General features: G+C 45.3%; 1 pseudogene; it reads left to right on the forward strand.

Moving 5' to 3' along the window:
- Positions 1 to 2,037: 2,037 nt before the first annotated feature.
- On the forward strand, positions 2,038 to 58,637 carry LOC138774676 (unconventional myosin-VIIa-like; annotated as a pseudogene).
- The last annotated feature ends 1,795 nt before the right edge of the window (positions 58,638 to 60,432 follow it).

Consider the following 60,432-nt stretch of genomic DNA (forward strand, 5'->3'; position numbering starts at 1 on the left):
TTCTCTCCATTCTATTGGTAGCATATTTGAATATCTGACATCTATACCATGTTTAAGGTGATATTATAGGTTACTGTTTTTCTACCTATGTTTTTGGTAAGACTATGGCTAAAATTTGCCAGCCAGCCCCTGGCTGCAGACATACACAAACACACACATATACACCACCGTCACAGACAATACTGACATACACACACACACACACACACACAGATACATACATACAGTACAGTAGATACATTAACATATATATATATATATATATATATATATATATATATATATATATATACACACACACACATACACATACATACACATACATACACATACACACACACACACACACACACACACACACGCAGCACTTACAGCTCTCAGGCCTCCCCCCCCCCCCTCCTCTCTGTAGTCCAGCTGATCTTCACAAGGTAACATTGAGGACCTGCAGGTCATGTGATCAGGTCCTTTCTCACTCTCCTCTGTGTACAGGACACTGGCAGGCCCTGCTCCTCTGTTCTGATCCTTACCCTGCACAACAGTGAGGAGGCTGGACACTGATGGGCCCCTCTGCCTCTCCGGGCCCCTGAGCAGCCGAACTGGCTGCACATGCTGTATGCCCACCACTACTACCTTAGACCACCAGGGAGACAGACATAAATTCCTTAAAGGATATACATAAAGGATATGCACAGCCTCTGCCTCCCCGCACTCCAGCGATGCAGTACCTTCAGGCTGCCACCCGCCTCCTCCAGAATGATTGACAGCCAGGGAAGGCGGCCAGGGAATACTGCAGGGCGGGCTCTGACACACCTCTGTGATACGGTCAGCCGGGGGGATAAGAAACGTTTTTTAAGAAAATGGCGGATCACAGAGCAGCATGGGCGGTATGTACCCACCACTCAGTGATCAGCAATAGGAAAATGGCGGCACACATATATGCAGATCCGTGCTGTGAGTGTTCCTTTAAATATCCTAGATCACAAGGGAAACAAACATGAGACCTTCAACTATCTTGGACCACCAGGGAGGCAGACCATAAATCCCTGCATTACCCTAGACCACCAGGGAAGTAGATATAAATCTCTCTATCACTCTTCATACATGATCTCCCACCCCCTACTCTAGACCACCAGGGAAGTAGATATAAATCTCTCTATCACTCTTCATACATGATCTCCCGCCCCCTACTCTAGACCACCAGGGAAGTAGATATAAATCTCTCTATCACTCTTCATACATGATCTCCCGCCCCCTACTCTAGACCACCAGGGAAGTAGATATAAATCTCTCTATTACTCTTCATACATGATCTCCTGCCCCCTACTCTAGACCACCAGGGAAGTAGATATAAATCTCTCTATCACTCTTCATACATGATCTCCCGCCCCCTACTCTAGACCACCAGGGAAGTAGATATAAATCTCTCTATCACTCTTCATACATGATCTCCCACCCCCTACTCTAGACCACCAGGGAAGTAGATATAAATCTCTCTATCACTCTTCATACATGATCTCCCACCCCCTACTCTAGACCACCAGGGAAGTAGATATAAATCTCTCTATCACTCTTCATACATGATCTCCCGCCCCCTACTCTAGACCACCAGGGAAGTAGATATAAATCTCTCTATCACTCTTCATACATGATCTCCCGCCCCCTACTCTAGACCACCAGGGAAGCAGAGATGATTGATTTGTCTTTTCCTTCCATTTTACCTGTCAGCAGCCACATTAGATGTCATCCAGCTTTATTAGTCATGGTGACTTGTTCTTTAAAGGGGCACTCCGGCCAAAATCTTTTTCTTTCCAAATGAACTGTCCAGAACAGGAGAGGTTTTCTATGGGGATTTGCTGCTGCTCTGGACAGTTCCTGACATGGACAGAGGTGGCAGCAGAGAGCACTGTGTCAGGCTGGAAAGAATACACCACTTCCTGCAGGACATACAGCAGCTGATGAGTACTGGAGGACTGGAGATTTTTAAATAGAAGTAAAATACAATTCTGTATAACTTTCTGACACCAGTTGATTTGAAAGAAAATATTTTCGCCGGCGTGCGTAGGAGGAAAGACTCCATCACTGATGATTGATCTATTTTCCTTACAGGAACACTGGATATCTCCTCAGAATGCGACCAACATCAAACCCATGCACCCGACCTCTATCCATGGGGTGGAGGACATGATCCGCCTGGGGGATCTCAATGAGGCCGGGATCCTGCGGAACCTCCTCATCAGATACAGGGAGCACCTCATCTACGTGAGTCTGCAGATGCGGATACCCCCCATAGTCCTTACTCATCACTGCCATCAGCTATGGGGAACCCGCAGCTTAGCCTGTCCAGGGCATGATGGGAGTTGTAGCTTTGCTGCAGGTTCCCCATCCCAGACCTACATCCTAGGGAGGGAGCAGGGCAAGGGTTACTGCACTGATTATTCTTATCAGGCTGAATCAGTAGTGCTGCTGTATGTCCTGCAGGAAGTGGTGTATTCTCTCCAGCCTGACACAGTGCTCTCTGCTGCCACCTCTGTCCATGTCAGGAACTTCCAGAGCAGCAGCAAATCCCCATAGAAAACCTCTCCTGCTCTCCAGACTGGAAAGAATACACCACTTCCTGCAGGACATTCAGTAGCTGTTAAGTACTGGAAGATTTTTTTTTTATAGAAGTGAATTAGAAGTCTCTGGCACTTTCTGGCACCAGTTAATGTAAAAGAAAAAAGCAGTGAACAACCACTTTAAGTGGAGCTTCAGCATGTATACTCCAGTCACATCTAAAGCTGCATTCAGAATTTTGCTGACTATCTCCGTTGCATAGAACCTGCCCCCTGCTGTTTTTTAGTTACAGTATTATGTTAGGGAGTGTGTCAGACTACTGGGGCAGTATTCATGAATTGTTCCCTACTCTAGACCACCAGGGAAGCAGATGTGAATCCCTCCGTATCTTAGATCACCAGAGATGCATACGTGATTCCATCCTCTACCATTAGTTATGCAAATGTGAATCTTCGCGCTATTTTAGACCACCAGAGGTGGGGAAATGATTCTTGACTGTAGCTTGGACCACCAGGGAAGGAGGTATGAACCTCACCACCAGTTTAAACATAAGAGAAGCAGATATGAATACTACCCCAGAACACCAGGGATGCAGAAACTATTCATTTCTCTACCCTAGACCACCAGGGAAAGAGATATGAATCCCTCTACTGCCTCAGACCACCAGGGAAGCAGATGTAATTCCCTCTACTGCAATATACCACCAGAGAAGCAGACATGAATCCCTTCACTACCCTAGACCGCCAGGGATGCATAAGTGATTCCATCCTCTGCTATAGACACCAGAAAAGCAAACATGAATCCTTACACTATTTTAGACCACCAGAGGGGTGGAAGTGATTCTTGCTTCTACCTTAAGAGGCATAAATCCCTCCACTACCCTAGACCACCAGGAGAGAAGACATGAATTCATTACCTTAGACCACAAGGGAAGGAGACGTGAATCACCCCACACCAGGAGATATGAATACTACCCAAGGCCACTGGAGAAGCAGAACGATTCCTTTCTTTTCCCTAGACCAGCAGGGGACCTGACATAGATCCCCCTAGTACCCTAGACCAGCAGGGGACCTGACATAGATCCCCCTAGTACCCTAGACAACCAGGGGACCTGACATAAGTCCCCCCAGTACCCTAGACCACCAGGAGACCTGACATAGATCCCTCCAGTACTCTAGATTACCAGGGGACCTGACATAGATCTCTCCAGTACCCTAGACCACCAGGGGACCTGACATAGATCCCCCCAGTACCCTAGACCACCAGGGGACCTGACATAGATCTCTCCAGTACCCTAGACCACCAGGATACCTGACATAGATCCCTCCAGTACTCTAGACCACCAGGGAAGCATCTTCCAGCATAGTTTTCAATGCAGTTCTGGATGTGACTGGAGTACAAGCCATGACGTGACAACAGTATCCACTAGGATTTAGCGCTCCCGTGCAGGAAGGTGTCACACCGATACACGGCGGAGATATGAGACAGATCATTATGGCCGATCCCGCTCCTCCTGTCTACATGATCTGCATTAACAATTAATGTGTGTTGCGGCTGCCATTGTTTGAGCAGAATTAACCCCATCACTGCCCTGAATAATTCATGATAAGAATAGGAGCCGTGTTCCCCAGGAGACTGCGGTGTGACCTGGTATAACTTATGCTGACACGCTGCAATACTGGGGTTACCCAGGCCACCGCCTCTCAATATATATATATATATATATATATATATATATATATATATATATATATAGAGAGAGAGAGAGAGAGAGAGAGAGAGAGTGGACCCCATCCATTGTCTCAGTCTCCATCTTCCAGCGTTACAGGGAAAAACAGTCAACAAGCTGCTGTTGACGGATCTATTATAATTGATGGGGTCCCTTATCCGGCCCCTGTGATTAGATCGTGCTGCTACTTACTTGCTACGGTCTCAATGAATGCGACTACCAGTGTCCATGGGACGAATCAATCAGAATAACAGATCCGTCAACAGCAGCTTGTGTACGGTTTCTAGTACCTAGAAGCACTGATCAAACTATGAGGGGGATTTATCACGGTTACCACGGCAGCCAATCACTTTTCACAGGAAGTTTTAACAATGAAAGCTGATTGGTTGCTATGGGCGACGGCACAAGGCCTGGTAGATCTCCCTCCATCGATGTGTCCTGGATTATATATTACATGGTCAGATCTGTATATAACCTGATTGATAACTGTATCATCTAATCTTCTTTCCTAAGACTAACTGTGGCGGGCGGGTGAGTATACGGTGGCGCTGTAGCCATCCCCATCAAGGCTCCATTCCACCATTATACCTCATCTGCCATCTGCTTGTTGTATATACCGTATAACCAGCCATCATGTCCATCTGCTATACTGGTCCTGGCACGCATAGAAGAGACTGGGGATGTACGTGTCCAACGTGGACAATCCCTTTTATGCTAAAAAGATCAGCAGATCATAGCGATCAGCTGTAGGAAGCCTAGTAGTAAGTGTTTTATTTCTCTGCAGCTCCACCACATGGGGAAATGAAGTATTACACAGTGTCTATTCCCATCAATGGGTGATCTGTGTAATATAGGACAGAACTGGTCCTCCAGAGAGAGAGACACTCTTTATGTATTTTGCCGATTTATGTCCCAATATGGTCAGTAACCTCCGGGTTTGTGGTGGGTCCCTTGGGCTCTTGTTACAGCAACCTGGAGTGGTAGTTGCCCCACCCGGGAAAAAGGGGAAAAATAACCCAAGGTGTGTTTATAGGTGCAGGTGCAGACAGAAGAAGCAGAGCCCCGTGCATTTTGTAATAAAATATAATAGTTTACTGTAGAACTTGGCAGATAAACAGTAAAATCTTGACCCAGACTCAAATGCTGACTGAGTGCTGTAGGAGTAGTTGCTTGAAAGAGTGAAGCTTCGGTAGAAGTAGTAGTAGTGCTTTGTAAAGGTAGAGAGAAGAGGAGAGGAGTTTGCCAGAGGAGCCCTTGCCCAGTGTAGGTCCTGTACTCTGCCAGAACTGTAGTGTAGATTATATATATATATATATATATATATATATATATATATATACTCACGTTTAGACATGTGTTTGACCGCCTTTTGCCCCCTAGTTTCGTAGAACCCGTTCTAGGTGGGTAGCATGGTTATCTGGGTGTAGCAAGGTGACCGAGTTTTCCCAGTCAACCTGCACTGTGCAGTAGGATACATAGACCTTCTCAATACTGGTATCTTTTTCCTACTGGGGTCAATTCCTCTGTTAACAGGATATCGCCCTGCACGTTTTCGAGGAGTTTGCAGCGTGAGCTAGGGTATTCCTATGTGGCTGCTCTCCTCTATGGTAGCTTAGCAATGCATGGCGAACGTAGCTGCTTTCATAAAAGAAATCTTTAACTGAGCTGGTCTCTCACACATCTGTCCTCACAGGCCTCCAATGACTAACTCATGTCTGGTCCCTGTCAGGGGTCCTGGCTGAAGCCAGGCCCTGGCTTAACTTCTGCAGGGACTGGTTGGTGTGTCCTCTCTCGCTAGAAACCAAAACTAAACTGAACCCACTTCCTCAACCAGTTAAACTCCTCCTACAGGGGTATTATCTAAACCTTCCTGTGAGTGGTGGGGCTGAGTGTGGGTAAGAGAGAGGAGCAGGAAGAAGATAGGACAGAAAAGAGAGAGAACCTCCTAGTGGTCAGAACAAAACATTTGACAAAAAACACTTAACCCATTACCTTCAGCTGTGCATGAGAAATAAGACATACACAGAACAGTGACACCTAGTAGAGAAACTACATACTTCATCCACCACTTAACCTGAGTGCAAACTTTAAGACAGGTACATAAGAGAAACACCAGTGGTGGGACACCACAACTACATGGATGCTCTGGCAAGCTAAGTGTTCATGTGTATGGAGGGACAGCATGAAACATACCGGGATAGGTAAGATAATGAGACTAGGTCTCTGGGGCAGGGTCAAACAGTTGAGTAGGTCTGGCAGGATCGGGCATATGATATTATAAAGCATATGGCCAGACAATGGCTCGGAAGAAGAGTAAGCGCTGGAGGGCAGATGGGTAAGAACATTACACTACCCCTAGTGCTACCCCGTATCCCTCTGTACCCCAGAGCTGCACAATCTTGGAGTACCTGCCTGAGTGCACACAGGAAAAGGGATCATTATCAGTAATAGTGGAGCTAGGATCTCACTATCCAAAAGAAAGTAGAGGCTCTCAGCTCCATAAAACGTAGTACTTTTATTTCAAATGCATCTTAAAATAACAAACAATAAAAGCATAGCAGCGCCGACGCGTTGCGAGGTATAACCTCTTAATAATGGCAAATTATGTTAGATACTGGTACATTTTTATACTGGTAAGATGCATGTCTCCACATACACACCACCCCTTGGGGCGTAACTAGTCTGACGTGGAAACCACATGACTTACTTACAAACCAAGGTACATAGGAAAACGAGTAATGGAGTACAAATTCATGTGAATACAAAATATAAATACACATTAATAAATATAGTATAAATCATTTTTCAGGTTCAGACTTTTAGGATAACGAGTGTCCAAAAACAAAATCCAAAAAGCCTCTCGTTTTCCTAATAGCTGGACCCAGTCTCCTCCCCGTGTGGGTTTATTAACCCTCTCCAGGGCACACACTGAGAGGCTGCTGGTGTCTCCTCCGTGGCAATCAATAAAGTGTCTGGAAAGACCAGAAACAGATTTTTTGTAAACCGCATTGTGTGAACGAATATCAGTCAGGTGTTCGCTGATGCGTAATTTCAACATTCGTTTTGTTGAGCCTACATATTGTAAGCTACAAGTGTTACAGTCCGCTACATAAATAATATGTGTACTTTTACAATTAATCAAGGATTTAATTAAAAAATTACGCCCTGTGTTACAAGATGTAATAGATGTTTGTTTAATAGCGTATTTGCATAGTATACATCTAGGGCTTCCACATTTGTAGAAGCCTGTGGTTTTAAGCCAGTTAGTATTACTTGTGCTTTTATAATCCCGTGTGTTGATGTTGTTAGGGGACAGAATATTGCCTAAGGTTTGACCCCTTCTAGCTACACACCGTATACCAGATGCCAATACTTTTTCACATTTAGAATCTTGTAGTAGTATGGGAACATATTTCTTAACAATGTTGGTAATTTCTCTAAACTGGGGACTATATACAGTGGAAAAAGTGAGTTGATTTTCCTTTTTACTGTAAGATTTTGTAACCTCTCTGTTGTCTATCTCATTACTAGGAAGCTGTCTGTCTAACAGGTGGTACATTCTATCATGAGCTTCTGCTTTTTTACGTGCTCTTTCTGTCACTGTGGGACCGTAGCCTCTAGCCCTTAGTCTCCCTGTGAGTTCTTCAGCCTCTTTTAGATAAGAGGCATCTTTAGAGCAATTTCTGCGAGTGCGAATGAACTCACCCACAGGGAGATTTCTGGTGACATGGTTAGGATGACTACTGCTAGCCTGTAATACACCATTACCGGTGGTAGGTTTTCTATACAGGCTAGTATTAATGTAGCCACCTTCCAGGGAAAGTTTTAAATCCAAAAATGGGATAGATTCTGTCTCAAATTGATATGTAAATTTTAAGTTTAACGTATTCCCATTAATGTATTTTACAAAATTTTCTGCATCAGACCTATTGCCCCTCCATACCAGGAGGAGGTCGTCTATATATCTCCCGTACCAGAGAATGAATTCTCTGTACGGGTTGTTGATGTTAAACAAGACGACCTCCTCCCAGTAAGCCATAAATATATTGGCTAATGAAGGTGAAAAGCAAGGGCCCATCGGGCATCCATTGGTCTGGAGAAAAAACTGGTCCCCAAAAGAAAAGAAATTGTTGGTAAGTAGAAATTCCACCACCACACAGAGATAATCACAAAGGACATTGATAGAAAGAGCACGTAAAAAAGCAGAAGCTCATGATAGAATGTACCACCTGTTAGACAGACAGCTTCCTAGTAATGAGATAGACAACAGAGAGGTTACAAAATCTTACAGTAAAAAGGAAAATCAACTCACTTTTTCCACTGTATATAGTCCCCAGTTTAGAGAAATTACCAACATTGTTAAGAAATATGTTCCCATAATACTACAAGATTCTAAATGTGAAAAAGTATTGGCATCTGGTATACGGTGTGTAGCTAGAAGGGGTCAAACCTTAGGCAATATTCTGTCCCCTAACAACATCAACCACACGGGATTATAAAAGCACAAGTAATACTAACTGGCTTAAAACCACAGGCTTCTACAAATGTGGAAGCCCTAGATGTATACTATGCAAATACGCTATTAAACAAACATCTATTACATCTTGTAACACAGGGCGTAATTTTTTAATTAAATCCTTGATTAATTGTAAAAGTACACATATTATTTATGTAGCGGACTGTAACACTTGTAGCTTACAATATGTAGGCTCAACAAAACGAATGTTGAAATTACGCATCAGCGAACACCTGACTGATATTCGTTCACACAATGCGGTTCACAAAAAATCTGTTTCTGGTCTTTCCAGACACTTTATTGATTGCCACGGAGGAGACACCAGCAGCCTCTCAGTGTGTGCCCTGGAGAGGGTTAATAAACCCACACGGGGAGGAGACTGGGTCCAGCTATTAGGAAAACGAGAGGCTTTTAGGATTTTGTTTTTGGACACTCGTTATCCTAAAAGTCTGAACCTGAAAAATGATTTATACTATATTTATTAATGTGTATTTATATTTTGTATTCACATGAATTTGTACTCCATTACTCGTTTTCCTATGTACCTTGGTTTGTAAGTAAGTCATGTGGTTTCCACGTCAGACTAGTTACGCCCCAAGGGGTGGTGTGTATGTGGAGACATGCATCTTACCAGTATAAAAATGTACCAGTATCTAACATAATTTGCCATGATTAAGAGGTTATACCTCGCAATGCGTCGGCGCTGCTATGCTTTTATTGTTTGTTATTTTAAGATGCATTTGAAATAAAAGTACTACGTTTTATGGAGCTGAGAGCCTCTACTTTCTTTTGGATTCTGAACGAATGACGGCCCGCCATATTACGTGCTCCTTACCTGGAGAAAGTTCAAAGCACATGCATCACGCTGAGAGGGTGAGCTGATTCCACATTGTCTCTAGGATCTCACTACCCTGCCATGTTCTCCGGTCACCACCATGTCAGCTGCTGCATCTTCCATCTCATGTGCATGCTATATAGCCCTATGTCATGTCTCGGTATGATCCATGTCTTGCATGTAAGATGTTCCTGACTCTGTGTAGAGCATGTAATGGCACTTCCCGCCCCATAGCAACACTCAAAATGAGGACCCCCAACCAGTAGGAATTTACAGCATAGTCTGTCAGTATGCAGGGGCCCTATATTTTAAACATTGAGTCTCCTATCATTCTGTGAATACAGCTCTTATACAGACCTATGTGTCTCCATGGTTACAGACTACAAAATAAACCCAGTGTAGTCTGATCCTCCCATACAGTCCAGATTTTTACTACATTGTCTGAGGAACTGGGTAAAATAATGGCCAGGGTGTATGTGGTTATTAGAGCATTTCTTGACTGTCCCAGCAAGACTTAAAGAGTCTGACAGATTTGGCATTCATGGTGGTAAGTATCCACTCCCCATACACCCCTTATTTCTACCCTGTAGTAAGTACAGGTCTATATATATGATAACACAGTACAGGTTGATATATTCCCGTATTCCACATTACATGTATATAAATAATGGTACCATATATTATAAGACTTGGACTATACTGCTCCATCACGCATGTATAGTCATAATACGTAACATATATGACCCTTGTTTACCCTTTACTTTCCTCTTTCAGACATACACTGGATCCATTTTAGTGGCGGTGAACCCCTACCAGCTGCTCCCCATCTACACTCCAGACCAGATTCGTCTGTATACCAACAAAAAGATCGGAGAGATGCCCCCCCACATCTTTGCCATAGCCGACAACTGTTACTTCAACATGCAGCGAAACAGTAAGGACCAGTGTTGTATCATTAGGTGAGAAAAACACTCCCCGTGACCCTAATCCCGACACTCGCGGTATGGGGTCTTTGGATTTTGGGTCACATGACAAGTAAACATCCCCCCCTAGAATATGGATAAAATATTTAATACTGAACTCTGCATACTCATGAAGTTACACAACGCCTCCAGGGGAAGCTTACTTCACTGTTTCCAATGAGTTCTATATAGAAGTATGCAGTAGGCTTATAAGCTCCCTCTAGTGGTGGCAGAAAAAAATTTAATAAGTAAGTGTTGTTGCTATCACATGCAGTGTTATATGCTGGTATTACCTTATTGTTGTTACTCTCTATAGCCCTGAGCTAATTGATGCGTCATCTGTTATAGCGGAGAATCTGGTGCCGGTAAAACCGAGAGCACCAAGCTGATCCTGCAGTTTCTGGCGGCGATTAGTGGTCAGCACTCGTGGATAGAGCAACAAGTCTTGGAGGCCAATCCCATTCTAGAGGGTCAGTAAAATATAAATAAGTAAAAATAATAGTAAAAAAAAAAGTATAAATAAAATAAATAAATAAATATATATATATATATATATATATATATATATATATATATATATATATAGTATAGTATATAGTATATTTAGTCATCTTGACCTTTGCTCTGTTACTGATGCCCTTACAGCGTTTGGCAATGCCAAGACAATTCGCAACGACAATTCCAGCCGGTTTGGAAAATACATTGATATTCATTTTAATAAAAAAGGAGCCATTGAGGGCGCAAAGATAGAGCAGTATCTGCTGGAGAAGTCTCGTGTCTGCAGACAGGTAAGAGACATCACTGATAATGTATGTATGTACACAGTGACCCCACCAGCAGAATAGTGACTGCAGCTCTGGAGTATAAAACAGGATATAACTCAGGATTAGTAATGTAATGTATGTACACAGTGACCCCCTCAGCAGAATAGTGAGTGCAGCTCTGGAGTATAAAACAGGATATAACTCAGGATTAGTAATGTAATGTATGTACACAGTGACCCCCTCAGCAGAATAGCAAGTGCAGCTCTGGAGTGGTGATTGCAGCTCCAATTAGTTTTGGGTGTGGTCCTGCTCTGAGAGGCTGTGCGAGTCTGCTGCTCCTGAGCTCCAAGCAAGCAAGATCTGCCCCTGGGCCTGCTCTCTCCTCCCCAGGGAGGGAGCAGGTTTCCAGGCATGAGCGAGGGAGGCGAGGTCCAGGCTTCTGTTTCCCGTGGTAGGCCGCTGGGGAGCAGGAGAAGCCAGCAAGCGGCCTGTACACCTGAAGATTCGGGGATGAGTCGTTCCACCAGAGTGGCAGTAATTCCATTCCTACTCTCCCCACTGAGGCTGTGGACAACTGAAGAAGCCGAAAGGTTTCCAAAAAGGAAGAATCCACCTCAGGACAGCAGAGTGCCACCAGCAGAAAGCCAGGTACTTCTGGAGGAAAGCTGAGTGCTCACGGGGGTGAAGCCGACCTCGGTGAGGAAGGCTGGGGAGTGCAGAGGGCCCGGGAGTCTCTCTCCACCTATGGCTCCCGGGTCATGAGCCACCTCTGTGAGTATGAAGAAGCCAGCAAGTCTCTGAGGAGGCTCCGGGAGGAACTGCGCTATGCCCGTGCCAGGGCCAATCAGGCTACAAAGAGGAAGAAGTCTGAGATCCAGGCGGAGGTAAAGAGACTTGAAGGTGAAATAAGAGATTTGGAGGAGAGGAAAGCGGAGATACTGGAGATGAGTGGTGGATTTAAGGAAAAACTTATAAATGATGACCGTTTCCGGGAGATGGCTGATAACAGAGAGAGAGGGTTGATGGGGCTGCAACCTGAGAGCCAGGTGGATGATGATGATGACACTGCCGATGAGATGGATGAAGACCAACAGCCAGACCCACCTGGCAGCCTGCAGCAACACCAGCAGGCTCCGTACAGTGGGCCCCCTGCACAGCAGCCAGTGGTGACACCTGCCGACTCAGGGGAGGACAGTGACAGCAGCGGCCAGGGAGGGGCGCTCATGGCCCAGATCAGGATGATCGAGTCCCCAGTGTGCCCTCAGAACTTTGTGTTTGGAGATGAACTCCCAGAGGAGGCACCTGGGGGCAAGAAGGGAAAGACCAAGGCAAAGCAGCAAGAAGTGGTGAGTTATATCTACACCCCCCTCCGTGAGACCCCTGAGGCGGCCGCAGGGTTGGTTCATTGTGCGAGCCCCGTTACCCAGCCCAGCCCGTGTTCTGTAGTGGACTCGGTGCAAAGGTGCGGGGAGAATACAGATACTAAAAGGGCGTTGAGCTCCAGCCTTGTTTGTAGTAGCAGGAATGGAGCAGAGAAGGCATCGGCCAAACGTCCGGACAGTGAGGGTGGCCCAGCGGTGGGCAAAAAGGCAGACTCCGGTGCTGTAGTTCGCTCTCCTGTGGGAGGGGGGGGTGCCCCAGTGCCGGAGGTAGTTGCGGTGGCTCCAGACGCTCCCAATAAGACTGGCCAAATAAAAACTGCAAAAAGGGAAATTTTGTTTTGTATTGGCGCCGCTGATCCCGCTGATCAGCGGCATGTGGACAATGCTAAAGACACTGCTGATGAGGCGGAGGGCACTAAAAAGAACAGAGTTGGGATGGCCTCTAGACCGGGCAAGCAAGCTGTCCGGTCCCTTAAAGGGCCAGCGGAGGTTGTCCCAACTCTAGTGCCCCGGGATGCTGAGGCAAAAATGATAGCAAGAACAAAAGACTCATCATTATCATCCTGTGCTGCATCTGCTGCTGGTCCAGCCAGTGTGAACGAGGGAGGGGATGGGGGTGCGGGGTGTATGAATGATGAAGTGATGGAGTGTGGGGTTACCAGGGGCAGTGTTATTGGGGGTGGTAGTGATGTTGTTATGGGGGGTGGTGATGTTGTTATTGGGGGTGGGAATGATGTGATCGGGGACAATGTTATTGCAGGTGGTGGTAATGTTACTGGGGACTATGTCATTGAAGGTGGTGATGCTGTTATTGGGGGTGGTGGTGATGTTATGGGGGGGATTGGGTAAGTTACTAGAGACAATGTTATTGGGGGAGGTGGTGATGGTGGTGTAGGGGCAGGGACTGGTCCGGTTGCACCCCCAGTAGTGACGGCCCCTAGGAAAAGTTATGCAGGGGCCGCTGCTGGGGGAGGTAGAATGCCCTCCTCATCTCCGGGCTCTGGGGACGGCATGTTGCGACGGCGTTTCCTGGAGGCTCTTAAGAAGGGGGGAAGATCGATCAATGTAGAGGGAAGAGAGGTTGATCTATCCTACTTGATAGACAGGCATGGCCTTGCTGCCTTCCGAGAACAAAGAGGAGGGGAAACCACTTCCCTTCCAACAGCCGGGCAGGGTGGTTTCCGTAGGAATGTGGTTCGTCTTCGTTGGAGAGGCAGTGATACATGTCCTTCAAGGACCAAGGTGGTTGAGCTTCTGCTGAAGATGAGCTTCAAGGCAACTGACATCTATGCTTTGATACATCCTCATGGTACACCCGAGTTTGATATCAGTTTCGTTCGGCCGGAGGGGCTTGAGCTTTTCTGGTCGAACTATGAATTGATAAAGAACGAGCCCGGCTGGCGGGACTTTGCCGTGCAGGCATTGTCTCGCCAAAATGAAGTCAAGAGAGTGACCGTCTTGACCCGTAATGAGTCACTCTCTTGTGTGGATATCATGACATGGTTAGGGCGGTACGGTGAGGTCATTGGTATTCCACAAAAAAATAGGGATGAGTTTGGCATCTGATCAGGGGCCTGGACGTTTGTGGTAAAACTCAGACGTTCAGGAAATACGGTTACCCATATTCCATCTTCTGCCTTTCTCGGGAGAGATCGTATCCAGATCTTCTACCAGGGTCAGCCGAAGCTCTGTCACAGGTGCGGCGACCCCACACACTTCAGGGCCAACTGTACGGTACAGAAATGTGCCTTGTGTGGGGGTGTAGGCCATCATGCTGCATCTTGTGCGGAGATTAGGTGTCACCTGTGTGGTGACTTAGGTCACCCTTTCAGTCGTTGTCCTCGTTCCTTTGCCAATGCGGTCTTGGCCCCGGCGGGTAAAGGCCGAGAGCTGGAATCTGCTGGGGAGGGGACTACCAGGGGTGAAGGATCTGAGGGGCCAGTGAGGAATAGCAAGAAGACGATGCCAGCGAGACTGAGACGTCTTGATAAGCGCCAAAAGGAGAGGGCCATGGGGGAATCCCAAGTTACTGGGAGAACCTCTGGTCCTGTCCCAGAGGCCAATCATGCTGCTGAGGCCCTGAGGGATGATGAACTGAATGAGGAGGTCAGGAGGTTGTGTAGAGAGGAAGGTGCTGTCACCCCTGAGTCGTCCCATTGTGAGAGCGCGAATGAGGATGACGGGCAGGGATGGCAGGAGAAGAAACGTAAGCGGGGTACAAGTAAAAAAAAGGGAGATTTGAGATCTTCTCCTACCCTGGACCAGGTGCCAAAGGAAGGTGAGACTTGCTCCCCTCTGATCGGTCTTTCCAATCAGTTCCAAGCCCTCGACAACATCTCTTCCTCTCTAGAGGAGGAAGCTGAGGGTGAGGTTCTGAAGGTGGCGGCAAAGCCTCCAGGGGGCGCCAAGTCTTTTTCTCCTGGGGAGGTTATGTCCTCAGGGGAGGGGACTGGCCCAGAGTCTGGGGACGAGGACGGTAATATTGATAGGCCTGGTGATATGGACACTTCAGTATCACTAAAAAGGGTTATGAGTTCTTCTGACGTGGAGTGTGAGGAGGGTAAGAAAGGGGGTGGGAAGAAGAAAGTCATCGAACTCAATCACCCATGATGGCGGCACCCTCTCCGTTGACGCTGGCTTCCATTAATGTAGCCAGCATTAAGTCAGATACGGCTAGATTTGCGGCCTATGATTATTTTGCCCACATTAATGCTGATATTTTCTTTTTGCAGGAGACCAGGCTAACAGACATGTCATCTATATTTAAAGCCAGAAGGGAATGGAGGAATGGGCCCTCCTACTGGTCTCTTGCGGCCGAGCCGTATAGCGGGGTGGCGGTCCTTTTTGCCGCACCGGTAGAATGCCGACAGGATATTGAGTTAGAAATGGGGAGGTGCCTGATTCTAGATGTCCTCATGAAGGGACAGGAACTTCGCCTTATTAACATCTATGGTCCACAGTCCAAGTGGGATCGGAAGTGTCTCTTTATGAGGATCAAGCCCTATCTTTTTACAAGTCGGCAGGTGGTCTTTGGAGGGGACTTCAATGCTGTCACGAGGCCCCAGGATAGGGGAGGTTCCAGAGACAAGCTGACTTATGATGGCGTCGCCCTGAATAGTATAGCTAGTGAGGCTCGCCTGGTGGATGTTCACATCCGGCATACACCAGGCCACGCGGGATTCACCTATCATAGGGGTAGTTGTAGGTCCAGGATAGACAGGTTTTATTTAAAGGAGGAAGCCGTCTCTTCAGCGGTGTCCGTTGCTGAGGTGGAGTTCTCCGACCACTGTTTAATTTTGTTTTCTCTGAATGTTACAGAGACCCCCCGGATGGGTAGAGGCTACTGGAAGCACAATTCGTCTCTCTTGGAAGAAGCGGAAATAAGACAGTCCTTTGGTACCATTGCTGGGCCTTTGTAGCAATAAGTCAGAGTGGTGGGAGATCTTCAAAAAAAGGGTTGCGAGATTCTTCCGCCAGCTCTCGAGCCTCAGGAGTCTGGACAGGTATCGCTTGTACCAGGGCCTGAGGAAGAAACTTGAACGTCTTGTCTCGACTGGAGGTAGTCGTGATGATATCTCCAGAGTGAAAGCCTTGCTAATGAAGTGCCAGTATGATAGACACGCATCTTTGGTTTTTGAGAGGGACTATGGGAAGTACCGCTCGCCGGACCCTTACAGAAACTGCAAGATGTCAGTGAATAGTAAAATCGTCTCAGGACTGATTGATAGTACAGGATCCCTGAAAAGGTCCAGATCAGGGATCCTGGTGGTCGTCAGATCCTTTTACTCGCACCTCTTGGGGAGGAAGGATCTAGATCGGGATAGGGCCTCAGCTTTCTTGACTGAAACCGTCCCTGAACCAGGGGTAGAGCCCTCTCTTGACGTTTTGACAGAGATGATCCAAGAAGAGGAAGTCAGGGTGGCTATTGATGGTCTTGCCCTCAAGAAGTCACCCGGTCCAGATGGCTTAACATCTGAGTTCTATAAGACCTTTAAGGACACTTTGGTTCCCCTCTTGACTGAGGTATTTAATGAGTGTCTCTCCTCGGGCACTCTGCCGAGGTCAATGAGGAGGTCAGCCTTGATCATCTTGTCAAAGGGTAAAGACCCATCACACATTAAGAATTGGCGTCCCATAGCGCTTCTCAATGCGGAAAGAAAGATTCTGGCAAAAGTGCTGTTTAATCGGCTGGTGAAGTTTGCACCCCAGCTCCTTTCGGGGGCCCAGCATTGCTCTGTTCCAGGCTGCAGTACCTTTAGTGCTAGGCTCGGTGTCCGGGAGGCTGTGGAGCAGGGTAGGGCGGGTCACTGGAAGGGGTACTTGCTGTCCTTGGATCAGGCAAAAGCGTTTGATCGGGTTAACCATGAGTACCTCTGGTCTGTTCTTCTGAGATATGGCCTGCCGGGGGGGTTTGTTGATTGGCTTAAGACCTTGTATACAGGGGCAGAGAGTTTCCCGCTTGTGAATGGTTGGATTGGCCGCTCTTTTGAGGTTGGATCTGGTGTCCGTCAGGGTTGCCCTTTGAGCCCACTGTTGTACGTGTTTGCAATTGATCCTTTCCTTAGGAGGATTGATTGTGGACCGTTGGCAGGGGTGAGAATGGACCCTGCGGTGCCGGATTCCACTCTGAGGGTGGTAGCGTACGCCGATGATGTCACCATATTCGTCTCCTCACAAGAGGAGGTGCAGTTTGTGATGTCAGAGGTGGAGCGCTACTCAGAGGCATCTGGGTCCAAGATCAACCAGGATAAGTGTGAGAGTCTCTGGCTTTGAGGTGGAGATCCTGAATTTGATCTCCCAGACACCCTTCCAGAGCCCCAGGAGTCTGCAAAAGTCCTCGGCATCGAATTCGGCCAAGGGGATTACCCCAAACAAAACTGGGACAGCAGGCTTAAGATCGCCGCTCAGAGGGTGGATCAGTGGAAGGGTTGGTCTTTGACCCTCAGGGAAAGGGTTAACCTGATCAAAACTTTCCTGCTCCCTTTGTTGATATATCTGGGCAGTGTTTGCATTTTGCCAGAACCGCTCTGGACTAGGGTCTACAGTGTGTTCTTCCAACTGTTATGGGGGAATAGACTGAACCTAGTCAAGAGGGAGGTTACTTACCGTACGAGGAGACAAGGGGGGTTGTGTATGGTCAACCCCGTGGTGTTCCTGGTGAATACCTTTCTTAAGACCAACATTGCAAACCTCTGGAAAGAGAGGGCTCCTCCGTGGGTATTCTCCTGTAGGGGATGGTTTCGGCCTTTCTTCCAGGAATGGGAGACAGGAGGGCAAGTGAAGGATCTCCGCACACCACACGGGCATCTTCCGGCTTATGCTACCCTGGTTCTGAAGGTCAATCGTCGGTGGGGTTTGGGGATGTGGGAGATTAGGACTCTGTCGAGGAAATTCCTTGACAATAGGGTCCTGTCATCCCATTTCCGAAAGCCGCTGGCGCTCAAGGATTGCCCAAGCCGGGATCTGGAGGTTGGTTTGGGCCTATTGAATTCCATCAGGATCCCCTTGAAGTTTTGGGACTTGGCTTGGCGTTGCTTCCATGGGAAACTGTATGTGAGGGCCAATCTGAAGTGCAGGAGCTCTTAGGATCGGGGATGTCCCCGGGAGGAGTGTGGAGGCATGCTGGAAAGCATGGAGCATTTTCTGCTTCATTGTCCCTTTAATACAGAGGTTTACAACAGGGTGGGCGCTTCCATCGGGTGGCCCAGGTTGGCCCGTCTCTCCTATGCGGAATGGGCCTATGGAGCATTCAGAAACCTTGGTGGCTGGGACCGGAGCACTTTATTCCTAGTCAGCATAGTGGTCAGGTACCACACGTGGAGTGCACGGTGTTTAGTGTCGACGCAGCGTAAAATCCTCCCTGTGGATGAGGTGGTTAGGGGCACACTCGTGACCTGGTGAAGGTGCGTTCTCTGGAGTACGAGAGGCTGGGGGCTGGTAGGGCCTCTTGTCTTTGGAGGGGCTTTGCCTTTAAGGTTCCTTAGCCTGCGTCTCCTCTCCTGGTGGTGGGCTGATGCTGGCACCTTAGTCTTTTGTTTTGTGCTATAGCTGTATAGGAATATAGGGCTTGCAGGTACTGAACTTGGGCTTTCGGGCTGTGTGTGGGGCTGAGAAGCCCCACTATGGTTTGCTGTGTATGTTTGTGTATATTATTAGTGTGTATATTGTTAGTGTGTATATTATTAGTGTATATATTATTAGGGTGTATATTTGTGTATATAGTTTGCATAGTTTGTGTTGGGTCTCCACCTGGGGTTGGGGTTTAGTGTTAGGTTGGGTGGTGGGTTATATGGGGGGAGGGGGTTTCTTGGGACGGTATAAACAGAAAATCCTGGGCTGGTTCATGGACGTCTGTTATCATGTACTGGGGGCATGGGATGCGGGACCAGCTCAGGGCCCCAAAAAAAATATATATATAAAAATGGTTTGGTGTAGGTATCTCTGTATGTATTAATGTATGTATTTATTTATTTGTGCATTTATTTTTGAGGAACGCAACCGGACCAGGGGGTTAATGTAGTATAGAGTATAGTTATGTTAGCTATGGTTAGTTAAATTATGAGTTTTGATAGTGTTGTTATTGTGGTGTTTTTGGGAAAATCTAGTTTGCACGTGTGGGGGATACTACAGCGGTGCGTTTGGTGAGTGTGAGGCTGGACCAGCCAATACGTTTATGGACTTTTATGCACTTGTATATATTGTACAGTTATCTTATTTTGTTGGTTTGTTGTTATGTTTTATATTTTTAAATAAAAGATCTACAGGATATAACTCAGGATCAGTAATGTATGTACACAGTGACCCCACCAGCAGAATGGTGAGTGCAGCTCTGGGGTATAATACAGGATGTAATGGCCCTATTCCACGGAACGATTATCGTTCATAAACTCGCTCAAACGACCGCTCGTTAACGATCAATAAACGACTATTTTTTGCGAACGATTACACATTCAATCTAGTGGTAATGTGAACGATAACGATTATTTTGCGGTCGTTACATGATCGTTAAAACGTTCGCTAATTGTTAATTTGAATACAACACACCTACTTTTTAGACACATTTTACGAACGATTTAACGATTTCTAATTCAACAAAACGATTAGCGAATTATCGTTGGAAGACAAACGATTTTTTTTCGACATGTTGAAAAACTTTTGAGAACGATTCAACGACCATTTTGCTCGAGTCGTTCGATCGTTTTCATCAATTCAACGGAACGATTATCGTTAACGAGCGGTCGTTTGAGCGTGTTTATGAACGATAATCGTTCCGTGGAATAGGGCCATTACTCAGGATCAGTAATGTATGTACACAGTGATCTCACCAGCAGAATAGTGAGTGCAGCTCTGGAGTATAATACACAATGTAACTCTTTGTAATTTTGTACATTTCAGGCTCAAGATGAGCGGAACTATCATGTGTTCTACTGTATGCTGAAGGGGATGCCTCCAGATCAGAAGAAGAAACTGGGTCTTGGCAAAGCAACGGACTACAACTACCTCTGTATGGTGAGGTCACATGGCTTCCTTTATAAGTGTGCAGGAGATAACAAGGCCCCCACCTACCATGAGACCATTCTCTTCATACAAGTTCTAATTTTCTTTCCAGGGCAAATGCACCACGTGTGACGGCAGAGATGACAGTAAGGAATATGCCAACATTCGTTCTGCCATGAAAGTGCTGATGTTTACCGATACCGAGAACTGGGAGATCTCCCGGCTTCTGGCTGCCATATTGCACTTGGGTAACCTGCGTTATGAAGGTAATGACCCATAGGTGTGTCTTGAATTGAAGAAACTTTTTAAATATATGGCCGTACACCCTTTAAACATGTTCAATGCAAGGATATCCATAGAACAGTTGTACTCTTTAAAGGGGTTATCCAGCGTTAGGAAAACATGACTACTTTCTTCCAAAGACAGCACCACTCTTGTCAGTTTGTGTGCAGGCTTTGCAACTCTGTTTCAATGAAGTGAATGGAGCTTAAAGGGGTTGTTCACCATTTTTTTCTTTCAAATCAACAAGTGACAGAGATTTGTAATTTACTTCTATTAAAAATTTCCAGTCTTCCATTACTTATCAGCTGCTGTACGTGCAGTAACCGTGGGGGGTGATGGTGATGCCCTGTCGGGGTTAGCTTAGTGGTGTTGGGGCTGCTAGATGGGTGTAGGGTTACTTGGGCACTTGTCACAGTAGCCTGGAGTGGCGTTGTAACCCACCCCCAGTCCCCAGTTCTGCTGGTTTGGATAGCCCAAGTGTACGCTGGTGTGCCGGTGCAGAATGATAGACAGAGTTCAGTGACTTGACCAGAATAACGTCCATTTACTTAGTTCTGCAGTGCAATACACAAAAAGTACAGCTTCAACAACTGCAGGTGCAGGTGGAAGACAGAAGAAGTGGTAGTCTGTGAAACAGTAGACAGTGGAGTAGAGGAGCGTCTTGAGGGCCCTGTCCAATGTAGCACTGTACTCTGCTGCGATACCGTAGCATAGAGAAGGAGAGGAGAAGAGAAGTTACTCCTACTCACGTTTACTGACCGCCTAATGCCCTGCAGTGTCGGGGTACCCGCCCTGACAGGGTAGTTCGAGGACCCAGGTCCCTGCACCGGGTGAGGCAGATTTCCCAAACCTTTCCAAGATAGCCGTGCGTTACACAGCGGAATACGTAGGCTAACTGCAACTTTGTTCCACTCGGGTCAGTGCTTAACTGGAAACAGGTCACTGCCCTGTACTGTAGAAGGTAACCCTGGCATGGACAAGGTGATCCTCAGAGGATGTCCTTTCCTCCTGAGCTGACTGGCAATCCATTCTTGAGGTAGCTTGCATGATGAAGAGGTCTAGCTCCCTATCTCTCCAACTGACCAACAAGCTACAGAAATAACCACTTCCACCAGGAACTAAACTCCTTTTCTAAGGGCGAACTAAACCTCCCAGTAATGTGTGGGGTTGAGTGGTGTAAGGCTGTATTCACATGGAGTAAAACTGGAGGAATTCCGTGGTGGAATTGACATGTCCATTCTTCCGCGCAGAGAGAGGAGGCGCGCGAGCCTCCCATACTGTCAGTATGACACAAAGGCTTGAATTCCGCCAGTTTTACTCCGTGTGAACGGCGCCTTAGAGAGAAAAAGGAGGGACACAGCCAACATCTGTGAGACCTGTGACAGAGGAAAGTGAACACATGACATACAACAATTAACCCATTGCTACCTTCAGCTGTGCACAGAATGCAACATAGAAGAAGCACAGTAGTGACATCTAGTGGGGAAAACACTGAACACACTTGAACCATATCCCACTGTGTGAACCTGATTCGAGTTACTTTGCCCAGGTGCAATAAGAACTTAGTGGCACACCTGTGCTGGGACATTACATATGTCCTGCAGGAAGTGATGTATTCTTTCATCTGACACAGTGCTTTCTGCTGCCCCCTTTGTTCATGTCAGGAACTGCCCCGAGCAGCAGCAAATCCCCATAGAAAACCTCTCCTGCTCCCCAGACTGGAAAGTAAACACCACTTCATTCGGGACTTACAGCAGCTGATAAGTACTGGAAAACTGAAGATTTATTTAATAGAAGTAAATTACAAATCTCTTGCAATTTCTGGCACCAGTTGATTTAAAAGAAAAAAAGGGGGGCCCCTTCTAATAATTATCAATGGAGGGGGCTGGCTGGATCAGAGCTTGGGGGAGGTAGCCCCACCTCAGTGCTTCCAGCGGCTTATCGGGCAGAGGATTTCACTGCTAGCAGCACGAGACCTACCTTCATCCTCTGCTCTCCGTGCCCACTAGGGAGCTATCAGCAAGGTAGGTTCTTCTAACCTGCTCATAGTTCCCCTTTAAGGGGATATCTTTCCAGAAACTCAGGTTGTCAGCTGAAGAGGTTACTGACCACCTTGTGTCAATGGCAATAAACTTGAAAATACCAGTATTAACGACTATTACGATCCGCCCATTGCCGTTTGAGGGCACAGAGTGCCATGAATCCAGGAACAAAAGCCCCACCTTGTGGGTAAAGCTAGCCCTCAGGGAGACCCCTAGAGAAACCTAGCATGCAGCAGCAGAGTTCTCAGCTTTTCATGCTCTTATCTAACTGCTGTCTCTTTAGCTCTTGTCTCAGTTATCAGCACTTAAAGAAGAAGTTGAAGACGATAGTCCCCCAGTGCGGATCAGTCCTCACTCCCCGTCTACAGTTGCCTCACTGCAGATTCTGCTAGCCCAGCATGGCTAATAATAGAACTCTTTTAGAAAAAATACTCAGGATCAGCATAGAACCCCACAGACAGGTCCTGGCCTCCAGGCCAGGCCCTAGACAGTCTCTCAGTAGGGAACTCTCTCGCTTGTTCTTTCTCTCACTCTGACTAAATCAGAACTCTGTCTTTTCAACCCAATCTTCTGTACCACACAATGAATATCACTCAGGGAGCCATAAGGAGACGCGACATCTAACTTCTGATACACTGCAGAAATAGAGAGGGGACTAGTGTAATGTACCCAGGTCAGGGACTGGTCTCAACCAGCTTACAGCATGTGGCATAACACAAAGAGAACACATGCAATCAGTCACATAGGAATTTTACACTTAGTAATCCTTCTTTTCAACTTTGCCATACAGTGCATAAAATTCAAAGTGACATCTAGTGGTGGGAGAGCAGAAAGCAACCTTCAGCCCAGAACATATACACTTAACCAACCTACGTACACTAGACATAGCAATGGCACACCTGCACTCAGAATACTGAGCTCTGTCTGTGCATCTAATGTGAAGGAGAATGAAGGCACTGAAGAATCTAGAAGATATATATATATATATATATATATATATATATATATATGCAAAATAGAACATATCTGTGCAGGGAGGTGAGAACCAGGCGAGATGACAATGAAAGAAGTTTAGTGTAAAGTTTATAAACTTATACAGAGCCAGATAAAAATCATATTCATACAATATACGAAGATTTCAGAGGAAATCCTCTGTCTGGGTCCGAGCCGACCTTCCTCTAACCGTCCCTGAGGGATCCGGATTCCAAAAATATCACTGGGAAGTCTAGATTAAAGTGATTGAGAAATGTTTGAAAATGAAAGCATACTGCAATACTCACCCATCTACATAACCGCTATATGTTATGTCTACAGCACGTATGTATGATAACCTGGACGCCTGTGAAGTGATTTACTCCACCTCATTAACCACAGCAGCCAATCTACTGGAGGTAAGGGATCCTCATAGAGAGCAGTATTATAATAGTTATATTCTTGTATATAGGAGCAGTATTATAGTAGTTATATTCCTGTATATAGGGAGCAGTATTATAGTAGTTATATCTCTGTATATAGGAGCAGTATTATAGTAGTTATATTCTTGTATATAGGGAGCAGTATTATAGTAGTTATATCCCTGTATATAGGAGCAGTATTATAGTAGTTATATTCCTGTATGTAGAGGGCAGTATTATAGTAGTTATATTCTTGTATATAGGAGCAGTATTATAGTAGTTATATTCCTGTACATAGGGGGCAGTATTATAGTAGTTATATTTTTGTATATAGGGGGCAGTATTATAGTAGTTATATTCTTGTATATAGGAGCAGTATTATAGTAGTTATATTCTTGTATATAGGAGCAGTATTATAGTAGTTATATTCTTGTATATAGGGGCAGTATTATAGTAGTTATATTCCTGTACATAGGGGGCAGTATTATAGTAGTTATATTTTTGTATATAGGGGGCAGAATTATAGTAGTTATATTCCTGTACATAGGGGGCAGTATTATAGTAGTTATATTTTTGTATATAGGAGCAGTATTATAGTAGTTATATTCCTGTATATAGGAGGCAGTATTATAGTAGTTATATTCCTGTATATAGGGAGCAGTATTATAGTAGTTATATCCTTGTATATAGGGGGCAGAATTATAGTAGTTATATTCTTGTATATAGGAGCAGTATTATAGTAGTTATGCGGTTCAGGGAAGAAACAGAGTGCTGCACCTCACACCTATGGCTGATACTAGTGCCCCTAGGCTAAATAAAAAACACATCAGAATTTTGTGTATGAATTGATCAAGCCATACTGCCCCATGTACCTCGTGCCGGTATCTGATACACATGGGTCCCTACACTAAGTCCACACCGTGCCAGTCAGTGGCCACCAACCCCGCAGGCGTGCACAGTCAGGGAACGGGGGCCATGGGACGGCCCTGCGACCCCCATGCCACAGGACCAGACTGTGCACGCCTGCGGGGTTGGTGGCCACTGACTGGCACGGTGTGGACTTAGTGTAGGGACCCATGTGTATCAGATACCGGCACGAGGTACATGGGGCAGTATGGCTTGATCAATTCATACACAAAATTCTGATGTGTTTTTTATTTAGCCTAGCGGCACTAGTATCAGCCATAGGTGTGAGGTGCAGCACTCTGTTTCTTCCCTGAACCGCATTATAGTAGTTATATTCTTGTATATAGGAGCAGTATTATAGTAGTTATATTCTTGTATATAGGAGCAGTATTATAGTAGTTATATTCTTGTATATAGGGGCAGTATTATAGTAGTTATATTCTTATATATAGGAGCAGTATTATAGTAGTTATATTCCTGTATATAGGGGCAGTATTATAGTAGTTATGTTCTTGTATATAGGAGCAGTACTATAGTAGTTATATTCTTGTATATAGGGGGCAGTATTATAGTAGTTATATTCTTGTATATAGGAGAAGTATTATAGTAGTTATAGTCTTGTGTATAGGGGGCAGTATTATAGTACATAACTATGTAGGAAGGAATTATCCCACTATCTTCTGCTTAGTAATGTTTTCTTTCTATATATGAACAGGTTGAGCCTCAGGACCTGATGAATTGCCTCACCAGCCGGACCATTATCACTAGAGGGGAGACTGTGTCCACTCCTCTGAGCATGGAGCAGGCGTTGGATGTCAGGGACGCCTTTGTTAAGGTTTGTTAATATTATCTACATTAGAAAAGAAAGGATATGCCATAATCCCCAGTCAATGTTCTGAGGCTCCTTGACTGAGCGAGACTTGACTTGAAGGGACATCTCTGTGCTCAAGAGTAGTGATGAGCGAATAGTGAGATATTCGAATATTCGATATTCGTACGAATATCCCGCGAATATTCGATCGAATATTTGATCCCATTAAAGTCTATGGGAACAGGTATTCGATTAGTAAAAAACATCTATTTGACCATTTGGAGGGTAAAACCGGAAGCTGGGGGATTTGAACGCTTATCGAATATTTATTGAATATTCGCGGGATATTCGTACGAATATCGAATATTCGAATATCTCACTATTCGATCGAATATCTATTCGATTGAACAGTATTCGCTCATCACTAGTCAAGAGGTGTGAAAGCTATTTTGCATTTCCTTTCTTCCCAGAATTCTCAGTGGAGCAGCAATGGTCTGTAAGTCTCTACACATCTTTATGACGGGCTCTCCTTAAAGGAGAAGTCTGTTGAAAATGTTTACCAAAGTATTGTATTGTCCCCCAAAAATTATACAAATTACCAATAAACACTTATTATGGGAAATGCTTATAAAGTGCTTTTTCCCTGCACTTACTACTGCACCAAGGCTTGACTTCCTGGATAACATGGTGATGTCACTTCCTGGATAACATATTGATGTCACTTCCTGGATAACATGGTGATGTCACTTCCCGGATAACATGGTGATGTCACTTCCCGGATAACATGGTGATGTCACTTCCTGGATAACATGGTGATGTCACTTCTCGGATAACATGGTGATGTCACTTCCTGGATAACATGGTGATGTCACTTCCTGGATAACATGGTGATGTCACTTTCTGGATAACATGGTGATGTCACTTTCTGGATAACATGGTGATGTCACTTCCTGGATAACATGGGGATGTCACGACCCGACTCCCAGAGCTGTGCGGGCTGTGGCTGCTGGAGAGGATGATGGCAGAGGGATGCTCAATGTCCCTCCAGTGCTCTGTGTCCCTCAGTGTCCCCCTGCCATCATCCACTCTAGCAGCCACAGCCCGCACAGCTTTGGGAGTCGGGTCGTGACATCACCATTTTATCCAGGAAGTGACATCACCATATTATCTAGGAAGTGACATCACCATTTTATCCAGGAAGTGACATCACCATGTTATCTAGGAAGTGACATCACTATTTTATCCAGGAAGTGACATCACCATATTATCCAGGAAGTGACATCAACATGCTATCCAGGAAGTGACATCATCATGTTATCCAGGAAGTGACATCACCATGTTATCCAGGAAGTGACATCACCATGTTATCCAGGAAGTGACATCACCATGTTATCCAGGAAGTGACATCAACATGCTATCCAGGAAGTGACATCATCATGTTGTCAAGGAAGTGACATCACCATGTTATCCAGGAAGTGACATCACCATGTTATCCAGGAAGTGACATCACCGTGTTATCCAGGAAATGAAGCCTTGATGCAGTAGTAAGTGCAGAGAAAAATGCACTTCATAAGCATTTCCCATAATAAGTGTAAATTGGTTGTTTGTATAACTTTTTGGGAACAATACGATACTTAAATAAACATTTTCGCCGAACTTCTCCTTTAAGGAGAGTCACTACCCCTTTGACCTACTTTAGAAAAGTAATACACTATTAGGAGACCCAGTGTGTTGATGGAAATGAGAACCGTGTAATACGTTATTGCCTCTGTACTCTGATACCGTCTCATATTAAGATTCTACCAGTCCCCTTATTTTTTTTATATTTCTATCCAATAGGGAATATACGGACGACTATTCGTATGGATTGTGGAGAAGATCAATGCCGCTATTTACAGACCAGTTTCCAATGAACCTAAAGTGGTCAGAAGATCTATCGGACTGCTGGATATCTTTGGGTTTGAGAACTTCACTGTAAACAGGTGATCATAGAGGAACTACATAGGTGACTGCACAAAACACTTATAATTGGGGTTATGTCTATATCTATCTATCTATCTCCTATCTATCTATCTATCTATCTATCTATCTATCTATCTCCTATCTATCTATCTATCTATCTATCTATCTATCTATCTCCTATCTATCTATCTATCTATCTATCTATCTATCTATCTATCTCCTATCTATCTATCTATCTATCTCCTATCTATCTATCTATCTATCTATCTATCTATCTATCTATCTATCTATCACCTATCTATCTATCTATCTATCTATCTATCTATCTATCTATCTATCTCCTATCTATATCTATCTATCTATCTCCTATCTATCTATCTATCTATCTATCTATCTACTATCTATCTATCTATCTATCTATCTATCTATCTATCTATCTATCTATCTATCTATCACCTATCTATCTATCTATCTATCTATCTATCTATCTCCTATCTATATCTATCTATCTATCTCCTATCTATCTATCTATCACCTATCTATCTATCTATCTATCTATCTATCTATCTATCTATCTATCTCCTATCTATCTATCTATCTATCTATCTATCTATCTATCTATCTATCTCCTATCTATCTATCTATCTATCTATCTATCTATCTCCTATCTATCTATCTATCATCTATCTATCTATCTATCTATCTATCTATCTATCTATCTATCTCCTATCTATCTATCTATCTATCTATCTATCTATCTATCTCCTATCTATCTATCTATCTATCTATCTATCTATCTATCTATCTATCTATCTATCTCCTATCTATCTATCTCTCTATCTATCTATCTATCTATCTCCTATCTATCTATCTATCTATCTATCTATCTATCTATCTATCTGTCTGTAACTTTATATCATATCTCTCTCCACCAGTGTATAATTACATTATACTTTTTTTCTTCAGCTTTGAGCAGCTTTGTATCAATTTTGCCAATGAAAACCTTCAGCAGTTCTTTGTGCGTCACGTCTTTAAGCTGGAGCAGGAGGAATACAACCTGGAGAACATCAACTGGCAGCACATCGAGTTCACCGACAACCAGGACGCTCTGGACATGATCGCCATCAAACCCATGAACATCATCTCTCTCATTGATGAGGAGAGCAAATTCCCAAAGGTGCATGACTAAATCTTCTTGTAGATCGGACATAAGGGGAGATTTATCAAACATGGTGTAAAGTGAGACTGGCTCAGTTGCCCCTAGCAACCAATCAGATTCCACCTTTCATTTTCCAAAGAGTCTGTGAGGAATGAGAGGTGGAATCTGATTGGTTGCTAGGGGCAACTGAGCAAGTTTCACTTTACACCATGTTTGATAAATCTATCTATCTACTATCTATCTATCTATCCTATCTATCTATCTCCTATCTATCTATCTATCTATCTCCTATCTATCTATCTATCTATCTATCTATCATCTATCTATCTATCTATGCCATATCTATCTACGTAAAGATGTTCCGCAGCACACCAGCATAGGTGAATAAGGTAATTATTTATTGCAAGTAGTACAAAAATACAGAGAGATGCGACGTTTCGACCCTCTCACAGGGTCTTTATCAAGCATTATCAAGCTTTATCTTGATAAAGACCCTGTGAGAGGGTCGAAAAGGTCTCATCTCTCTGTATTTTTGTACTACTTGCAATAAATAATCACCTTATTCACCTATGCTGGTGTGCTGCGGAACATCTTTACGTACTATTGGGGATCCCCAGGCCGGGGGACTGACTCTGTACAGCACCCGCTTCATCAAGCTCTGGACGTGCGGCTTTTTCCTGTATCTATCTATCTATCTATCTATCTATCTATCTATCTATCTATCTCCTATCTATCTATCTATCTATCTATCTATCTATCTATCTATCTATCTCCTATCTATCTCCTATCTCTCTCTCTCTCTCTCTCTCTCTATTCTATCTTGTCCCCTGCCCTCCATCACTAGTTACTTATCCTGCTCTGCTCCGACCTATGCTGTCCTCTCTGGGATACAGCTGTACAGTATACACTTAGTGGATATCCCATTGTGCGGCTGTATGATGGATGTCTCTGCTTCTCAGGGTACAGACACCACAATGCTGAACAAACTCAACTCCCAGCACAAGCTCAACACCTTCTACATCCCGCCGAAAAACAACTACGAGACCCAATTCGGGATCAATCACTTTGCCGTATCGTCTACTATGAAACAAGAGGTGAGTGACCCGGCCATGTCGCTGTACGGTGCAGGTTATATGGATTGCTTTAATCTATCTAGAATAACTATAACCTTAATTATCGGCCCGATTGCTATGCTACATAGATTTCTGGGGTCACACTGACTCCTATACAGTACAAAGTTATGGGACAGAAAGCTCTAGAAGGAGGGAGGTCCCAGCTCAGTCATCCAATCCCCTCTGTAGCTGAGAGGAGGAGTGAGTGTGGTGAGAATACAGTGGAGTTACCTTTACCCAGAATGCCCCTGGTCACATCTGTCCATTCAGCAAGGATATAACTCCCTGCCCTCCAGGACCTGCTAGGACCTCAGGCCGGGCCTGGTCATCTAGTGGCAGAACTGTCTGGGAATAACATGACCAGGGAACAGTGACATACAATATAACACAAAGTGTAATAGACATAATAGAGGGTGACGTGTTCGGTTCTCCCGGCTGCAGGTTTCCTGGAGAAGAATCGGGACACGCTCCATGGAGACATCATCCAGCTGGTTCACTCCTCAAGGAATAAATTCATCAAGCAGATCTTCCAGGCTGACGTGGCCATGGTGAGTGTCACATTGTACTGTGTAGTATGGGGGGGGGATAGTAACTAATAGTATCACATGGTACTGTTTAGTATGGGGGGGGATAGTAACTAATAGTATCACATGGTACTGTTTAGTATGGGGGGGGATAGTAACTGATAGTATCACATTGTACTGTATAGTATGGGGGGGATAGTAACTAATAGTATCACATTGTACTGTATAGTATGGGGGGGGATAGTAACTGATAGTATCACATTGTACTGTATAGTATGGGGGGGATAGTAACTAATAGTATCACATTGTACTGTATAGTATGGGGGGGATAGTAACTAATAGTATCACATTGTACTGTATAGTATGGGAGGGGGGATAGTAACTGATAGTATCACATGGTACTGTATAGTATGGGGGGGGATAGTAACTAATAGTATCACATGGTACTGTGTAGTATGGGGGGGATAGTAACTGATAGTATCACATTGTACTGTATAGTATGGGGGGGATAGTAACTAATAGTATCACATTGTACTGTATAGTATGGGGGGGGGATAGTAACTGATAGTATCACATTGTACTGTATAGTATGGGGGGGATAGTAACTGATAGTATCACATTGTACTGTATAGTATGGGGGGGATAGTAACTGATAGTATCACATTGTACTGTATAGTATGGGGGGGGGGATAGTAACTAATAGTATCACATTGTACTGTATAGTATGGGGGGGGTATAGTAACTAATAGTATCACATTGTACTGTATAGTATGGGGGGGATAGTAACTGATAGTATCACATTGTACTGTATAGTATGGGGGGGGGATAGTAACTAATAGTATCACATTGTAATGTATAGTATGGGGGGGGATAGTAACTAATAGTATCACATTGTACTGTATAGTATGGGGGGATAGTAACTGATAGTATCACATTGTACTGTATAGTATGGGGGGGGGATAGTAACTAATAGTATCACATTGTACTGTATAGTATGGGGGGGGATAGTAACTGATAGTATCACATGGTACTGTGTAGTATGGGGGGGATAGTAACTGATAGTATCACATTGTACTGTATAGTATGGGGGGGATAGTAACTAATAGTATCACATTGTACTGTATAGTATGGGGGGGGGGGGATAGTAACTGATAGTATCACATTGTACTGTATAGTATGGGGGGGATAGTAACTAATAGTATCACATTGTACTGTATAGTATGGGGGGGGGGATAGTAACTGATAGTATCACATTGTACTGTATAGTATGGGGGGGATAGTAACTGATAGTATCACATTGTACTGTGTAGTATGGGGGGATAGTAACTGATAGTATCACATTGTACTGTATAGTATGGGGGGATAGTAACTGATAGTATCACATTGTACTGTATAGTATGGGAGGGATAGTAACTAATAGTATCACATGGTACTGTGTAGTATGGGGGGATAGTAACTGATAGTATCACATTGTACTGTATAGTATGGGGGGGATAGTAACTAATAGTATCACATTGTACTGTATAGTATGGGGGGGATAGTAACTAATAGTATCACATTGTACTGTATAGTATGGGGGGGGGATAGTAACTAATAGGTATCACATTGTACTGTATAGTATGGGGGGGATAGTAACTAATAGTATCACATTGTACTGTATAGTATGGGGGGGGATAGTAACTAATAGTATCACATTGTACTGTATAGTATGGGGGGGGGATAGTAACTAATAGTATCACATTGTACTGTATAGTATGGGGGGGATAGTAACTAATAGTATCACATTGTACTGTATAGTATGGGGGGATAGTAACTAATAGTATCACATTGTACTGTATAGTATGGGGGGGATAGATGACACTTGGGGTGCAGGATAATGGTACTTGGGGTACAGGGTGATGACACTTGGGGTGCAGGATAATGACACTTGGGGTGCAGGATAAGGACACTTGGGGTACAGGATAATGACACTTGGGGTGCAGGATAAGGACACTTGGGGTACAGGATAGTGACACTTGGGGTGCAGAATAGTGACACTTGGGGTGCAGAATAGTGACACTTGGGGTGCAGGATAGTGACACTTGGGGTGCAGGATAGGGACACTTGGGGTGCAGGATAGTGACACTTGGGGTACAGGATAATGATACTTGGGATACAGGATAGTGACACTTGGGTACAGGATAGTGACACTTGGGGTACAGGATAATGACACTTGGGGTACAGGGTGTTGACACTTGGGGTACAGGATAGTGACACTTGGGGTACAGGATAGTGACACTTGGGGTACAGGATATTGACACTTGGGGTACAGGGTGTTGACACTTGGGGTGCAGGATAGTGACACTTGGGGTACAGGATAATGGCACTTGAGGTACAGAGTGATGACACTTGGGGTACAGGATAGTGACACTTGAGGTACAGGGTGATGACACTTGGGGTACAGGATAGTGACACTTGGGGTACAGGATAGTGACACTTGGGTACAGGATAGTGACACTTGGGATACAGGATACCGTGCCATCACTCTGGCTATGGGGCGGGGGAGCTGTTGCTATGTATGACGGTTGTGCACAGCAGGACGTTATGTAAGAGTAATCCGGAGATTAGATGGCGGTGTCCTCGCTGTCTCTCCCTCTGGGTGACACTTATGTCTCACGGCTACTAATCGTCTTATACTGACCCGTCTTCTGTCTGTTTCTCTGTCTTCTCGGCTTTGCCCCCTTCCGGTAGTTTCTCTGTGGCTATCCCAGCACTGCTTATGGCCAATCATCCACCCCTCCTGCAAAGGTAAAGAAAGGTCTCGTCTCTCCCTCCGTCACCTGGTGGACTGTGAAGTGCTAGCTCCTCTGTGTGAATAGTAGTGAAGTGGTTGAAATGATAGTACGACATACAGTATTATAACTAAATAAAACCAACATAATAAAAATATAATAGGAACAGAGGCTACCAGGTGAGCTGAGGGTTGTACAAAGTAACATACAGGATAATAAAGCACAACACAATATATCATCATATATAGCGCAACCCAATATAATAACATAATACATAGTAATACAACATAAAATAACAGTACACTACAACATAACACAATATATCATTATATATCATAGTACAACACAATATACTGCATAATAATATAATACAACATAACACAATAATCATCATATATCATAGTACAACACAATATATAATAATATAATACAACATAACACAATAATCATCGTATATCATAGTACAACACAATATATAATAATATAATACAACACAACACAATACATCATCATATATCATAGTACAACACAATATATAATAATATAATACAACATAACACAATACATCATCATATATCATAGTACAACACAATATATAATAATATAATACAACATAACACAATACATCATCATATTTCATAGTACAACACAATATATAATAATATAGAAACATAGAAGATTGCTGGCAGAAAAAGACCACTGGGTCCATCTAGTCTGCCCTTTTAGTATTTTCTTTCTTATTATCTTAGGATAGATATATGTCTATCCCAGGCGTGCTTAAATTCTGTAAGGGTATAAACCCACACACCGTATACGCAGCTTATTTACTGCTGCGATACGCAGCAAATACGCAGCAAATACGCAACAAACACGCAACAAATACGCAGCAGATTAGATCTAAATAACTGGACACAGCATCAAATCTGCACCACCAAATCTGCTTCAAATCTGCTGCGTTTTTGCTGCGTATCTGCTGTGTATACGGTGTGTGGGTTTGTACCCTTATTGTAGATTTACCATCCACCTCTGCTGGAAGTTTGTTCCAGGTATCTACTACTCTTTCAGTAAAATAATATTTTCTCACATTGCTTCTGATCTTTCCGGCAGATAACCTCTCACTGTGTCCTCTTGTTCTTGAGCTTAGTTTTTTACTAAAAACACTTCCCTCCTGAACCTTATTTATGCCTTTAACATACTTAAAGGTTTCAATCATGTCCCCCCTTTCCCGTCTTTCCTCCAGACTATACAGATTCAAATCCTTAAGTCTTTCCTGATATGGTTTATGCCTCACACCCTCCACCATTCTTGTAGCCGTCTTTGGACCCGCTCTATTTTATCAATGTCCTTTTTTAGGTGAGGTCTCCAGAACTGGACACAGTATTCCAGATGTGGCCTCACCAGAGCTCTATACAGCGGGATCACAATCTCCTTCTTCCTACTGGTTATACCTCTAGCTATACACCCCAGCATACCAATATATATATACACCCCAGCATACCATATATATATATATATATATATATATATATATATATATATATATTATATATATATATATACACCCCAGCACACGATTTGCTTTCCCCACCGCCTGGTTGCCCTGGTGACTCATTTTAAGGCTGTCAGAAATTACTACCCCCTAAATCCTTCTCTTCTGAAGTCTTTTCCAACACAGTACTGCCGATGTGATACTCGGATAGAGGATTCCTCCTCCCCAAGTGCATTATTTTACATTTGGAAACGTTGAACTTCAATTTTCACTGTTTGGACCACTTATATAGCAAAGCTAAATCATTTTCCATATTACTGACACCTCCAGGAATATCCACCCTATTGCACACTTTTGTGTCGTCAGCAAACAGACAAACTTTACCTACCAAACCTTCTCCTATGTCACTTACAAACGTATTAAAAAGAATAGGACCCAGAACAGACCCTTGTGGCACACCACTTGTAACCAGTCTCTGCTCGGAATATACACCATTAACAACAACCCTCTGATATCTATCCTTCAGCCAACTACAAATCCACTGAACTATCCAGGGATTTAGTCCAATTTTCTCCAACTTCTCTATCAGCTCTTTATGGGGAACTGTATCCAAAGCTTTGCTGAAGTCCAGATAGGCGATATCCCCGGCACCTTCATCCAGCACTTTTGTGGCATAATCAAAGAAATCAATGAGATTAGTCTGACATGATCGGCCCGCAGTAAAGCCATGCTGGTTTGGATCCATCAAATTGTTGCTTTTTAGATGATCCATTATCTTCTTTTTTAGAAGAGTTTTCATCATTTTCACTACTACAGATGTCAGACTCACTGGCCTGTAGTTACTGGGCTCTTCTCTATTCCCCTTCTTGTGGATTGGTATAACATTGGCTGTTCTCCAATCATCGGGGACATCTCCTGTTAGCAGGGATTGGTTATACAGATCTGTCAGGGGGGCAGCAATCACAGATCTGAGGTCTTTAAGAACCCTGGGATGGATCCCATCTGGACCCATCGCCTTATTCAGCTTTAAACGGGCAAGTTCCTCTGCAACTTCAGCCTCTGAAAATACTGGAGCTGAACCCATATAGCTGGAGGCAATGCTGTGTCCAACCATCCTGTGATTGTGAAGGCCGCCTTCTGAAAACACTGAGCAGAAGTAACTATTCAAATAGTCAGCGACCGCCTTATCTCCATCAATAAACGTATTCTCCCCTATTTATATATTTATATATCATAGTACAATACAATATATAATAATATAATACAACATAACACAATACATCATCATATATCATAGTACAACACAATATATAATAATATAATACAACATAACACAATACTGTACATCATCATATATCATAGTACAACACAATATGTAATAATATAATACAACATAACACAATACATCATCATATATCATAGTACAACACAATATATAATAATATAATACAACATAACACAATACTGTACATCATCATATATCATAGTACAATACAATATGTAATAATATAATACAACATAACACAATAATCATCATATATCATAGAACAACACAATATACAATAAAACAACATAACACAATACATCATCATCATATTTCAAATCTCAACCCAATATAACAACACAGTATATAATAATATAATACAACATAAAATAACAATGCACTACAACACAATACAATATAAAGTAATAGTATAATGGTATATACCTTACATCCAGGCACATTGTATCATTTGACTAGAGGAGGGGATGACAATCTTCATAGGAAACTCTATACCTGTATGTCCTAGAGAGAGTGAAAGTCCCTATACACCCGGCTGTCCTCTGTGCTGCTGTTATTTCCTGTTTCCCTTCTCCGGATCCTTATATCATCGCTGTGATACAATAATAATCTGTTGTTACCACCTCTCAGGACAGGACTTTGGCTGTAAAGGATTCCTCCTACATGGCGCTGCCAGGCTTTCCTTCCCTTGGGGCAAATCTACTGCCCCAGCCCTGTATCTAAATAGACTGTGCTTCCTACAATCCTGGCAGTGCAGGGGTTACTCCAGTGTTGTAGATTGGTATGTTTATCCTCTCTGCCCATCCAGCAATGATCCTCACTATCCAGGCAGTGCAGTTTGCCCTCTCTGCCTCTTCTCACAGTGTTTTCTATGATCCTGGCAGTGCAGTTTACTTCTGTTTTGTAGATTGGCATGTTTGCCCTCTCTTCCCCCTCCAGCAGATTTTTCTATGATCCTGGCATTGCATGGGTTACTCCAGTGTTGTAGATTGGTATGTTTGCCCTCTCTCCCCCTCTAGCAGTGCTCTCTGTGATCCTGGCAGTGCAGGGATTACTCCAGTGTTGTAGATTGGCATGTTTGCCCCCCTCTTCCCCCTCCAGCAGTGCGCTCTGTGATCCTGGCAGTGCAGGGATTACTCCAGTGTTGTAGATTGGTATGTTTGCCCTCTCTCCCCCTCCAGCAGTGTTCCCTGTGATCCTGGCAGTGCAGGGGTTACTCCAGTGTTGTAGATTGGTATGTTTGCCCCCCTCTTCCCCTTCCAGCAGTGCTCTCTGTGATCCTGGCAGTGCAGGGATTTCTCCAGTGTTGTAGATTGGCATGTTTGCCCTCTCTCCTCCTCCAGCAGTGTTTTCTGTGATCCTGGCAGTGCAGGGGTTACTCCAGTGTTGTAGATTGGTATGTTTGCCCCCTCTTCCCCCTCCAGCAGTGTTCCCTGTAATCCTGGCAGTGCAGGGGTTACTCCAGTGTTGTAGATTGGTATGTTTGCCCCCTCTTCCCCCTCCAGCAGTGTTCTCTGTGATCCTGGCAGTGCAGGGGTTACTCCAGTGTTGTAGATTGGTATGTTTGCCCTCTCTCCCCCTCCAGCAGTGTTCCCTGTGATCCTGGCAGTGCAGGGGTTACTCCAGTGTTACCTCTGCCCCCTCCATGGAGTTTTCCTCTGGTGACACTGGAGAGAGGAAGAGGTTCTTATCATCTCTTCATTTCCTGGCACAGATTTGTTTGCTTCTAACTCCAATGTATTTTTTGTGCAGGGGGCTGAGACCAGGAAACGCTCGCCCACCCTGAGCAGTCAGTTCAAGCGCTCGCTGGAGCTGCTGATGAGAACGCTGAGCGTGTGTCAGCCCTTCTTCGTCCGCTGCATCAAGCCCAATGAATATAAGAAGCCTATGGTAAGTTTATATGGTAATACTTTATATAATGTGTATTGTACATGTCGCTGTGTCACCACCTGCATTAACTACAGTGGCCCTAAGCCATACAGTCACACTAGAATGGAAAGGGTTACCTGGGGGGAAGAGTCGGTGCTGATGGACTACAGATCACAGCATGCCGTACCGACCAAGCAGCAAGGAGGATCCACATGGAGTCTATAAGTTTTACCCTAGATTGGCTGTTCCCTTCCCGCAGTGATGACATGTGACTGACGGATGAGCAGTGTAGCCTGGGACGTACCAATATGGTATACGGAAGGGGAGGAGTTATCTATGCCAAAACATTGACAACTATTGTGCCTCATGGTGGTAACAACATAGTGACATGCTGGAACTTGGGGTACAGGATAGTGACACTTGGGGTAAAGGATAGTGACACTTGGGGTACAAGAGAATGACACTTGGGGTACAAGAGAATGACACATGGGGTGCAGGATAGTGACACTTGGGGTACAGGATAGTGACACTTGGGGTACAGGATAGTGACACTTGGGGTACAGGATAGTGACACTTGGGGTGCAGGATAGTGACACATGGGGTACAGGATAGTGACACTTGGGGTACAGGATAATGACACTTGGGGTACAGGATAATGACACTTGGGGTACAGGATAGTGACACTTGGGGTGCAGGATAGTGACACATAGGGTACAGGATAGTGACACTTGGGGTGCAGGATAGTGACACTTGGGGTACAGGATAGTGACACTTGGGGTGCAGGATAGTGACACTTGGGGTGCAGGATAAGGGCACTTGGGGTACAGAATACTGACATTTGGGGTACAGGATAGTGATACTTGGGGTACAGGATAGTGACACACTGACACTTGGGGTACAGGATAATGACATGCTCACACTTGGGGTACAGGATAATGACACTTGGGGTGCAGGATAGTGACACTTGGGGTACAGGATAGTGACACTTGGGGTGCAGGATAGTGACACTTGGGGTACAGGATAGTGACACTTGGGGTACAGGATAGTGACACTTGGGGTACAGGATAATGACACTTGGGGTGCAGGATAGTGACACAGGACAGCTGGTCTTCCTATAATGGCAGCCATATTGTTTCCATCCTCTGTTCCCCGATCACTGATCTCCTTCTTTCGGCAGCTGTTTGATAGAGAGCTCTGCATCCGTCAGCTGAGATATTCAGGAATGATGGAGACCATCCGGATCCGCAGAGCTGGGTATCCCATACGTTACACCTTTGTGGAGTTTGTGGACCGATACCGGGTGTTGATGCCGGGGGTGAAGCCCGCCTATAAACAGGTAGAGGAGATCTCCATGTGTGTCACATACAATATCAGGGAATAGAACCTCACTTCCAGGATATGGTCCACACTGTATTTGTTGTCCCTGTGTCTGCCATGGAGGAGAGCTCTTGTGTATCAGCAAACACGTCCTATTTCTGCTTTTAGAGCAGGACAGAATTATACTTTCATTAATCTGTTTCTTTTTATTACCCGATAGAACCTGAATAGCCTTTGCAGCAGCGGACTGACACTATGGGGCCTACTTATCAATGTGTAGCCCAGAGTTTTACCTCTTTCTTAGTACACGACAGGTGTAAGTCCCAGGGGGGCTCGTGAGGCGGGGAGAAGGCACGGCCTCTTCCTGCACCTAATTTATCATGGTATAAATCAGTATGCCGGTATTAATAAATCTCCCCCTTTATATCAGTAGAATTTAGGGAAGGTTTATCAAGACCGGTGTACTCGTACTTTTCCCTGGTAAAGAATCTGGGACATGCTGATATTAGACTATAGATAGAAGAAATCCCATCATCCCCCATCTCAGACTTCAAACTTGGCAGCTGGTGATATTACACTGACATCACCCAAACATCAACTTTGCCAAATCAATCATACTACACCTTATTTTATAGCAGGCAGCATCTGCGTTCTGCAGGAAAAAACATTGATTGCATAAGACCATGATCCCTAACTACACCCATACACCCAGCAACTATACACCCATACATTCAGCAACTATACACCCATACACCCAGCAACTATACACCTATACATCCAGCAACTATACACCCATATACCCAGCAACTATACACCTATAAACCCATCAACCATACACCCATATACCCAGTAACCATACACCCATATACCCAGCAACCATACACCCATATACCCAGCAACTATACACCCATATACCCAACAACCATACACCCATATACCCAGCAACTATACACCCTTATACCCAGCAACCATACACCCATATACCCAGCAACTATACACCCAGCAACCATACACCCACATACCCAGCAACCATACACCCATATACCCAGCAACTATACACCCATACACCCAGCAACTATACACCCATATACCCAGCAACTATACACCCAGCAACCATACACCCATATACCCAGCAACTATACACCCATACACCCAGCAACCATACACCCAGCAACTATACACCCACATACCCAGCAACCATACACCCATATACCCAGCAACTATACACCCAGCAACTATACACCCATACACCCAGCAACTATACACCCATACACCCAGCAACCATACACCCATATACCCAGCAACCATACACCCATACACCCAGCAACTATACACTTATACACCCAGCAACCATACACTCATGTACCCAGAAACCATACACCCATATACCCAGCAACTATACAGCCATGTACCCAGCAACCATACACTCATGTACCCAGCAACCATACACCCAGCAACCATACACCCATACACCCAGCAACCATACACCCATACACCCAGCAACTATACACCCAGCAACCATACACCCATACACCCAGCAACTATACACTTATACACCCAGCAACCATACACTCATACACCCAGCAACTATACACCCAGCAACTATACACCCAGCAACCATACACTCATATACCCAGCAACTATACACCCATATACCCAGCAACCATACACCCATATACCCAGCAACTATATACACCCATATACCCAGCAACCATATACATCCATATACCCAGCAACCATAGACCCATACACCCAGCAACCATACACCCAGCAACTATACACCCATATACCCAGCAACCATATACCCAGCAACCATACACCCAGCAACCATACACCCATACACCCAGCAACCATACACCCATATACCCAGCAACCATATACACCCATATACCCAGCAACCATATACATCCATATACCCAGCAACCATACACCCATACACCCAGCAACTATACACCCATATACCCAGCAACCATACACCCATATACCCAGCAACCATACACCCAAATACCAAGCAACCATACACTCAGCAACCATACACCCATATACCAAGCAACCATACACCCATATACCCAGCAACCATATACTCATATAACCAACAACTATTCACCCAGCAACTATACACCCAGCAACTATACACCCATATACCCAGCAACTATACACCCATACACCCAGCAACCATACACCCATACACCCAGCAACCATACACCCACATACCCAGCAACCATACACCCATACACCCAGCAACTATACACCCAGCAACCATACACCCACATACCCAGCAACCATACACCCATACACCCAGCAACTGTACACCCACACACCCAGATACCGTACACCATACACCCAGCAACCATATACCCAGCAACTATACACCCATATACCCAGCAACCATATACCCAGCAACCATACACCCAGCAACCATATACCCAGCAACTATACACCCACATACCCAGCAACCATACACCCATACACCCAGCAACTGTACACCCACACACCCAGATACCGTACACCATACACCCAGCAACCATATACCCAGCAACTATACACCCATATACCCAGCAACCATATACCCAGCAACCATACACCCAGCAACCATACACCCATACACCCAGCAACCATACACCCATACACCCAGCAACCATACACCCAGCAACCATATACCCAGCAACTATACACCCATACACCCAGCAACCATACACCCAGCAACCATATACCCAGCAACTATACACCCATACACCCAGCAACTATACACCCAGCAACCATACACCCATACACCCAGCAACCATACACCCATACACCCAGAAAGATTCTGATTCCAAATCCAAAAATCTAAATTAATAAAAAGTGACAATTTTAATTATAAAAAAGTGACTTTATAAATGTGATTGTTTCCTAGGGGGACCTGCGGGGGACATGTCAGCGCATAGCGGAGTGTGTACTGGGCAGGGACGGTGACTGGCAGATAGGAAAGACTAAGATCTTCTTAAAGGTATCAATCACCATGAGCGTCATGCCGCCACAAAGCATACCATAGGGAAGAGGTAGCAAATTAAATATATATGAGACACTATGGGGAGATTTATCAAACATGGAGTAAAGTGAAACTGGCTTAGTTGCCCCTAGCAACCAATCAGATTCCACCTTACATTCCTTACAGACTCTTTGGAAAATGAAAGGTGGAATCTGATTGGTTGCTAGGGGCAACTGAGCCAGTTTCACTTTATACCATGTTTGATAACTCGTCGCTTAGAGCCACGTCTGGTGCCAAATGTAACATGCATAATTACACTGGGCAATGGGTCCCGTCTTGTGTCAGACGTAAAATAGAGAAGAAGCATTGGATCCAGTATAAGGTCTAAAACTGAGCCTCATGTCTGTCACCATCTGCACCATCTTACTTGTCTGATGCCACTATATTATGGAGAACCAAGTCTGGGGTCAGGTGTCAAATGGAGACGTAAACGTGGCACCTGGGCAGTAGTCACCATCTATAACATGGAGAACTCTGTCTGGTGCAGCTATAACATGCAGAGTCACATCTGGTGGATCGAGGTCTATGGTGGGACACCACGTCTGGCACCATCTTTAACATTGGTGACATAGAGATCTGAGACTGGTACGACCAAGACATGTATAGAGCAAGGTATACAATGGAGAAGTAGATCTGGCATCAGGTTATGGTTGGGACAGTGGTAGAGATCTGTTCCTGGCACCCTGACAGACGCTCTCCATCAATCTGACATAATTACGGAAGAGGACTTTAAGTTTTCTTACAAAGTCCTTGTCACTTTCCCGTTCTCCAGCTCTCCGGCCCCTGCACAATCCATTGAGAACTTTTTATGACATCCTATCCTCTATAGAATCTCCTCTAATGTCTTTATCGGGACTCGGCAGCCGTCAGTCCTGGAAATGTTTGCAGGAAATGGAGGTTTCCCCAGCAGGAAATGGAGAGAACAGCTGGATGGACAATCCCTCGCATGAACATGTGCAGAACCTATGAGGAGCGGCCGGGCTGGGTCTCACTCCAAGAGCTGAGCACGTGTCCCTGTAGAGGAATGTTCTGTAGTTACACATGGAGGATTCCTACATCAGTCATATAGATACAGAGGGATGAGAGCCATCAACAAGTAGTCGAGGGGTGCCAGTATTTCTACATAGACATGGTACAGAGACTCCACTTTTGTACTGCAGTGTAATGGCACACGGCCTTCTCCATTACCCCCTACCTGCCCTGGGTCGCACAGCACTGTGGTCATCTCCCTTCGTCTCAGCCTGCTTCTCTGCTGGCAGCTTCTCTTGTCCTGGAAGATTGAGCTCCCTCTAGTGGCAGGCATGCGCCGGTCCATCTTTATTTATAGGCTCAGCCCACAGGCTCTGGAGTCTTCTGGCATGTTCTCCTGGCAGTATATATAGTCTCCACTTCCTCACCTCCTTACTTGTTGTTGTTTGTAAGTCAGCAACCACGACTGTGCTCCCCGGCTATCTGCCTCTTCCTGGAGATCTTCTAGCTATCTGGATCTTCATTCATTCCTAGTTCCAACTCAGCTCCAGCTAAGTCCTACAACAGAGGAAGAGCACCAAGTCCCGGACTCCAGCACTCCTCCAGTTCTTCAGTCGGTGGTCACAAGGTCCTTCTCTGAGGGTAGCGACCTGGGAGTTTCCGGCAGCAAAGTCCCACCAGCCTTGTGGAGGGTGCTGGTGAGAACAAGTAGCTTCTTAGACTCTGCTCCTCGGGGAAGGAACGCCAACACTCCTCAGTGATCCAAGGGATCTACCTCCTCGTGCTTGGACCATCCATTACATGCAGACATAGGCATGGCAACTTTTTCACTAGTCTAGGGCCCCACGTACTACAAACACTATGGGTAGAGGTGTCAGTATTTTGCCATTGGTCACAGATGAGTACTTTTGTATGGGGTCGGGGATGAAGTCAATAGACATTGGTCAATGATGGTCAAATTTGTTGGGTTAGGTTCACATCTGTGTGGGAGGCTTGGTTCAGTGCCACAGATTTGGCAGCAACAAATAGAACCAGCTAGTGAGCTGCACAATGGACACCAACAGAGCCCGATAGACCTCGTAGATGTTAATGGAATCTCTCGAATATTCCCGTCATGTGGTGGTCAATTTGTTGGACAAGAAATGCCGCATAGTGCGAAGTTTATAGTTTTTTGCCCCATTCTATAAATAGATTAAATAATGGAGGTCCCGAAGAAAGTCTTACAGCTTTTCTCTGTGGGCCACATGTATCATCCGGCGAACGGATGATTTTCGGCGGAAAGTGCCGATTTGCGTATTTTTTTATACGCAAATGGCCGATCTGCGAATAAAATATTCGCAAATCGGCACTTTCCGCAGAGTACGCCGGGGGGAGGAAAGTGGGCGTGTAGTGGGCGGAACAGAGGGCGCGGACTCAGAGTCCGCCTCTACATAAATCCCCGTAGCGCTGGAGCTGCGGGGTCATTTATAAGTCCGGCGTAAAAAACGCCGTACCTAATAAATGCCCCCAGTGTGTCCGGAGGGGGATACTAGGTTATGATTCCCACATCAGTGTTGGGCTGAGAGGGGGTCAATATATCGCCATCATTATTGGGCCAGAATTTCTCCAGTCTAACAAGAATTGGTGGCATCTTCATTATAAAGATGGTCCCATACTTTTTAGAGAAATGTTGACTGAAGCCACCAATCATCCATGTATATAGAAGCCTAATGATTCTTGGAGGGGAGAGGTATCAAATGATCAGAATGTTTTTTTATTGATCCTATAGAGCTTATGTTTGGGTTTGGGGGGGGATTATTATTTTTCCATCTTTCAGTGTTCCAGATGTTGACATGACTTTTTTGTTTTGTGCCCCAGGACCACCATGATATGTTACTAGAAATCGAAAGAGACAAAGCCATCACCGACAAGGTTATCCTCATCCAGAAGGTTGTGAGGGGCTTTAAGGACAGGTGAGCAAGGCGGAGCCTGACGCCCTGGAGCCCCCAATGCAGAGTTGGTAACAGGGCCCCCAATGCTGTGTGCCCTTTATAATCCTAGGGTCTTCTAATACAGCAGAGGGGCCTTGGGGTCCACGTAAACCTCCTCAGATTCAGTATGAACCATCAAGCACATTAATTCCCTGGACTGACTATGTGTATTTACATCCCCAGGTCCAATTTTGTAAAAGTCAGAAGATCAGTTCTACTAATCCAGAGGTATTGGAGAGGATACAACTGCAGAAGGAATTACACCGTGGTAAGGTTACCGGGAACGGCACATGAGGATTATATCACTAAATAACAGAAAAATTCCTCTAATTCTATAAATCAGCAAATCACTTGTTATTGATATGAATTAGTAAATTACATTTTTATTTTATAGGTCAATAGTTTAAATTAAAATTGTGAAAATCAGCTATTTAAATTTATTTATTTTTTTTATAAATCAGTAATTTCAGCTTTAGTTTGATATGTTGGTAAAGTCAATTTATATTTTTATAATTATTATATTATATTTATCTATTACCTGTTCTGTACGTATATATTTAAAAAAGTGCTGTGGAATCTGTTGGCGCTATACAAATATTATTATTATTATTATTATTATTATTATTATTAATTTTGAATTTTAGAAATCAGTAAATTTTACTTTACATTTTTCAATTTTTTTTTTAAATCAGTTATTTTAATCTTAACTTTATTACTTGGTCATTTCAGTTTTGAATTTAAGGCATAGTTCACAAAAATGTTTTTCTTTTAAATCAACTGTTGTCAGAAAGTGAACAACCCCTTTAAGTTGTAGGAACGGATGAGCTGAGGATGAGTAATGCCACAATCCTTTAGTCTCGACTATTTTTTTGTTTCCCAGATGAAGATCGGCTTCCTGAGGCTTCAGGCCCTGTACCGCTCCAGGAGACTCCACCAGCAGTACCATATTGTTCGCAAGCGAATTAGCAATTTCCAGGCACGATGCCGAGGATATCTGGTCCGAAGGCTTTCCGACACCGACTGTGGGCGGTCTACACCATCCAAGCCTATTCCAGAGGGATGATCGCCCGAAGACTCTACAAGCGCCTTAAGGAGAGGTATGAGGGTGTCAGTACTGGAGTGGCCCTGTTGGGTTTCAATGATTTCTGGGGATCGGAAGTAGAACCCCATGTGATCAGTTGATCACTAGGGGACCACTATATTCCTTTTGAAATAAAATTGCTCTCTTCCCCTCCTTAGTATCACCGGCGTCTGGAGGCGGAGAAGCTCCGTCTTGCGGAAGAAGAACGTCTTAAGAAAGAGATGAGCGCCAAGAAGGCCAAGCAGGAAGCTGAGAAGAAACACCAGGTAAGGAGTCACACCATTCACTCCAGCTGGGGTAACTCTCAGCCATCTTGTACCGATTCAGGCTTAATGGGCCTTTACGTTCTCCACCTCTAGGAGCGTCTGGCCCAGCTGGCCCGTGAAGATGCCGAGAGAGAGGTGAGGGAGAAGGAGGAGGCTCGGAGGAAGAAGGAGCTGCTGGATAAGATGGAAAAGGCCAGGAATGAACCAGTCAATGACTCCGACATGGTGGACAAAATGTTCGGCTTTCTGGGAACGACAACATCGCTGCCGGGGCAGGAGGGGCAGGCGCCAACTGGTTTCGAGGTACAGTCCGTTGTTTCTGCCTCCTTTGCATATGTTTTGATCAGCTTTCATCATCATTTGGGAAGCTGATTTACCTAATATAGTCTCACATTGTAAAAATACCAAATATACAATAAAAGTTCTCAATTCTCAAGAAGATAAAGGTGCAAATTTAAGAAAACGTAACAAAAATGCAGAAATAAACAGTGTAATTCTACACGTCTCCTCTGGGGGTGCTGTAGAGAAATTGCACACTTGCTGCTGGTTTTCACCATCAATCTTTAGATCGATTTTGTTACTTAAGATTTCCATAGAAAATTTTCGATAGAAATGTGTCGGGTTTGCTTAGTTTTCATCAGTAATTTCCCATATTTGTTCCCAATCTCCCAGGATCTAGAACGAGTCCAAGGGGAAATGCAGGAGGAGGATTTAGATCAGGCTCTGCCGCTCCCAGAAGAGGAAGAAGAAGATCTCTCGGAGTATAAGTTTGCTAAGTTTGCGGCCACTTACTTCCAAGGGACCACCACTAATACCTACATCCGAAGACCCCTAAAGCAGCCCCTGCTCTACCACGAAGATGAAGGAGATCAACTGGTATGTGATAGTCCCTGCTGTATCCTCCCAATACACAGAATTGTGTCACTAGGCCCTGACATGTATACCTGCTGGTCAGAGAAACGTATGGACTCCAGGGAAATCTGAGACACAGTGGTATCCAGTGCAGACAATGCTCTGTGAGCTCTACAGCCTGAACCCCAGACTGATACATTGTACATAGCTAGTCCTGCTCTCAGCTGTATCCAGTGTAGACAATGCTCTGTGAGCTCTACAGCCTGGACCCCAGACTGATACATTGTACATAGTCCTGCTCTCAGCTGTATCCAGTGTAGACAATGCTCTGTGAGCTCCAGACTGATACATTGTACATAGCTAGTCCTTCTCCCAGCTGTATCCAGTGTAGACAATGCTCTGTGAGCTCCAGACTGATACATTGTACATAGCTACTCCAGCTCCCAGCTGTATCCAGTGTAGACAATGCTCTGTGAGCTTGGCCCAGTGTATCACTGTTGCCATGGTCACCAGTATAATGTGTGTGTTCCTTTCTCAGGCCGCTCTCGCTGTTTGGATCACGATTCTACGATTTATGGGCGACCTTCCGGAGCCAAAGTATCACACGGCCATGAGCGATGGGAGCGAGAAGATTCCGGTTATGACAAAGATCTATGAAACCCTGGGGAAGAAGACGTATAAGAGAGAACTGCAGGCTCTGCAGGGGGAGGGGGAGGTGAGACCCCCGGCTGGAGACCCCTGACATAGACCATGATAAGCAGCGCTATATTGTATGTCTAGGCCTAATAATAAGATGACATAGATAGATGTCCTATATATAGATAAGATGGGATCAGGCCAATCACAACAAGTGATGGTCAGAGCTCAGCTTCCTCCACTCCCTGTAACCTGTGCAATAAGCTCAGACAATATGGCTGCCCCATAGTAATGTACAAAGTAATCATTGCTTTTTGGGGAGTTTTTTTTATAGCGTTCACCTCACAGGATAAATAACATTATATTTATATAGATCCAGGAAATTAAAACCACCACTGATCCCTAAAATGAGTCAGGAGAAGCGCCGGCTAAGCGCTTCTCTCTCTCCGTCTCTCTCCTTGCTGCAGATTCTCTAGGACACTCATGGGCTTGTTTTATAGGGAGAGAAGTGCATAGCTGAGCTCTTCTCCAGGGGTTCAGCACCCAGACTCGACTGACCAAAACTGACGTCTGACGTCTCTCTTTTAAAGGGACAGTAACGCATTAACATTTCAGAGGTCCTCCTTTTTCTTTTAAATCAACTGTTTTCAGAAAGTTATATAGATTTGTAATTTACTTCTATTTAAAAATATCCAGTCTTCCAGTACTTATCAGCTGCTGTGTGTCGTGCAGTAAGTGGTGTATTCTCTCCAGTCTGACACAGCGCTCTCTGCTGCCACCTCAGTCCATGTCAGGAACTGTCCAGAGCAGCAGCAAATCCCCATAGAAAACCTCTCCTGCTCTGGACAGTTCCTGACATGGACAAAGGTGGCAGCAGAAAGCACTGTGTCCGACTGGAAAGAATACACCACTTCCTGCAGGACATACAGCAGCTGATAAGTATGGAAAGGGTTGAGACTTTCAAACAGAAGTAAATGACAAATGTACATAACTTTCTGAAACCAGTTGATTTGAAAGAAAAGATTTTCATTGGAGTACCCCTTTAATAGATACTGTAGATTTCTTAAAGGGGTTTTCTAAGACTATAAAAAGTACTGGAAGACTGCAGTAAAGTAAATTACAAGTCGATTTGAAAAAAAAAAGGAGTACCCCTTTTTTTCACCGGAGTACCCCTTTAAGGGTCCTAATATTAGTTCTTGGTATCCTTTCTCTTCCATATAGAGCGCTCACATCGATGGCCTGAAGAAGAACAGCGTGCGCCACAAGCTGGTGTCCCTGACGCTGAAGAAGAAGTCCAAGTTAACCGAGGAGGTGCGATATCCCTATATCAGTGCAATCATATAGAGCTGTGACTATAGTGTAGAGCAGGGAAGGTGAAGCTCTGGCCCTCCCGCTGTTGCTAAACTACAACACCCATCATGCCTGGACAGCCTTGGGCTGTCCAGGCATGATGGGAATAGTAGCTTTGCCACAGCTGAAGGGCCTAAGGTTCCCTATCCCTTGCCTATTGAAGTCACAGACTCGGTAGACACCATGGGGGAGATTTATCAAACATGGTATAAAGTGAAACTGGCTCAGTTGCCCCTAGCAACCAATCAGATTCCACCTTTCATTCCTCACAGACTCTTTGGAAAATGAAAGGTGGAATCTGATTGGTTGCTAGGGGCAACGGAGCCAGTTTCATTTTACACCATGTTTGATTAATCTCCCCCATCATGGCTGCCTCTAGTTACTATACAGACTCCAGCATAGTAGCCAACATTTGAAATTTTTTTCTAGGGACACTTTAGCGTTAAAAAGAGGTGTGGTCGCGGCGGGGTGTGGCCTGTCATGGGTGTGGGTTCAAAATTTTCCAGCTAGAATTTACAGTTAGAACAACACAAAAGGAGCATTACACACCCCAGTGTCAGGTCCTCAGTATATTACACACCACAGTGTCAGGTCCCCAGTATATTACACACCCCAGTGTCAGGTCCTCAGTATATTACACACCCCAGTGTCAGGTCCCCAGTATATTACACACCCCACTCAGAGCAGGCTGAGACTCAGAGATAGCATTCTACTGACTGACTGTGCACACTTGTAGTTTGTACCCATATGATGCAGCTGCACCCCATATCATCATACTACTACCCCCTTCATCCTCCTGCCCCTCCATCATCATACTACTACCCCCTTCATCCTCCTGCCCCTCCATCATCATACTACTACCCCCTTCATCCTCCTGCCCCTCCATCATCATACTACTACCCCCTTCATCCTCCTGCCCCTCCATCATCATACTACTACCTCCTTCATCCTCTCCTGGCCCCTCCATCATCATACTACTACCCCCCCTTCATCCTCCTGCCCCTCCATCATCATACTACTACCCCCTTCATCCTCCTGCCCCTCCATCATCATACTACTACCTCCTTCATCCTCCTGCCCCTCCATCATCATACTATTACCCCCTTTATCCTCCTGCCCTTTCATCATCATAGTACCACCCCTCTAGTTCTCCTTCCCCCTCCATCATCATACTAACACCCCTAAACCATCTCCTCCTCCTCCTGCCCCTCCATCATATTACTACCCCTTCATCATCCTCCTGCTCCTCCATCATCATACTATTACCCACTTTATCCTCCTGCCCTTCTATCATCATACTACTACCCCTCTCATCCTCCTGCTGTTCCATCATCATAGTACTACCACTCTCATCCTCCTGCCCCTCCATCATCATACTACTACCCCTTCTTCCTCCTGCCCTTCCATTATCATAGTACTACCCCTCTAATCCTCCTTCCCCCTCCATCATCATACTACTACCTCTCTCATCCTCCTGCATCATATTACTACCCCTCTCATCCTCCTGCAGTTCCATCATCATACTACTACCTCTCTCATCCTCCTGCCCTTCCATCATCATAGTACTACCCAGGGGCGTAGCTAATGTCTCTTGGGCCCTGGTGCAAGAGGTCAACTTGGGCCCCCCCCCCCCTTTCTCGATGCTATTGGTAGATATATATCTCAAGACTGATATTACCAATAATACCAGTATACAGGAAATATTATCACCGTACATATTACCGCCATACTGTTACTAAACAAATCCTGTTTACTGAGACCCATATTACCAGTACACAAGGGGAAATATTACTGCCACACCACAACCATCACCACCATATTGTTACTGACCAAACCCAGTATACTAAATCCAATAAAACACAGTACCAGATAACAACAAATAATACCACCACATACTGACTAACACCACTGCTGCTACTGACTAATACCACCACATACTGACTAACACCACTGCTGCTACTGACTAATACCACCACATACTGACTAACACCACCACTGCTACTGAATATAATCCTCTGTACATAGACCAATATCACCTCATCCAGTCATATAGAGGTGGCCCCAGCTCCACACAGGCTCTATACACCATATACATTACAGTGCAGTTATATCAAGTGACTCACAGGGGACGTCTTCTCTGATCGGAGTTCTTCCCTTTTCATCTTCTTCTCCATCTGCCCTGGGCCATTATGAGAACGTCTGAGCCACGAATCCACAGAATCTGCCAGACAGACATATTAGTCTCCTCACACTGACACCATCCTCATCTCTAAACACACTGCACATCTGTATTGGCCCCTTTACACCCTCATTTAGTAGCTAGCCCTGACACTATGTGATCCCCTTATAGTACATATCTTATAGATGGCCCCCCAATGTTTCCCCCTTATAGATGCCCCCCCATGTTATCCCCCATATAGATGCCCCCAATGTTATCCCCCATATAGATGGCCCCCCATTTTATCCCCCTTACAGATGCCCCCCATGTTGTCCCCTCCTCCTGCCCCTTCATCACCATACTACTACCCCTTTCATCCTCCTGCCCTCCATCATCATACCACTACACCCTTCATCATCCTCTTGTTCCTTCATCATACCACTACACCCCCCATCATCCTCTTGTTCCATCATCATCATACCACTACACCCCTCATCATCCTCTTGTTCCATCATCATCATACCACTACACCCCCATCATCTTTTGTTTCATCATCATACCACTACACCCCCATCATCCTCTTGTTCCATCATCATCATACCACTACACCCCCCACCATCCTCTTGTTCCATCATCATCATACCACTACACCCCCATCATCCTCTTGTTTCATCATCATACCACTACACCCCCCATCATCCTCTTGTTTCATCATCATACCACTACAACCCCCCATCATCCTCTTGTTCCATCATCATCATACCACTACATCCCCATCATCCTCTTGTTCCATCATCATACCACTACACCCCCCATCATCCTCTTGTTCCATCATCATCATACCACTACACCCCATCATCCTCTTGTTCATCATCATACCACTACACCCTCCATCATCCTCTTGTTTCATCATCATACCACTACACCCCCCCATCATCCTCTTGTTCCATGATCATACCACTACACCCCATCATCATACCACTACACACCCTCATCATCCTCTTGTTCCATGATCCATACAACTACACCCCCCATCATCTTCTTGTTCATCATCATACCACTACACCCCCATCATCCTCTTGTTCCATCATTGCCATACCACTATACCCCCCATCATCCTCTTGTTCCACCACCATACCACTACACCCCCCATTCATCCTCTTGTTCCACCACCATACCACTACCAGCCCCCATCATGCCTCTTGTCCTCCACCATACCACTACAGCCCCCATCATCCTCTGTTACACCACCATACCAACTACACCCCCCATCATGTCCGGTAAAACAAAAAATCTTTACTCACCTGAATGGTTTCCTCTAGTCTTCTAGTCACGGCGCGCTGGCGGGCTTCTCGCGGCGGGGGCGGGGCTTCCCGCGGAGGGGGCGGAGCTTCGCGGGACCTGTCTTTTTGCCTACCTGATGCTCTCAGCCCCGCACGTCAGCCGGCCCCGTCCCAGCCTGCCTCTTGTGATCGCAGGCACAAAACATTGCTTGCGGTCACAAGAGGGAGTGGGAGGGGAGCAGTGCAGTGGCAAGGGGGGGCCTCGAGGGCCCCACCCTTGGTAGCGGCCCGGTCGCGGCGGCGAACCGCCGCGACCGTGGTAGCTACGCCACTGCAAGCAGCTTCGGGGACACAGCAAGGTGGCATGGGGGGCCCAGCCGGGCCCCCCTGGCTGGCGGGCCGGGTCGCAACTGCGACCGTTGCGACCCCTGTAGCTACGCCACTGGTACTACCTCTCTCATCCTCCTGCCCTTCCATCATCATAGTACTACCCCTCTCATCCTCCTGTCCCTCCATCATCATACTTCTAACCCCTTCATCCTCCTGCCCTTTCATCATCATACCAGTACCCCCTTCAGCATCCTCTTGTCCCTTCATCGTATTTAAAACAAAAAAAAAGCTATACTTACCACCCAGTATGGTTCCCTCTAGTCCCCCAGTGACTCCTCTCTTGCTTCTGCATGAATGACATCACTCACGCTGGAAGGGGGGGCGGGCTTACCGCGGCAGGGGATGGAGCTTCCCGGAACATACCCGGGACATGGTTTTGCCAAGGCTGTCTCCTCAGAATTTTGACAGTTCCGGCAAAACCGGACTGTTGGCAACTATATGCTCCAATATTCCTTCCTGAGACCCTGCCAGCTGTCACTACATAGGGGGCGCTATAGGTACTGAATCCCCCCTAGAGGTGACACGGATGTAGATCTGTCAGTAAGCCTCTCCTATTTCCTTCTCTCCTATGGAACAGAGTCACCAAGAGACTCCATGACGGAGAGTCCACGCGCAGGGTAACAGCATGCTGGAGGACCGGCCCACTCCAACTGGAGAAGCTGCACTTCATCATCGGGAACGGCATCCTGCGGCCTGTCGCTACGGTCAAATCATTGGACACAGAGTTTGGTATATTAGCTGTGACCCCCCATAGGTAGAGGTGATGGGGTCACAGCCCCTCCCCACAATGGGCTGCTTACTGTACCATATCCCTGCCAGAATAAGGATGGGCAGCAGCTGTTGGGTGTGGGACTATAGTATCACTGTCAATGGAGCCGCATGAATAAGTGATGGACATGGAAGCCTCTACCTGCAGCTGACAGACACTCCCGCCTCCCGCTCACCTCCGTCGTGTCTTATACTACATTCACACCTGGTGCCCCCTGCTGGTTCAGTGTCTGCATATCATGTGGTGCATGTGGGGGGGCTATACCTGATAGTTTATTATAGGTTGATAATAAGAAGAAAACTGCATCTACCACAATGCAATGAAGCAGAACCTGCTTTGTAAATTGTTAAAGGGGTACTCCGGCGAAAATCGTTTTCTTTCAAATCAAATGGTTTCCAAAAGTTCTATAGATTTGTATTTTACTTCTATTTAAAAATCTCCAGTCTTTCCGTACTTATCAGCTGCTGTATGTCCTGCAGGAAGTGGTGTATTCTTTCCAGTCGGACGGACACAGTGCTCTCTGCTGCCACCTCTGTCCAGAGCAGAAGCAAATCCCCATAGAAAACCTCTCCTGCTCTGGACAGTTCCTGACATTGACAGAGGTGGCGGCAGAGAGCACTGTGTCAGACTGGAGAGACTACACCACTTCCTGCAGGACATACAGCAGCTGATAAGTACTGGAAGACTGGATTGTTTTTTTAAAAAATAGAAGTAAATTACAAATCTATATAACTTTCTGACACCTGTTAATTTGAAAGAAAAATATTTTCGCCGGAGTACCCCTTTAAATGAGGAAAAAGCAGAAGTATGAGCACAGCTCTGGAGTGTAACCATATGAACAATTGGTAATAAAAAACATAATTGAAAATGAGGGATTCTGGGAAGGGTCCATAATCACATGTACAATATAATCAATATACATTGTTTTATTGATCACCTCCCTGGGACCCCACACACATAGTGTTCTTATTTCTTATTCTACAGGGATGAAATCTATTGCCAAATCTCCAAGCAGCTTACCCAGAACACGTCCAAGAGCAGCCATGCCCGCGGCTGGATCCTCATGTCGCTGTGTGTGGGATGCTTTGCCCCCTCTGAGAAGTTTGTAAAGGTCAGTAAGCTTTCCCTGCAGCGCCACCACAGGAGAAATCAGGCATTACACAGGGTCCATCCTGTCCCATGGTTAGATGTGTAAATACAGGACAGGTCCTCCTGATCTCTGCTATTAAAGAGAAATGACATCAGAAAATGACTTTATATAATATATATTTTTAAAGGAGACCTGTCACACCCCCACCGATCCCCCCCCCCCCGCGCCGGGTTGACAGGCCCCTGACCCCCAGTTTACAGCCCACTATACTCAAAGATCCCGCGGGTCCCGCTTCCTGAGCCGGCAGGGCACGGGAGATATCACTCCCGAAGCACGGCGCGCGCGCTCATAGGAGAGTCCGACGCTCATAGAGAATGAATGGGGAGTCCGAGGCTCCGTCATTCTCTAATGGGCACGGACTCTCCTGTGAGCGCACCGCGCCGGGCGTCGGGCGCTAATATCTCCGTGAACCTGACCGGATCAGGAAGCGGGGACCCGGCGGGCTCAGGTGAGTATAGGGGGCTGTAACGGGTGGGTTGGGAGCCTGTCATCCTGCACTGGGGGTGACAGGTCCTCTTTAAGAATTTTTGGTGACTTTTCTCTAATTTTCAATTTTCTATCTATATTATAAAATAATCCTGAGATCGTGCAGTTTTCCTTCTCACCACTGGGACTAGGTGGATTATTACACGGGCCGAGCAGGGCCCGTATAATACCTGTAAATGAGCGTCGATCGCTGATCGTTGCTCGTTTACTGGGCCTATTACACGGCCCGATTAATCGTTTGACAAGAGCTTCAAGGACATCGGTTACGATGTCCTTGCAGACCTTGCTAAACTGGCATACATTACCCATCCACGTTCCAGGGCTGCTCCTGCCGTCCGCTTCTCACAGGGTCCCGTGCGCGCTCTAGCTTCACAGCGTCCTGTCAGCTGGTAGGCCGCTCAGCCAATCACAGGCCGGGACCGCTGTGGCCTGTGATTGGCTGAGCGGCCACTGCTGACAGGCCGCTGTGAAGCTAGAGCGCGCACGGGACACCGGGAGAAGTGGCGGCAAGGAGCAGCCCGGACGTGGATGGGTAATGTATATTGTTAGTCGCCGGCCACGCACCGCTATTACACGTAGCGGTGCGCGGTCGGCGCCCAACAAAAATAGGGTCTAACCTATATCAACGATCAGCCGATGATCGTTATCATCGGCTGATCGTTGCATTTATTACATGGAGCGATAATAAAAGAACAAGTTTTAGTATCTGAGTCTAATCAGTGAAAGAAATCTAGGTGATATATTTCCTTTAGGTGATATATTTCCGTAGAGAAAGCCCATATACAATGACCCCCCATGGTGCTATATGGCTGTATAACATTACACTGGATAATACATGTCTTCTGTGTCTTCCTTCCAGTATCTGAGAAACTTTATAAATGGCGGCCCCCCCGGATACGCCCCATACTGTGAGGAGCGGCTGATGAGGACGTTCGACCAATGGCACCAGACGCAGCCCCCCAGCTGGCTGGAGGCTTCAGGTGGGCCTCAAACACATAGCTGGGTTCGTTTTTTCCTGTGCTTTACTGAAGTGTTCTTTATACTAACACTGATACCATGGGCCATAGTGATAGAGAGGAGTGTATAATGTTAACAGTCCATAGCGAGGGGCAGGGAACCTTGGCTCTCCAGCTAAAGCCTGGGGGGGACTTGGAGTTGTAGTTTTCAAGGTTCCCTACCACTGGTCTGTAGGAACATTCCAGAAGACCAGTGTCCCCTGTATGCTCTTTCTTCTGTGTTCACTGCCCGACCCATCTTATCCAAGCTTACCATAATAGATGGGGACCCAGTGATCTAGGGGGGTCAGGGATCCCGTATCTCATACGGTTATTGGGTGGTCACGTGACAGTGACGTTTCCCTTTTTACCGGACAGGCCACTAAAATCCAAGAAGCCGATTCATGGCTTCCTGTGACCCTTCATGGACTGAACCTAAGACTCTTCTCACAGAACTCGTCCACCACGGAAAGGAGCTCTTGCAACTCGCTGGCCGACAAAGTCAACCTGAGGACAGATTTGGCTTTCTCCCTGTACATCGCTCTGTTTGACAAGGTACCTGAATAACATAAGCATAAAATGACTAAATAATACTCCATATGGTGGCAGAATATCTGTGCTATATATAGTGCTATATTGTGCTTGTGTAGCTGTAGATACCGTAGCCCATATAATGCTATCATACAATCCCTAAGAACTAGTACCGTGCATTGCCAGCTGGTAGTACCATAAAATGACCAAATAATACCGCCATATGGTGCAAGAATATCTGTGCTATATACCTCTGATGTAATATCATATGATACAGTGTGCACTTATATCATATAATGCCTGAATGCCAACAGTATCCTATAAAGACCAAATAATACTGCCATATAGTGCAGTGTTATATAACTGAACCATATCCTTCCCATATAGTGCCAAATAACAGTACCATCTAACCATGTATGCTACAATAGGTATGTAATAGTGCCTCAGCATGAGTATATAGCCTATAGCGTCAGTAGGTTTGTATACTTCTGCAGCTGTGAGTTCCATAGAGCAACATACAGGACCATTTACAGTAGTATTCATTGCGCTTCCTTCTGTGTCCACCAGGTGTCCTCGCTGGGCAGCGGGAATGACCATGTGATGGACGCCGTATCTCAGTGTGAGCAGTACGCCAAGGAGCAGGGGGCGCAGGAGAGGAACGCCCCCTGGAGGCTCTTCTTCAGGAAAGAAATATTCACCCCATGGCACAACCCCACAAGAGGACAACGTGGCCACCAACCTGATTTACCAGCAGATTGTTTAGGGGGTGAAGTTCGGGGAGTATCGGTGTGACAAGGTGAGGGCTGCTGCTCCTGTGCTGGAGTATATGTAATGAATTCATGCCCCTGTGCCTATGATAACACTTCTTGTCCTGTGCTTTAATAATACATCATTAATTCATGCCCTGTCCCTATGATAACACTACTGGCCCTGTGCTATGGTATGATAATACATTTTTGCCCTTGCCTATGATACACTTCTGGTCCTGTGCTATAGTATACATAATGAATTGTTTGGCCTGTCCCTATGATAACACTACTTGTCCTATGCTATGGTATACATAATGAATTGTTGGCCTGTCCCTATGATAACACTACTTGTATAATATGTTCTTGTCCTGTGCCTATAATTTTACTACTTGTCCTGTGCTGTTATACATAAGGAATTCATGCCCTGTTCCTATGATAACAATTCCAGTCCTGTGCTATGGTATGCAAAATGAATTCATGTCCTCTGCCTATGATAACACTACTGGTCTTGTGCTATGGTATACATAATGAATTCATGCCCTGTCCCAATGATAACATTACTGGTCCTGTGCTATGGTATACTTAATGAATTCATGCCCTGTCCCTATGATAACACTTCTTGTCCTGTGCTATCTGCCCCAGGAGGAAGATCTGGCAGAGTTGGCATCTCAGCAGTACTACGTAGACTATGGCTCGGAGCTAATAATGGAGAGACTATTAAATCTAATCCCGTCCTACATCCCGGACCGAGAGATCACACCGTCCAAAAACGTGGAGAAGTGGGCCCAGTACATCATTGCTGCACATAAAAAGGTATGGGCGCCCCCTGCTGAAGGGTTTACTTAAAGGATAATCCTAGCTCCTATAGGGTCTAATACAACAGTGTCAACTGTCCTCCCTGCTGAGATCCCAGCGATCAGCTGTAATCACTGCTGCCCAGTTACCCTGCAGCGCCACCACAGGCGAAATGAAGTATTACACTGTGTCTATTAAAGGAGAACTCCAGTGAAAAAAGTTTTCCTTCAAATCAACTGATGTCATAAAGTGCCATAAATTAGTAGTTTGCTTCTATCGAAAAATCTCCTGTCTTCCAGTACTTATCACCTGCTGTATGTCCTACAGGAAGTGATGTATTTTTTCCAGTCTGGAGAGCAGGAGAGGTTTTCTATGGGGATTTGCTGCAGCTCTGCACAGTTCCTGACATGGACAGAGGTGGTGGCAGAGAGCACTGTGTCAGACTGGAAAGAATACATCACTTCCTGCAGGACATACAGCAGCTGATAAGTACAGGAAGGCTGGAGATTTTTTTAAAAAGGAGTAAATTACAAATCTCTGGCACTTTCTGACACCAGTTGACCTGAAAGATTTTTTTTTTTGCAAAAGTTCCCCTTTAATGGGATATGAGGGTACTGATCAGAGCCCCCCCCCCCCCCCCATGCCAATCAACTAGGTTTTCTAAACTGGACAGCCCCTTTAAGAGTGTGTGGCATCCCACATAGACAGATTGATGTCCTTCGCCCCTGCAGGGTATATACGCCCAGAGGAATCGGACGTACAGAAGGTGAAGGAGAACGTGGTGGACTTTGCGCGGTTCAAGTGGCCTTTGCTGTTTTCCCGATTCTACAGGCCTTTAAGTTCTCAGGTAGAGTACCTCAGATCTGCATGATGCGGGGGGGGGGGGGGGGAGACCCTGGATATATGGAAGGATAGCTGGGGGCAGGGGCTGGCTGGCAAATTTTAGCCTGGGGGGCAAGCACACAGCACTGGCCCCTGAGTAGCAGGCTAGCGGCCCATCCTTTAAGGACTAATCTGGCTCTTACCTACTATTAACCCTCCCCAAATCAGTGTGGGGAAAGTAGATGCCACACATGCCACGAATTATAGTATTGGGGCCAGTGCTCCCAGCAGCCATGAACCGCCCTGTGATTGGCTGTGAAGACCAGCCCCAATACAACCATCAGCGCTTAAGGTCCAGTACCAAATCTCTGCAGTATCAGCTGTTAGAGGATTTTGTTCGTAGTGCTACAACTCCCAGCAATATCCTGAGGGCTTCAGGCTGTCAGTAAATGCTGAGAGTTGTAGTGTCTGCAGCTGGTATATTGGAGGATCCTAGGTGTATTGTATACTGAGGCTTGTGGGAGATCCGTATACATAGATTTCTGTAGGGGCTCATTGTGTGGGAGTGACCCCGAACAGCACTAATAGGGGATAGAAACAAATATATAACATGACCCTTTTTATCACATACTGTAAATATCAAGTTTCCATCACACTGTTTACTGACCAAATGCAGTACAAATATTACCAATAATACCTGTATACAAAACTTATTATCACCTCACAACCATTACCAACCAGATAGTAACTAATACCACCAATACCATAACTGAAATCCAGTATACCAAGACCAATAATAACAGTAACTAAGAAACATATCTTATCACCTACTGGGACACCACCATTACCATCCCCATACCATTACTAAATAACTTCCATTGTACAAATACCAGGATCACCCCATACACATCTTCTCTGATCAAAGCCGCTCACTTTTCCGCTTACTTCTCCATCATGAAGACTTTTCCGTACACAACTCGTCTGCATAGAA

The sequence above is a fragment of the Dendropsophus ebraccatus genome, unplaced genomic scaffold, assembly GCF_027789765.1.
Source record: "Dendropsophus ebraccatus isolate aDenEbr1 unplaced genomic scaffold, aDenEbr1.pat pat_scaffold_1022_ctg1, whole genome shotgun sequence".
Lineage (NCBI taxonomy): Eukaryota > Metazoa > Chordata > Amphibia > Anura > Hylidae > Dendropsophus > Dendropsophus ebraccatus.